Source organism: Mustela nivalis (assembly GCF_964662115.1).
Source record: "Mustela nivalis genome assembly, chromosome: 1".
Taxonomy (NCBI): Eukaryota; Metazoa; Chordata; class Mammalia; order Carnivora; family Mustelidae; genus Mustela; species Mustela nivalis.
Genome location: NC_139020.1, coordinates 214,193,600 through 214,260,823, shown reverse-complemented (window position 1 = coordinate 214,260,823; position 67,224 = coordinate 214,193,600). Strand labels below are relative to the sequence as shown.

Sequence of the window (67,224 nt, the reverse complement as noted above, 5' to 3'; positions counted from 1 at the left end):
CCCCGCTAGCAGTGAGGGTGTCTTCTGCTTCCCGGAAACACAGTCCCTTTGAATGGGGACCCCGTTCGTGGGGCGCGGGTCGGGGTCCTTTCCCAGCGCCGCCACCCTCCACCTGGCCAGCCTCTTGGCTCCCCGGAGCCTCAGTTTCCCCCGCAGTAAGATGGGCGTCCTCAGGGTCCCTGCCTGATTGGTTGGGGTGGGGGGTGAGGGGTGGCGGTCTTGGGGCCAGCGCAGAGTGAGAGCTCGGTGGGGTCCGCGGTCGTGCGGCCTTTCCCAGCCCGGGGCTTCTGTCGGTTGTGCTGGCGGCGCGAAGGAGCCGGGCGAGGACCGGCTGCACCCCTCTCCTGGCTGCCCGAGCTGGGGCTCATCGCTTCCCTCTGAGCAGGGACCCCAGAAGAACGTGCTTCCGAGGCTCTCTGCGAGGTTAATGAGCAGGTCATGCTCTGCTCAGGCTCCTGCTGCTTGTTAAGAGTTTGCTGGAGAATGGCTGGTGTATTAGGTGCGAGAAAGTGTGTGCAGTCTGCACCCCTGACGCGGGACGATGTCCCGGTTCCCTTTGGTTTTCTGTGTCTGGTTGGGCTGTCTGCTTTTCCTCTTCCCAGTCCAGTGGTTTTGTCGCCCTGGAGGACGCAGGGCAATGTCTGGGGGTCATTTGTTGTTGCCACGACTGGGTGTGCTCCTGGCAGCAAGTGGGTGGGGCGCAGGGATGCCGCCTAACACCCCGGGGTGCCCCGGACTTCCCCACGGGGAACCGTCACAGTGTCCACAGCGGGGAGTTAAACCTTCCCCCGGACCAGTGCTTCTCCACCAGCCTGAGCGGCACACAAGGGGGTGGGGTATGAACTCACGAGATCACGTGAAGGTTTTGCAGGGAGAGGAAAGGGCGCTTTGGAATTTAGGCTCTGGAATTTGACTGCTGGGCTCAGAGTTCCTGGTTTGGGTCTTCTAAGCTGGATGACCTCGGGTAGCCCCCCTATCTTTCAGAGCCTCAGTTTTTCCTTCTGTACAATGGGGATTGGCGCAAACAACCCAGGGGCTCGGCTGGCTGTGAGCAGGCCCAATCCAGCTGCAGCCTGTTTCTGTAAGTGAAGTGGGGGGTGGGGAGGCCCGTCACAAAACTTGGGACAGCTTTTGCCCAAGAACAGAGGTGCGCGGTTTCCACAGGAGCCCTTTTCAGAAAGTGATCGCGGACCCCTTCCGAGGGCTGCGCTGAGCGTGGGGCCGGGAAAGCGCTCAACACGCCAAGGGTTTCACCTGCGGTTCACCATCGGTCTTTGAGGACGGGCGAGCGGCTGTAAGTGGGGTTGCCTCCCCCCCAGACTGCGAGATTACGTTGTCTGACTTACTTTGTCCCCCCCCCTTTTGGGGGGGGGGCGAGACCCAGCACTGGCCTCTGGGAGATGCTCAGCAAGGGGGTTGTAGGAATGAAGGCAGTCGTCAGTAGGCAGGCGAGGCCCGGGGTTTGTTGTCTCCTCCGGGCTTCCCTGGGAACTTGGTCAGGGGCTCTGGGTTTGACAGGGATCTCACCGTTTCCCAGGACCGTACGGATCAGACACTGCTGAGTGCGAGGGTGAAAGCGAAGACATCTGTCCCGTGCTCACAGTCTGGGTGAGGCCGGGGGTCAGACGACAGACGGGTTTAAAGCCGTCTGGGCCAGTGATAAGGCTGGTGCTTGGACTTTGTTGGAAAAAGAGGGCGTCTAGCTCTGAGATAACTTTGCAGCTCAGTGTTTTAGGGAATCAAGAATTTCCAGGTGGGCTGGAGGAACGGTGAGCGGCTGGGTTTGAGTGGAGACACTGAGTGTTTGGTAAGGGCTTCCCATGTGCATTTGTGAAGTTTCAGGAGCTTTTGATGGTCTTCAAGGATGCAGGACATTCTGGTGGCGTTTTAGAAGACAGCAGGCTGTGGTGAGGGTGGTGGGCTCAAGCCTTGGGACTGCCCTTGCTTGGACACCGGGGGTGTGCTGGGACCAGAGAGGGCACCGGGGCACTGGCTTCGCACGCTGCTGTTTGTGGGCCGAGCTCTGGGTGCAGGCTGGAGGCAGGCAGCCCTCAGCGGTGGGCGCTCCACCGTCCAGGGTGGAAAAACACGCGGTTTTTTTCCCCCTTGACCAGTTCTGGGCAGGCAAATAAAAGAAGTAGAAGTTGTTGTTATTTTTAAAATGGGGAAATCGGGGCGCCTGGGTGGCTCAGTGGGTTAAGCCTCTGCCTTCGGCTCAAGTCATGGTCTCAGGGTCCTGGGATCAAGCCCCGCATCGGGCTCTCTGCTCGGTGGGAGCCTGCTTCCCCCCTCTCTGCCTGCCTCTCCGCCCATTTGTGATCTCTGTCAAATAAATAAATAAAATGTTTAGAAAAATAAAATAAAATGAGGAAATGAGAAGGTGGACTGAGAGCCGGGAGGGACCGTGAAGACCACCGGAGGAGCTGGCCCCGGGACACCCCCCGCCCAGGCTCGCCTGGCACTTTGGCGGTGCTGGGAGCTCATAAAGCCCTCACTGTTCAGAGAGGAGGCCTTCTCAGAGACTTTTGTCCGGCAGCCAAAGCCCTACAAGTTGGGATTGTTCTGCAGGCTCTGGGTGCCTGGTAGGGGACGAGGAGAAGTGCTGTCCCCGTGTTTTGTTGGGCCCCACTTTGTGGGGAGCGGAAGGTGCTTCATCTCAAAAGCCACGCGTGGGTAAGACCCGCAGACTGTCGCACAAGGAAGCAACGTTGTGTGGAGCCCGTGTCGGACGGCGTGCGGGCTCCTCCTCGCGCCTTGGGGACCTTCCTCGGCTGAGGACCCGGGCTTCCTTGGCTGCAGGGCCCAAGCCCAAAATGTGCAAACAGAAGGTTTTCAGAAAGCTTACAGCAAAGTTCTTTGGCCAGAAAAAAAAATCTCGCTTCTGCTGATTTAGAGCCTTTATTTTTCCCACTTGGAGTTTCAGTGATTTTCAGCTGGGTGGTTTGGCCATGTCTGGGGACATCTGTGGTTGCTACCGCTGTGGAGGGGGTGCTCCTGGCATTGAAGGGGTGTGGCCGGGGATGCTGAACCCCACGGTGCTCAGGACGCCCCCATTGAGAGTGACCTGCCCCTAATGTTAGGGCCAAGTGGAAGAGACCCTGCCTTGATGATTTGGGAAAGTACTGAGTCTGGTGCCTGCTCACTCTGGAAACCAGAGTAAATCCCCCCGGGTCAGAGGGTACAAACCAGGGCGACCCTGGCGTCTGCACTCAGTGTGCGCATTTCAATGTGTGTAGTGTCCCAGGACCTCAGGAGTCACGTGGTTACAGAACTCAGACACTTCTGGGGGTCAGTGGAACCCCTTGACCTGAGGGGTATTACCCCGAGGAGATTCTGTCCCTTACCTTGGGCACAGTGGACAGAGACCAGGGATGCTGTTACCACTCAGCACTGCACAGGACAGCTGTCCCCCCCCAGCAAAGAACAGCCCAGCCCCTGGTGTCGATAGTGCCGAGGTAGCGAAACCCTGCATGGGGTGGTGAATTCTTGTAACAGCTGGCAAGGACGCCCTTGTTAACCCATTTTGTGGAAGAGGAGAGTGAGGGTATTGGCTGGGACTCTTTCAGACGGGACAAAGAGCATCCCTTTGCTTAGGGTGGGGGGGGAGAAATGGAACGGGCCTCGGACAGAAATGGCCGGACCTGTGACATGACTCCAGGCCCTGGTCCTCCAGGCGGATCCAGCCTCCGTGGCCTGGCATCCGTACGCCAGGCCCAGGGCAGGCTCCAAGGGGCTCCGACTAAACAGTGAGTCGCATTGGAGGGGCCAGCACTTGAAAGAAGACCAAGCAACAGACCAGGAGAAGCCCAGGAAGGAGGCAGTGAGAGCTTATGCCAGGGAAATCAGACCACGGTGCTTCAAGTCTGTTGGGAGCAGGGGATCCTCTGGTGCAAAGGCCCTGAGGCTCCAGGGGCTGGGGGCATGGGAAGGACCGGAAGTGTGCCAGAAAGGAGCGAGACTGGGTCTTTAGGTTTTCGATCCCTTGCCTGCCTAAGCCTCAGTAGTTTCACACCCTGCCCTCCCCGCCCCCCTCACCAGCCAGACCAGGAGGGTAGGAAACGTCTGCTGAAGACCAGGTTTCCTTTCTCAGTCCGCTCTTGAGCAAGCGCCCAGCACCATCAGGACTCGCATCCGTTCCCTGGGAGGGGAGACGGGGTCTCGTCCTGACACACACACGTGTGACTGCGTAAAGCCCAGAATGAGTGAACCGTGGGAATGGAGGGGAAGCACCCCCAGAAGTGGTGCCTGGAGCCCAGAGGTGGGATGTAGCCACTTAGGTAACTTAAGAACTCAAGATTCGGTCCCCACAGGCAGCTGCCCAGCCGTGACCCTCGAGGCCTGACTTAGAACACAGCACACGAAGGGCCCGAGACCATTCGTCTGAAGGGGAGGACCTCAGACTTTGAAAACAAAAGGAAACAAAATTCTAATTATGTTAAGATACGCATAGCATAGTTTAGCGTTTTCATAACCTTTTTTTTTTTAAAAGGTTTTTCTTTCTTTATTTGATAGAGAGAGACAGAACAACAAGCAGGGGGAGTGGGAGAGGGAGAAGCAGGCTCCCCACTGAGCAGGGAGCCCGACATGGGGCTCGATCCCAGGACCCTGGGATCATGACCTGAGTTGAAGGCAGACGCTCAACGACTGAGCCCCCCAGACACCCTTAACCGTCCGTAAGCACACAGCTCCGCGGCGGGAAGCACACGCACACCGGCCCGCGGCCCTCCACCCTCCGTCTCCAGAGCTGTCCCTCCCCCCACTCGGAGACTGTCCCCACGAAGCACGGACTCCCCAGCCCCGGCTCCCACCCTCTCCTCTCTGTGCGGACGGGACTCCTCTGGGCCTCCTGGGAGTGGGGTCCTGCGGGACGGGTCCTTCTGGGTCTGGCCGCTCTCGCCGAGCCCCGTGTCCCTGGGGTCCCTCCGCTTGGTGGCAGGGGTGAGGGTCCCTCCCTTCCTGAGGCCGGACCGTGTTCCCGCATGTGGACGGACCGCACTGTGCTGATGCGTTCGTCCGTGGCGGACGCCGGGGTCGTGCCTGCCTGTCAGCTGCTGTAAATCTGCCGCTGCCGAGACAGACGCCTAAAATGAGAACAGTCTGACGGGTCAGTCATTTCTTCTTAGGTGGAGGTGAGCAGGCTGACTGGTTTGCTCTCTAGATTTCTCAGCTGGGGACCAGGACTCATCTTCTGGGGCTTGATTTCCCCCAAAATGAATGGATTGAGGTGGTTGGTCTCTGTGAGCCCCTCTCTTGCCCCTGAGGTCCTCTGGTCTGGGACCGGCCAGCCGTCCTCCAAGCACCGGCCTGTCCTGATGCCAGACCTTCCAGTTCTAGGGAGTCTCCGGCCACGGGTGCGTGCCAGCTTAATGTGTCCAGAAATGGGGAGCCCTTACCATCCTCACAGAGCTTTAATTTCTTCACCAGCTTTACAGAATACGGGTGTCTTGAGGTATAATTCACGTACCCTAAAGTTCAGTAGACTTTGGCGTGTGTCATAGTGCTGTGTGACTGTCCCCTTCCTGAAAGTCAAGAACATTCCATCACCCCAAAAGGAAACTCGATCCCCATCAGCCATCATTCCCGCCTCCCCCAGCCTCCGGCCCCCGCGAGCCCCCTTCCCGCGCACGGATGTGCTTGTTCTGGACGTGTCACATGCGTGGACTCCCGCCCTGTGGCCTGTATCTGACCCCCTCTCCTTAAGAGGCAGCTGTGGATGGACGTAGATTCCGGGATCCGGAGCCCGAGCTCTCTGGGCACGGCCGGCACCGAGTGTCTCGCCTGCTCTTGTCCGGTGGCCCCCCGCCCCCGCGCTGGCACCGGCTCCCCGTGAGAGCCAGGGGCCACGTGACGGGCTCTTCCCCGCCTTAACCATAGTGTCCGATAACAGGTTCATGAGAAGGTGGTCAGGAGGCCTGCTCCTTGTCTTCTGTGGGGCACAGGCCGTTCACCCCCGGAAGTGTTTTGGGGAGACTGAGGCGCTTCCTGCTGCGGGTTCTGGCTGTGCACGTGGACCTGAGCGGCCTTGGCCCCTCCTCCCAGATCCCTGTCCCCAGCCTGTTGCCTTTCGGCGGGAGCGGCCGTGGAGGTCGTGGTGTGGAGGGGTGCGACGGTGCTGTGACGGGCCGGACCCATCAGAGGCCCTCGGGGAGCAGACCCCTCACGCCTGCAACGCTCCAGAGCAGGGCTCTCCCCTGGGCACTGCTGACGCTACAGCAGGATAGCTTTCCATTGTGCGGACATTCTGGGAGCCGGGGCTGAGCAGAGGCCCTCACCGCCCGGTGCCAGGAGTACCAGAGACGCCCAGACACGGCCCAGAGTCCCTGAGGCAGGACCACTCCTGGCCTGGGAGTGCAGCACACGGCAGAGGGATCCGGAGAGGCCCTCGGATGGCCTGCAAGGGGCTCCGTGCCTCTGGGCCCCCTTGGTCTGCTCTGGGCCCCTCCTCCCCTGACCCCAGCTGTCTCGGGCCCTCCTACCCCCATGACCTTGTTCCTCAGTCTGAGTGCAGAAGCCGGTGGGACTGGGACTGGGTTGTGCTCAGCTAAATCAGGGTTCGGAGACCTCCAGGACTAGCGTGTGGGCCAGCCCTCCGCATCCCTGGGAACCCCTGGTGCCGCTGCGTCTGTGAAACGGTGGTGACGGCCAAGGCCGCGGGGCCTTCTTCAGAAGGAGGAGGCAGGATGGCTGGGCGCGCTCCTCCCTGGGAGCCTCGAGTCTCAGCTGTGACACGGGTCATAACCGTTTCCCTCACTGTGCTGCAGGTAGACTGGGCCAGGCACTTCGAGTGGGTTCCTCGGAGCCAAGGCTGGCGCAGGCCTGGTGAGCCGGGGCCCGGCGGTCTGGGGGCGCCTGGAATGGCAGGTGCCATGGGCACCGTCTCCGCAACACCCATGCCCCCCGTCTGCACGCCTCACACCCTTGGCTTGGGTCTGCAGATCCTGAAAACCCGAGGCTTGGTCCCTTCCTGTCTCAAGATGGATAACAAGAAGCGCCTGGCCTACGCCATCATCCGGTTCCTGCACGACCAGCTCCGGCACGGGGGGCTCTCGTCCGACGCCCAGGAGAGCTTGGAGGGTACGTGTGGGCCGCCGCCCGCCCTCCTGCCGCACGGAGCCAGGCCCAGCCTCCTGCGGGTGTTCTGGTCATCTCCCCTTGCTTCATCGAGGGGTGGTTCCAGAACATTCTTCCCACCCCATGAGTGCGACTCCCCTGATGAGAGGAGAAAGGCTCTCTCCCTAAAGAGGGTGGAAGCCGCTGGGGCTGGGAGGTGAGGAGCCCAGGCCGGGCGGGCACTTGAGCGGCCCTCTGCCCAGACGCCGCCACCAGCCCCTTGGTGTCCAGCTGGCTCCGTCCACGGCGATAGGGTGGGAGATGGTGTTTTGGCTTCTGCCACGTGCCAGGCCTTGACCTGGGTTTCGTCGGGGAGGGACTCCCTCTGAGCCCCAAAGCCCCAAAGTCTGGGCTGCGTCCAGAAGAAAATGCGTATGTCCCGTTCACACAGTTGCAATCCAGTGCCTGGAGACTGCTTTTGGGGTGACCGTGGAAGACCATGACCTCGCTCTCCCTCAGACCCTTCCGGAAATATTTGAAGCAGCCGCCGCAGGCAAGGTGAGTCTCTGGGCTTCCCAGAGCAGTAGTCACAGCGAGCATGGGCGGGGGGGCTCCGCAGCACCTGTGCAGGGCCCGTGTTTCCCCCGGACCAGCACCGTGGAGCGGGGTTCCCGGCTCACGGACGGGGCAGGAGGGGGCTGCCTGCAGCCACCGTGGCCCCAGCTTCCCTCCCTCAGAGCTCAGCTGCCCTCTCGGGCGGCCCTGAGCACAAGGGAGGCCGGGGGTGTGGGGTGTGGGGGAGTCGGGCGGTCAGGTGGCCCGCCACCCCTCAAGCAGCTCAACATTTTGGGGCCAGGAGGTGCCGCAGGATCTGAGGAGCCCCGAGCGAACCCCACCTTCAGAGGAGGACTCGGCTGAGGCAGAGCGCCTCAAAACAGAAGGTGAGACGGCCGCATCGGCGCCAGGCCCCTCACCCACCTGGCCTGCGGGGCTGGCGGGGGCAGGCTGGCACCCGGGGCGGCGGCCGCTGTCGCGGGGAGCGGTGCGTGAAAACCCACGCAGCACACAGCTCCGGGGTACGGGGGCCGCCGAGTGCACTGGGTGAGGATGTGTGGAGAGCAGGGCCTGCCCGCATGGCCCGTGGGGATGTGGCTGGGCCGGTAGTCACCGTGGAAGGCATTCTGACAGTTCCCAGTGGTCACACTGGGCACGTGGCCCAGCCGCTACCCTCCCAAGTATGGGCCCAGGAGAGATGCGCTGTGTCTGCAGCAGCCAAAAGGTGGACCAGCCCTAATACCCATAAACGGGTTAAAAAGATAAAGAGTGACCTGTTCATACTCTGGAGTGTCCCTTGGCCACAAACAGGCAATATGCCCCCACACGCTGCCCCAGGGACGGACCCCGGGCCCACGACACTCAGGAAGGGAACCAGACCCAAGAGGCCACATGGGGTGTGAGTCCACACGTGTGACACGCCCAGACCAGGCTCCTCCACAGACACAGAAATGAGTTAGTGTGTATCAGAGGCTGGGGAGGGGGTGGGCGGGTGGCTGCTGATAGGGTCACCAGTGCTTTTTGAGGGTGATAGAATGTTCTGGAATTAGATTATGGTGATGGACACCTGTGAATATTTAAAAACCACTGAGTTGTACACTTGGAAAATGTGCGTTTTAGGTTATTTGAGTTGCACTTCGTGAAACTTGGTTACTTCCAAGGAGCAAAAGTGACTGTATTAGAGGCTTATGTCTTCAAATGTCACAGCCAAAGCAGGGACAGTTGTCAGAGGGCCATCTCAGGCCAGAGCCCCCAGGATGCCAGACGCAAACCACATCGTCCTCCTCTCCACCCGCCCACCCCCCACCGGGGCCTGCGTCTGAGTGTTGCAGCCTGGTCCCCAAAGTCTTCTCACCCCTGCAGAGAAGCCCCCGGAGAGCCGCCCTGATGCCCCGAGCCCTCGGGCCTGACAGGAGCAGCGGGCGCACGCTGTTTTCTCTTTCTCTTTAGGAAACGAGCAGATGAAAGTGGAGAACTTTGAAGCCGCCGTGCACTTCTACGGCAAAGCCATCGAGCTGAACCCGGCCAACGCCGTCTATTTCTGTAACAGGTGCTGGCTGGGTGCGCTCGGGAGGGCGTTCGTACTGGCGCTTGCTGATCCCTCGGCCAGAGCCCCAGGTCAGCGGCAGGTAGCCAGCCCGGGTCCGCAGGAGCTGAGCACAGCATTAGGTTAAAATCGGGGGCAGCCTTCTGCACAGATGCTGCGGCAAGGAAATAAGCCAGGCCACGCGTGACGTCTCCCGCCCACGGTCACAGCAGCATAGCCATGGGAAGCCGCGTCTGGCTGGTCCTTTCTCTCCTTTTTTTTTTTTTTCCCCTTTTTAAGATTTTATTTATTTAACAGAGGGAGACAGTGAGAGAGAGGGGACACAAGCAGGAGGAGTGGGAGAGGGAAGCAGATTCCCCACTAAGCAGAGAGCCCGACGCAGGATTCGATCCCAGGACCCTGGGACCATGACCTGAGCCGAAGGCACAACAGAGCCCCCAGGCACCCCTGGCTGGTCGTTTTACAGGATAAGCTGCCTCCGCTCTGCCCCGGCCCCCAGGACGGACCGTCGTGCTGACGAGGCAGACTCTGGAATGCGGAGTAGACGCAGGGTCTTGCTCCAGGGCACCGGCCCCGGGAGCCAACAGTGGGTGGCAGGGGCCGGGGGTGCCGCACGCCGTGCACTGTTGCTAAGCTAGAGCTGCTTGTCACTGTAGTTTCTTGCTTTTGACTCTTGGGGGCAGTAATGCAAATAGGTTGGCAGGAAAGTCGCACGTGTAGTCGGGGAACCCCACACGCCCTCCGCCGGCCTAGCTGCTCGGTATTTCTACCTGATGCCTTTCTGGGCTTCAGAATGTGGGGAATCGCCAAGTGTAGTGTTAAAACCTGAAACCATCCGAGAGGCCGTCTGATGTGAGAGGAGACCCCGAGAGCTTGGACGGGGCTTGCGCGGGGCATCAGTTAGTGTCTACCAACAGATAGTTCCTGACCTAGAACAGGCGCTGGCTCCCGACGGTGGGCGGAGCCTGGGTGCTGGGCCCATGGACTCGGGGTTCGGATCCCGGTCCCATCACAGCATCGTCGAGCCAAGCAGCTCGGCCTCCAGCCTCAGTTTCCCCCGGAGGCTGGTGCAGCCCCCAGCACAGGTGCTCCGCGGACGGAAGCCTTTGGCAGCCCTGTGTCCCACCCCCTCCACCCCCCCCAACTGACTGGGCGGCCTAGGCTCCTCCCCAAAAGGCTCCTCCTTGGCAGTGAGCAAGCCCCGCCCTGCTTTGTGTCCCCAGAGCCGCGGCCTACAGCAAACTGGGGAACTACACTGGGGCTGTGCAGGACTGCGAGCGAGCCATCTGCATAGACCCGTCCTACAGCAAAGCTTACGGCAGGATGGGGTGAGTGCCCCAGGGGGAGGGACCACCCCCCACTCCCCACCACCTGCCGACGTGCAGTCCTGAGCCTCTGCATGGACAGAGCCCGGACTCGGCCCCATTCACGTGTCCTGAATCTGGGCCTCCCCTCCTTCCGACCCCGACGCTGGGTCAGTCCCATGGCTCGCTCCCCTGTGCTCCTGTGTTTTTCTGGGATGCACTTGTGCATTCTCGTAGAGGATGCAGACAAAGGGCTTCACAGGAGGGTCCCCGGGTGGGAGTTCTGTCCCCCGGAATGGGGTGTGATGCCGTCACCAACAGGGACCTTCTCCGTATCTCATTGTTCAGTTTCATTCTCCAGCCGTCTCCCCTCCCGGGAGTGTGGGGGTCACAGGATCCAGATCCCAGATCTGGTCTTCCTGGCCGCCAGCCCCAGGTCACCGCACGAGCATAAACTCAGGTGTGATCAGAGGGGCTCGTTAGGAAACCAGGAGGGCCTGTGACCTGGGAGGTGCCGGACTTGAAGAGTTCTGTGCCAGGAACAGGCTGGCCGCGTGCGACCACCCTGCCCTCTGCGCCCCTCCTCTGCGCTGCCCCGTTTTGTGGGTCCTCTCGGGCGCTAGCCCTTGTGCCTTTGCGCTCTTTCCGCACGTCCATCCTCTCTGCCCCCGGGGCCCTCTCAGGCCGTCCCCAGCAGACGCCAGGCCGCGGTGGGCAGCCTCCCGGGCCCCTCCCCACGCGCTGCCGTGTCTCCCGCAGCCTCGCGCTCTCCAGCTTGAACAAGCACACCGAGGCTGTGGCCTACTACAAGAAGGCCTTGGAGCTGGATCCCGACAACGAGACCTACAAGTCGAACCTCAAGATAGCCGAGCTGAAGTTGAGGGAGACGCCGAGTCCCGTGAGCAGCCCCGGGAAGGGAGCGGGTGGGAGCCGAGAGGTGTGGGCCGGTTTCCGTGGGAAACCGGGGACCTGGGCTTAGGACAGCCCAGACGAGTACCCCCATCGGAGCCCGGGGCAGTCGGGCTGGGGGTGTGGGCCGTGGACTGGTGGGTGATTATTCTCTGGGAACTTCTCACCCCGAGGGCCCTCCAGGCTGCGCGGGGGCCCAAGATGTCTGAGCCTCACGTACTTTACGCAAGCAATCAACCCCGGGGCACGCGCCTTGGACGCGGTGGTGTCTGGCCGCGAGGCCTGGCTGCTGGGTGAGGGGACATCTGAGCCGAGGCCTCTCGGGATCCCAGCCGCCCCCCGGGGGACCGTCCGTCTCCGATTGGGGGTCGGTGTCGTGGTCCTATGACCACTCACCAGGGCTCTTCTCGTCCCCACAGACAGGAGGCGTCGGCAGCTTTGACATCGCTGGCCTGCTCAACAACCCCAGCTTCATGAGCATGGTAACCTGCGCTCCCGCCTCCCCTGGGGCCTGGCCCCGCGCCTGTGTCCACTTGTGTACGCCTGCCTTGGGCCAGGGCTGCCCCCGCTGGGGCAATGACCAGGGTGCCATGGGCGGAGCAGCATCCCAGCCCCACCCCCTCAACGCCGGGAGCAGCCCCCGTGTGGCAGCCACAGATGGCCCCGGACCGCACCCCATGTCCCAGGGGCAGCACCACCCCCTAATGAGACCCCGACTTAAGGCCGGAAGCACTAGTTCTGTGCGGGGCTGGTACCCACATGGGCATGTCCACGGTGGGTCTCCCTCACCGCGCCTCAGGGCCCAGGGTCCCCACTAGAGAGAGATCCCCGCGGGGCAACCAGGGGCTGCTGGCCGCCTCCGTCGGTGGGGGCGGCACCTTGTCCGCGGGCCGGCAGGACGGCCGGGCACTGCCGGGGGCTGGCGCGGAGTGCACGAGCCCACCGCGGGGCAGGAGGACTCAGACTGCCCGTGGCCACGGCTCTTGATCTCCTGAACCTGGGGTCGGCGACCAGCTGGAATCTGTAGTCGTGTTGGGGCACGACCGCCGCCGTCCGTCGGTGGCGACCCGGGTGGGTGGTCGGGGCAGAGCCTGGGCCACAGAGCCGAGAACCTCAACTCCGGCCCCTCGTGGAGGTGAGCCATGCCAGGCAGGCCGCTTGCAGTGTCCCGCTCGGCCACTCCTAAAATGGGTCCTAAAGAGGGACAAGATCCGAGCAGGATCAGAGCGGTAAACCGTGGGCGGGCGGATGTCGGGAGGGGCGTCGAGCAGGCCCCGCGAGCACGCTGTGTGGCTGGCGCGCGCCGCGTCTGACAACGTGTTCTTTCCTCAGGCGTCCAACCTAATGAACAACCCGCAGGTCCAGCAGCTGTAAGTGACCGCCGTCTTCCTTGGGGTCTGGGGTCACATTTATTTTTTTATTGCGACAGGATGCACGTAACAGAATTTGGCCATTTTAACCATTTTAGGGTTTACAGTACAGCGGCATTAAGTACATGCACCTGTGCAACCGTCACCATTTCATGCCAGAACATTCCATCACCCCATAAAGAGTCCCTGTCCCCATTAGAGGCACTGTCCTACCTCCCCAGCCCCCGGTCCCCGTGAACGAGCCCCCTTCCCGTCCGTGGAGGAGCCTGGTCTGGGCGTGTTACATGTGTGGACTCACACCCCATGTGGCCGTCTGCATCCAGTTCTCTCCCTGCGTGTCGGGAGTTGTTCTGGGTCCACACCCAGAAGCGGGATGGCCGGGTACGCGGCGATTCTGTTTTACTTACTGAAGAACTGCCAGGCTGTGGTCAAACCTTAAAGCCCAGCTTCTCCGCAGCACCGCTGCTGTCGGGGCAGGGCACCCTCCGGACATCCGGTGGGGGCAGCCCAGCATCCCCGGACGTGGCCCCGTGGCCCCTGGTTGAAGACCCCTGTTTCTAAGCCAAAAACAAAGGCTGTTCTTGAGTGAGCTGGTGGAGTTCACGGCAGCCGCCATCAGAGAGGGGTGGGCCGGGCTGGTGCTGGGCCCCCGGAGGGCTGCCGGCCAGTAACACAGCTGCTCGCAGGTGGCAGGGCAGGGCCCGGCAGGAGTGGGCCAGCCAGGCTGGCGGTCTCATCGTGGGCTCCCCCTGCAGCATGTCCGGCATGATTTCGGGTGGCCACAACCCCCTGGGGACTCCCGGCACCAGCCCCTCACAGAACGACCTGGCCAGTCTCATCCAGGCGTGAGTAGACCTGCTTCGTGGGGCCCGAGGCGGGGGTAGGGGAGTGGGCGGGGTTCCACCCACGAGCATAAGAACCAAGGTGCTGTGTCCCTGAGCTCGCTCTCGGGCCCCGTGTCCTCCAGTGAGTAGTCCTGCTGCCTGTGGGGGCACGCGCCTGGGACGTGGCCAGAAGGGTGCCCTGGGCTTCTGGTTAAGCCTGGGCCTGGCCCTCCCGCAGCGGCCAGCAGTTCGCCCAGCAGATGCAGCAGCAGAACCCAGAGTTGATAGAACAGCTCCGGAGTCAGATCCGGAGTCGGACCCCCAGTGCCAGCAACGACGACCAGCAGGAGTGACCGCCCACGTGAGTCCCCGTGGGCCACGGAGTGGGGAAAACCCCTTTTTGACAGCTCTGGGTCCATGAGGTGGGCAGGGTCTCCGTGGGGGGGGGGGGGTGTCTGGGATCCTCAGGTCCCTTTCCAGGTGTTTTCCACTCGCATCCTGATCTTCCAGCGAGAGTCTGTGGGTGGACCGTCACTCAGGTGGGTCTTGTGCAGACGAGGGCTGCACGCCCAGGGCTCCGTGTCACAGCAGCGGCCCGAGCGCCAGCAGGCCGCGGTTGTGTGGGAAGCCCCGGGGCAGCCGCGGCAATGCCAGCCAGGTCCCTGGGAGGCGGCGGGCAGCCCCGCCCTGCCCGGCACTGCCCGGGGCTCGCCTGGGTGTGTGTGTGTTTGCTGGAAGCAGCTGTTACGGCAGGATTGCTAGAAAACAGACTGGGGGTCCCTGTGGCCACGGCTGGCTCGGGGCCACCCCCTCCCCGGGCCGCTAGACTCCCCCTGTGCCTAGGAGACCTCGTCACTGTCCTGTCTCCTGTACTGGGATTTTCTGTTAAAAACTTCAAAGGACGGGGCACCTGGCAGGCTGAGTCTGTGGAGGGTGCAGTTCTTGATCTTGGGGTCATGAGTTCGAGCCCCGCGCTGCTGTACAGGTCATAAAAAATAAGAAATAGTTGAAGAGGGTTTAAATGCCAAAACCACCGAGCAGCAAGGAAAACCACTCTGACCACCCCGCCGGCAGCATCGAATGTTAATTATTTGAGCTCGTGTTTCTTCCTTTTTCTCCCCCAAAGCATTCTTAAAGAGGAAAAAAAAACCTAGTTGAGATCCGTTTTGCATTTGTTGTACATCGTAACTTAACCTGCAAAACGCCTTTGCCAGCGTTGGCGCGTTCTCAGCGGCAGAGCCTGCGGGGAGGTCCTGGCTGCGCTGACTCGCGCTGACTCGCGGCCCTCCTGCCTCCTCCCCCAGCCCTCCGGCGCCGCCAGCTCCTTCCCGCCCACCGGAGCCGCCGACCGGAGCCGCCGCGCGTTTTGCCGTCTTCTCCCCTTGGACCACCCGAGAGAGAAAAAGAAACAGAAATCGGACCCGCATGTTAAGATGGATTTTTGTTACTCCTTCCGCCGTCCCCTCCCTGTTTGTAGTTTCCCGCGGCCCCTAGACCCTTCTCGAAACAGAGCCAGCAAGCTGTGAACGCAGACCAGCACTGATCTCTCCCAGCCCCCCGAAAACTCGGTCGTGGAAGTGTCTCCTAGAGCGCCCGGGCTGGGGGCGTCCTCGAGCCGCGGTCCAGGAAGCTGCCCGTTTTGTGTTGAGCCGCGTCGGGGACACCCGTGGCTCCCAGAGCCCCTTTCTGCAGCCCCGTGGTCTGTCTGCAGAGGAGACATGAGAAGCCAATTCTGAGTCGACCTTGGCCTCCCCAGCCGCGCCCTGCTCGAATGAGCTCACTGCCAGCCGTGGTCTGGGCGCCAGTGGCCGCCGTGCCCCTCAGACCGTGGGTTTTCGTTTGAGGAGCTCTTCAGACACATTTTCCTAAAAGACGATTTCCGTGACCTTGCACCGCTGTTGGGAGCGGTGGTGGGACCGTCCTGGGGTGCACGGGGCCAGGTACTGGGACTTGGCTTCCAGTCGAGCATTTGTCTCATCTCTGAGCCTCTTGTCCCAGGAGTCCTCACCGACTGACCCCAAGCCCGTCCCCAGCTGGGTGTCCAGCCCACTGCCCTTCTGTCCACAGACGGTCCTGCCGGCAGGCATGTTGGGTCCCCGGCAGGCTTTCCTGTCCCGTTCAGGGCTGGGGGGCCAGCAGGGGTCCCTGGTGCCCCCCACCCCCGCCTCGGCCTGACATCGGCAGACAGCCGTCCAAGCTGCTCCCGGCGGAGCAGGAGTGCCAGCCATGGCCGGACAGCCCGCCCAGGACACGGGGCCACTGCGGATGTGCCCACGGCTTCCACTCGGGCAGGATGGGGGGGGCAGGTCTGTGGGCACCAGTGTTGGCATCTGGATCGTGTGAGGTCCCCCATGGTCCGGGCCGTCTGCGGGGTAGACCCAGTACGTGTGTGTTGTAGGTGACTAGTGGGAAGACGGGCCACTGCCAGCCCCGCAGTCGTCCCGCGTCTGGCGAGATGTGTCCTAACGAGTGCTAGCCATGGTGACAAGAAACGTGTGGGGAATAAACAGGCATCACGACCTCTGCTCCACTCTGCCGTGACCTTTTGCGCCACCCCTGCCCTCCCGCCCCAAGCTCCCAGAAACCCCCAGCCTCGAGTGCCCGCCTCAGGCCCACACCAGGGGTCAGTCGTGTCGACGGCTGACTTCCTGTGTCGGGTCACAGATGATTCCAGAAACTGCAGATCACGTGCTGCTCCTGTATGGTCTCTGCCGCGCCTTCGCTTCCCAACACACGCGCTCCGGGGGCCAGCCTGGACCCCCGGCATCACGGGCAGAGCCATGAGGGCACCTCACTCTCCCCGGGGTAACCCTCGGGGCCCCTTTTTGTACCTGTCGCGCGTGAGCTGGGTGGCCACCTGCAGTCCGGGAAACAAGCTTCCCAGGGAGGGGGGTAGCCAGGCCAGCACGCGACTTGCAGGGCAGGTCCTGATGCTGGGGACATCTGTGGCTGTCACAAACTACGGCTGTGATGATCAGGTACTCCTGGCGTCCGGTAGGTGGGGGTTAGGGGACGCGGCTCAGTCCCTGCAAGACCAGTCTCCATTCTCGGAGTCCGCCCACCCCACCCACCCCCTTCGGGTCTGCGCTGCACTCAGCATGTGCCGCCCACAGGATGCTGACAGCCTGTTGGGAGAGCGCACTGGGGGGGCACAGGGGCGTGAGCCCTGTGTTCCAGAAACTTCTACAGGTGCGTTCTAGGTCTCCCCAGATCGTCTCACTCCATCCGGTGTGTCCGTCACCGAGCAGCCCTGCAGAGCCGCTGCCCCACACCCAGCCTACGTGTTCAGGAAAGACCCAGAAACTTTCTGTTGGAGCCACGGCTGGAGTGGGAAGGGAGAGAAGAGGAGCAGCTGTCAACATGTCATCCGAGAAGCTGGTGGCTTCTCCGTGTGACTTGACAAGACGTGTGTCACTGGTAATGACTGCTCCATCCCACACGAGGTAGAAATAGGGTCTTTGAATATTCCTGTCAGAGGCACGTTAAGAGGAAGAGCAGTAATTAAACACGGAGGTAGCATGCGTCGTGACTTGGAGAACGCTTGCGGGAGTAGGTTGAGCCTCGAAAGGCAAGGCAGCTGCTGTTACCGTAGATGGAATCGTGGAGTCTGTCCGCGGCCCCCACACCCCGTGCGTGGCCGTGCATGGTGACCAGGCCCTGGACCGCGAGCCCCACCCAGATTAAGTCCCAGGATGCTGAGGAAGAAAGCAAGCAAGGGGTGTCCCCGGCTGTCAGTTATGCCCAAGGGGCCTGGGCTGTGTCCAGGGGCCATTGGGGGTTGTCACAGCCAGAGGGGCTCCTGGCATCAGGAAGCTGGGGCCAGGGAGCTGCTCAGCCCCCCGCAGCGCCCACCCCACAGTGTTGCCGGCACCCGGTGGGCTCTGGAGAGGTGTCCCATACAGACACCCCAACCCGCTCTGCCACAAGCAGGAACAATCTCGCCCGCTCCACGGGCTCCTGTGTCCCAGCAGCAGAGGCTTTGCCCCAGGCTGGGTAACTTGAAAACCCCACACGCGGGGGCTTTCCCACTGCGCCCCTCCACCGGGAGGCGCTGGGACCAGCAGGTGGCACAGCCGTGCCCCACCCTCCCGGACGCGTGGGTCCTCGGCATCAGGACCAGAAAGAACAAAACCACCTGGTCTCCAGCCTAGAAAGGGCCACAGTCCCAGGGGTCAGGCCTGTGCTTTTAGAGGGGGCTGTCCTCTCAGAACTCTAAGTCGCAGGCAAGGATGTCAGGCTGCGCGCCACACTGACGGGGCCACCAGCCTGGGGTCGGAGAATGGGAGCCCCTTCTGAGGTGACACCCACGGATTCTGCTCCGCGCACGGCTGCTGGAAGCTCCTGTAGACTTGGGGCGGGGGGAGCTGCGTTCTTCCCTCTCTCGTGACCACGCTTCTTACACTCTTCATCAAAGCGTAAATACACACGCGTAGGTGCACAGAGTGCGAGCAGGCGTGGGATGAGGGTCCACAAAGGCAGCACGCCGCCATCGGTGCCTGGACCAAGAGCGGAGCCCGCCCTGCAACCCTCATCATGCGTGTGCCCGCCTCCATGGACGCCTTCAAGGGGAACCCAACCCCAGTGATTGGTGCCATGGGGTAGTTGTGCCTGGTTTTGATACAGATAAAATGGAATCTAAGGTGGGGGGAAGGTAAAACTATAAAAATCATAGAAGAAAATTTATAATTCTGGGTAGGCAGATTTTCTTAAAAAGCCCAACACTGTGATAATCTTACGTGTCCACTTGGCCAGGCCACAGTACCGAGGTACTCGGTCAAACGCTAGTCGGAATGTTGCTGGGAAGGTATTTTTTTAGACGAGAGCAACATTTAAACGAGCTGGTCTGGAGTAGAACGTGAGTCCTCCGGGTGCGGGTGGGCCTGGCCTAACCAGCTGAAGGCATTCAGAGGAAAGACCGGTCCCTAGAGGAAATTCTCCTCAAGGGAATTCAGCCTCTACATGGCCTTGGGACTGAAGCTACAGTGTCGACTCTCCCTTGGGTCTCCGGCCTGGCTGAGGGGAGGAGGCCATTTGCAACACATATTTATATATATTATATATATATATATATATATATATATATATATATATATAATATATATTTATTTTATATATATATATAATATATTTATTTATTTCACAAAAATATACTCCTACAAATCCATGAGAAAAATATGACCCGGGGCACCTGGGAGGCTCGGTGGGTCAAGCCTCTGCCTTTGGCTTGGGTCAGGATCTCAGGGTCCTGGGATCGAGCCCCACATCCGGCTCTCTGCTCCAGGGGAGCCTGCTTCCTCCCTCTCTCTCTGCCTGCCTCTCTGCCTATTTGTGATCTCTTTCTCTCTCATCAAATAAACTTTAATTTTTTTTAAGTTTTTATTTATTCATTTAACAAAGGGAGAGTACAAAGCAGGGAGAGCAGCAGGCAGAGTGGGATGAAGAAGCGAGCTCTCTGCTGAGCCAGGAGCCGGATGTGGGACTTGATCCCAGGACCCTAGGATCACGACCTGAGCCAAAGGCAGCTGCTTAACAAACTGAGCCACCCAGTGAGCCACCCTCTCCTCAAATAAATTTTTAAAATATATTTTTAAAATAGGACCCAATTTTTTAAAGAACTTTTTAAAAAACATTTTATTTATTCATTTGACAGAGCAGGAGTAAGGGTGAGTGGCAGGCAGAGGGAGAGGAGGAAGCAGGCTCCCCACTGAGCAGGGAGCCCAATGCGGGGCTCGATCCCAGAACCCTGGGATCATGACCCCAGCAGAAGGCAGAGGCTTAAGTTGCTTAACTGACTGGGCCACCCAGGCTCCTGAACCAAATTTTTTAAATGGGCAAAACAGGCCTTCCAAAAAACCAGGGTATGCAGTTAGCCAGTCATCAATGTCATTAGATATCTGAGGAACATGATTGAAACCATAATGTAAGGCAAATAGAGCAGAACGGTTAGAATGAACAAAGCAAGTGCTGTCATCACAGAGATGCCTCAGGAGCACCCCGGTGCGGGGGTGTGCCGGGAGGACCCCAGGGCCAGCAAACAGTCGTCCCCACGGCCGCATGGGTGGCGGGGGTGGGAGCTTCCAGAGCCCTCTCCCAGGGTGTCCCACAGGACACACTTATTTCCAACAAACGAGACAGGACCATGCACATGTGGTGTGGTCTCCGGGGGCTGGCAGAGACCCAGTGCCCGGGTTCTCTGTAGGGGTTGGTCTCACGGGCTCATCTGCCCAGCTCGGGCCGGGAACCCCGACTCAGGGAGGGGAGCAGGTGCTCAGCCCGAGCCTCGCGTCCACACGGATGGTTCAGGGACCCGAGCCCCCAGGCTGGCCGGAGCCCACAGTCCAGTCCCAAACACTGCGGAGGGAGGGCCAGCCTCGCGAGCCGGCCTTAGACTGCTGTGTTAACTCTTCTGCACTGAAGGGGGAAAACCAGCTCCATTAAGTCCTAAAACCAAGGGTTTGCATCCCCTGGGACCCCGACTACAATACCCACTGTGGACGTCCGCCCAACAGCAACACGTAAGAACGACCACCCAGAGGCAGAGGCGTGTTCAGAGCAGACCTGAGCAAGAGCCAACACCAGAAAGTACCAAATGAACCACCGTGCCAAAGGCTAGGTGCTCGGGAGTCAGGGCGCGAAGCGGCAGGAGGGAACCCGCAGGGGAGCAGGTCATGGTCACTCTTGACTGTGAGGGTGGTTTCACAGGTATGTTACACACAGGTCAAAACTCACCAAGTTGCACACTTTAATATGTGTCATTCCTTGTGTTATGTCAATCAGCCTCAATAAAGCTGTTAAAATGGTTTTACTTCCAATGTCCGTGATATTTGTTCCCCTGTAGACGTGTTCTCCGTGGATAACTTATTCATCCCCTTCCCATTCTTGTTCTCTGTCACATGCCCTGTCTTCTCTCGTCGGCATTTCCTTCTGCTCCATCTTGTTTATTTATTGGACAGAGACACAGTGAGAGAGGGAACACAAGCAGGGGGAGCAGGAGAGGGAGAAGCAGGCTCCCCACAGAGCAGAGAGCCCGATGCGGGGCTCAATCCCAGGACTCTGGGACCATGACATGAGCTGAAGGCAGACGCCCAACGACTGAGCCACCCAGGCACCCCCCGTTTCTTGTTTCCTAAGCCCATTCATAGTGTCTTCCACTAGAGGATATTTTTGAAGTAGAAAATGCAGTCAGATGTGTCTGTTTTTTTCCCTATGGTGCCCTGAAGATACCTGCTCGTACACAGGTCCTAGAGCCTAGGAAGTTTTCAAAAATGCGTGCTTCTCCGAGCAGCCTCATTCTCTAGATAACTATGAACAAATACTGCGCGTCACGAATTCTTCTGTAGGAAGGTGTCACCCTGCGGGCTTTTACCTGGTGTGCACTTATTATAAACCATCTTTTTTTGTGGTTGTGAATTATGGAAGCCAGGAAAAGACTCTCTATAATAACAAAGTGTCTAATAAGAACGAAGAGGCACCCCATGTTGTGTGCCTACGGTGAGGAAGGCGGAAATCAGCATTCAACGTTAAGAACTCACAGACAGGTCACACTTAACCTCTGCAAAGCCCAGCTGATTCTTCCAGCACCTCCAATACCTGCACCTCCTCCAGGCCCTCCTGTTTTAGCGAACAATGCCAGAATCCACCTAACTGCTCAAACCCGAGAACTAGAAGAAGTTACCCTGACCCCTCCTACTCCTGCAACCTGCCCAGGAGAACCAGCGCCGCGTCCTCTCAACTCACCCTCCATCCTGGTTCCGCCGTCTCCCTGCCAGAGCCCTTATCTAAGCTAGCGCCTGGCCTCGCCCAGATGACTCCTAACTGGTCTCCGGCTTCCACTCCTGCTTCCCCACAATTCAGTCTCTACACAGACGTCAGAGTCACCGAAAGAGAGAAATCGGATCACAGGCTTCCCCTGTTTAACCCCCTTCAGTGAATCTCGCTGCCCTCACGGTAGCACACAAACTCCTGAACGTGGCCCGTGGGACTGTCCCGCATCTCTCCCCTCCCTGTCGCTTGCGAACATTCAGCCAGCCCAGCCTTCCAGCTCCTCCAGCGTGGCGGGTTCCTTTCCATCGTTACGTCAGCTGTGCTCTGCTGCTCCTACTTCTCCCTCGCGTCCTGGCTGGGCTCACACGACTCTCTCTTCCTCTTCAGAGCTTTTTATACAATCTGGGTCCTCAGCCGCAGGGTCTCTCAAAATGTACGGCCGAGGTGTCCCCTGGGCAGCAGCCATCTGAAGTCATGCCCAGGACGCGACCCCTTCCAAGACCACCCATGTTGTCGTCGGCCAGGATTCCACTCCCCAGAGGGTCTCGGGCGGGAGGTCTTAGTCCCTTGCGGACTACTGGCTGGAGGTCGTCCCCAGCTCCTTAGCGCGTGCGCCTCTCCAACATCTCAGCGCCCTTCTTCACGGCAGGCAGGAGAGGTGCTAGGAAGACACAAGTCAGTCTTTTGTTTGTTTTTTTACTCCATTAGTAATTTTTCTAAAAAATTGTGGTGAGATATAGATAAAGTTGAACTTACCATTTTAACAACTTCAAGCGCACGGCTCCGCGGCATGAAGCACAGTCACCCCGTCCAGCAGCCACCTCGACCCTCTGTTTGTGGCACTTTCCATCTCCCCCGACACGGAGACTCTGTCCCCACGAAGCACGGATTCCCCAGCCCTGCTCCAGCCCCCGCTCCCACCCCCTTCTCTCCGTGCAGACGGGACTCCTCTGGGGCTCTCCTGGGAGTGGGGTCCTGCGGGACCGGTCCTTCTGGGTCTGGCTCCTCTCACTGAGCCCCGTGTCCCCGGGGTCCGTTCACATCAGAGTATTCCCTACTTCATTCTTCACGGCTCTCTCTGCAACTAGGCCATAGTAGGCTGTCAATAAGATTTTAGTTAGCAAATGAATACATTCTTTTCATAACTCTGGTTGCTTTTACAGGACACGGAATAAATTTTTTTTTAAAGATTTTATCTATCCATTTGAGAGAGAGAGCGTTCCTGAGCAGGAGGGGGAGGCAGAGGGAGAAGGAGACCCCCACTAAGCAGGGAGCCTGATGTGTTACTCAGTCCCAGGACCCGGGATCATGACCTTAGCCGAAGGGAGGCCCTTAACTGACCCAGGTACCACTAGCTCCCCGCTGAGTGCAGAGCCTGATGCGGGGCTCGATCCCAGGACCCTGAGATCATGACCGGAGCCAAAGGCAGAGGCTTTAACCCACTGAGCCACCCGGGGGCCCCATCTTTTTTTTTTTTTTTTTTAATGGTACCTTCTCTTGTCTAAATAGCATCAGCGGTTTTCAGCCTTCATCCTCCTTGACGCCTTGGCCGCGTTCACAGTTACCAGATGGTGCGAGCAACACGGCCGATCTGTCACACCTCGGATCAAAACTCTGCGATTGCTCCTTATTTCCCTCCAAAGCCTTTGGCCACCTACCTCCTCTTACGTCCAGCCGCACCTGCGGGGGTCCCTGCCCTGGCCGCTCGGACTCGCTGCACACACCGGCCCCGGCCCCGGCGCTCCGGCCCCGGCATGTGGAAGGTCTGGCCCCACGTGCCCGCTGGACCGACTTCTCCCCTCCGTCTCGACGAGGCCTGTGGGAGCACTCCCTTGAAGCGGCAGCCCGCACGCAGCACCTCGGTCGCCCTGTGGGTCCTGCGATCCCAGAGCCCCGGGCCGGACCCCCCGCTCCGTGTCCTCTCCTGCGGCTGGTCCGAGCGTGTGAGCCCCGGACGGGCGGAAAGGGAGCTCTTTGCTGGCTCGCACAGCAGCGACACGCCGTAGGCAGGGGTGCCGAGCCCATGAATCTGCGACCGACGCTGGCGGGGACGCCCTGGAGGGACCGACTCCCGGGGGACCGTCTCTCGCGACCGGCCCAGCCTCCCTGCGGACGGCATTCAGCACCAGGCGCTCCTGGACAGCTCTGGAGGCCAAGTGCTCTCGGAACCTTTCCCCCACGGTCTGAGTTTCCCACCGGAGCCACCTGCTGGCCGTACCTACCGCTCAGCAAGAGGAAACTACTTTCCCGTGCCGGTAGAGGGGGGGGGTCTCGGGATGAGTGGCGGCCGCAGCAGCCAATGATACGGCGCGTCAGGCCCGTGTCGCTCGGGGCAGCCAATGGGCAGGGGCGTGGGCGGGGCGTGGGCAGCCGCGCGCGGAGCCGGGGAGGAACAGGACCGTGGCTGTGGGGTCGAGACCGCGCGGCGGTTGAGCGGCGGCGGCGGCGGCGGCGGGCGGGCGAGGCCCGGCGGAGGTGCGTGCGGGCGCGGCCCGGGGCTGGGCGCCGGGGCGGGGCGGGTGGTCCGGCGGGCTCGGCCGCCCGTTCCCGAGGCCCGGCGCCGGCTCCCGGCTCGGTCTGCGCTGACCGGGCTCCGGGCCCCCGGGCCGAGCGCGAGGCCCCCTCTCGGGCGGGGCCGGCTGGGCGCGCGGTCCGCGGTGCGCGGGCGTCGCGTGCCCCGGTGCACACAGGAGGCGCCCACTAGGTGCGGCGCGAGGAGCGAGCGCGCGCGCGGCCGGGGCAGCCCGGACGCCGGTGCCCCGCGGAGCTCGCGGCCTCGAGCGCGGCGCTCGCTGGCGCGGGGCGCGGAGTGCGGGGCTTCCCCGGCGCGGGGACCTGGAGACCCGGCCGAGGGGGCGTGGGGGCGAGAGCGGGGTCCGGGGCGCAGGACAGCCGAGCCGTGTCCAGGGGGAAATCCGCCCCGCCGCGGCTCCCCGAGGGCACAGGCGTCAGCGCACCCCTGGGCCTGCAGCGTCCCTGGGCCTCTGCTCCGCCCAGGCCGCCCGGTGGGTACGAGGCCTACGGCTTAGGACAGAGGTCGGGGGAGGCCCTTCAAGGGGTCCTGGAGGCAGTGACCCTAAAAGACAAGACCTCATCAGGAGGTCGGAGTGAGGACGTATTCCAGGCGCGAAAACAACCTGTGCAAAGGCCCTGAGGCAGGAACGGGCTGGGCATACACCAGGACCGCGGAGGCTGGGGCCGGGGTGGGGCGAAGCAGGGGCTGGCGGGGCAGAGCCTTCTACACAGGTCGTGGCGGGGCAGTGGGGAACCAGTGGGGCGGCGCCGCCCAGTAGAACATTCCGCAACAGTGGAAGGGCTCTCTGTCCCTGCCGGCCGGTGCGGTCCTCCTACACCTGTGCGGCCGCCGGGCACTTGAAGTGTGACCGAGAAGCTGGATTGTGCCTTGAGCGTAATTGTAGTTGATTTAAGCAGACACGCAGGACTCGTGACTGCGCACCGGACAGCACGGCCGCGGGGAATGTTCCGCAGGAGGCCGCCAGCTGGGCCAGGCTGGACCGAGTGAAGTGTGGGGGGCGGGGGGCGGTGATGGGCTTGGTCGCTAGAGCTGCTCGGATAATCCAGCGGCTGACGTGGTTGCCCTTGGCGTTCACAGTGGCTGGACGGAGGCATGAGCCCGCGGCTACGTGGTGGGGCCCGGTAGCACGCCGTGGGACAGGAGTGTGCGCCCACACATGCTGTGGCCCCGCGGTGACCGGAGCAGCCCGGGCCGCCAGCATGACGAAGCTGTTGGTGGCCAAAATCCTCTGCATGGTGGGCGTGTTCCTGTTCATGCTGCTGGGCTCCCTGCTCCCCGTGAAGATCATCCAGACGGATTTTGAGAAGGCCCATCGCTCCAAAAAGATCCTCTCGCTCTGCAACACTTTTGGAGGTGGGGTCTTTCTGGCCACGTGCTTCAATGCTCTCCTGCCGGCCGTGAGGGAGAAGGTAAGGGCTCCCTGGGGCCGCCGCAGCCCGTGGCACCTTATGACCCAGGGTCTCTGATGCGTTTTCAATGAGGCCACCGACCTTGGCGATAGCCGTGACCGTGCAGGAGCGACCGGAAATGGATTTACTGTGTGACCGCGAGTCGGTTGCTTCCCTTCCCTGGGCCTTACCTGGTAGACGGGGCTGGAGCGAGACCTGGGCTTCCCGGCTGGGTGGCCCCCACCTTGCCCTGTAGCTGCCAGTCCGGGCCTCTCCTCCGGCAGCTGCTGCGGCTTAACCAGCAATAACAAATTTCGCAGCTTAACACGGCACGTGTTGGTTACGCTGCGGTTTCTCCGGGTCGGGGCTGGGCAGCGCTTGGCTGGGCCCCCCACTCCAGACCCCCGCCAGGCGGCATTCCAGGTCTCCAGGGGCGCGGGGCGCATCTCAGGGTCCAAGCTCACGTGGTGGTGGGCAAAGTCAGTTCCTTCCCGCTCGTCAGACGGGGGCCTTGTTTCTCCGTGGCTGAGGGCTGCCCTCAGCCCCTTCCACGTGGGCCCCCCGACACAGCCACTTGCTCCGTCAGCAGGTGCCTGCACTTCTGACATGTTTCTGCTGTGTCCGCCGCCCACCCTGCGTTCCTTCACGACCCAGCGTGGGGGCTCATGCAGTCGGCATCCCTGGGGGTGAGATCTCCGAGTCCTCCCTCAGGCCGTCTGCACCCCAGGGCCACATCCAGCCCTGCTGCCCCCGACCCCACTTTGCTGCGTCCTCACGCCGTCACCCGTCATCACACGCCTGCCTCAGGCCGCGGCTGCTGCGATGGCCTTGCTCTTCCCCAGCCCCTCCAGTGCGTGTGGCCTCCCATGGTTCTCTCCAAACCACTCCAGGGTGCACCGCTGCCCACACCTGAGCCTGGGTGGGTCTGCCCCCTCCCCCCCGGCGCCCGGCCAGGCTCAGCTACAGCTGCTGGCTTGGTCACCCTGCAGATGGCAGCATCAAAAGCTGTGGCCTCTGCGTGTCTGCCTTGTCTCTCTCGATCTGGTGATGTGATCGGACTGTTCCTCCAGGGGCGGGGGCCGTTAGTGTTTCTCGGGGGTTCCCAGGCGGAGCACTGGCAGGCCTCCCGGAGATGCCTAGCAAATGAAATGGTCTGTCTACAAATCACAGCCTTCTGCAGCCGGGGTTCCCGTGCGGGGTTGACTGTGCCCCGAAACCCAGGACCCAAAGCGTGAGCGTCAGCCAGCTGTGAGTACGCTGGAGGAGCCGTCCAGACCGCTGCTGGCCCGTTCTGCAGCCCCCTGGGGGTGTGCACGCACCGTTAGGAGTGCAGGGAAAATGAGCCCAGCCCAGAGGAGCCCACCTGCTGCCTTGCCGGACGGCACCCAGCGCTGCGCCGTACCGAGCGGCAGCGCCTCGCCTTGCCTGTCTGGTTGAGCTTCAGTGAAGTAAATGAGACATAAGTCCACATGCCGGTCCTGGGCAATGCGGCCGCGTGTAAGGTCCCCCTGGGCCGCATGTGGCCGGGGGCTTCGGTATCAGATTGCACTTCTGGACAGCACTGGCTGGCAGGTTCTCCCTGGCTGGGGGCATGCGCGGAGTCGTATTCACGCATGAAGACTTGGAAAGCAGCCCGCCCGCTGTCCTGTGGCAGCAGACCCCACACAGGCCTCAGGGCTGCAGAGGCTGGGCGATGGCACAGTGAGGCAGAGTGTGTCCCACGCCATCTCCCTGCTTCTGGAGGGTTCTTGGCAATCCTTGGCGTCCCTTGACTTACAGGTACATGACCCCAGTCTCTGCCTCTGGGTCAGCTGCCCGTCTCCCGAGTGTCTCTCTGTGTCCCCTCCTTTTTGTCTCATAAGGACACCGTTACTGGGGTAAGAGCCCATCCTAAGTCAGGATGCTCTGTCTCGTCTCCAGACCCTTAGCTTAGGTAGGATTTCCCCGGGGGCCGCCACAGCAAAACACCTCAGACGTTTGCCGTCTGTCCCTGTGGAGGCTACAGGTCCCGGAGGCAGGTGCTGGCAGGCCTGGGTCCCTCTGAGGCCTGTCTCCTTGCCGCCTCTTCACGTGCTGCTCCCTGCGAGGACTCCGGTCCCAGTGGGCCGCGGCCCATCCTAGCAACCCTAGTCCGCTGACTCGCCTTTTCGAGGGCTGGTCCTGCAGTTCCAGACGTTCAGACCTTGGAATGTAGGACTGTTTGGTGGGGACCCAGTTCAGCACGTTGCACTTGCATTACGTCTGCGGAGACCTTTCTTCCAAGTCAGGTCACATTGTGAGCTTCCGAGTGGGCGGGCCTTTAGGGACGGCAGTTCAGCCCGATACAGCGTGATTCATCATATTTGGCTGACTTAACCCCCAAGTGCTCTCTGTAATGGAATATTTGGTGTTTTTTTTCCTGAACCCAGCAAGGGTGAGCCCCCCTTCTCCTATTTTTTTAGCTTCTTGTGTGAAGTGGACGTTTCTGTGCTGTGCTAAGTGAACAGTGGTAGCTCCCACACCCTGTCGCGTAGGCGGCCGGAGGCCAGGCCGCCCGCTCTGAACCCGTCTCTCCCTCCGCCCCTCTCTTGTGTATCTTCCGCTCCAGCTGCAGAAAGTCCTGAGTCTCGGGCACATCAGCACTGACTACCCGCTGGCCGAGACCATCGCGATGCTGGGTTTCTTCGTGACCGTCTTCCTGGAGCAGCTCATCTTGACCTTCCGCAAGGAGAAGCCGTCCTTCATCGACCTAGAGACCTTCAACGCCGGCTCAGACGCGGGCAGTGACTCGGAGTACGAGAGCCCCTTCATGGGGGGCGCGCGGGGCCACGTGCTCTATGCGGAGCCGCACGCGCACGCGCACGGGCTGAGCGTGCAGGAGCTGTCGCGCTCCCGCCCGCTGCGGCTCCTGAGCCTGGCGTTCGCGCTGTCGGCGCACTCCATCTTCGAGGGCCTGGCCCTGGGCCTGCAGGAGGACGGGGAGAAGGTGGTGAGCCTGTTCGTGGGGGTGGCCATCCACGAGACGCTGGTGGCCGTAGCCCTGGGCATCAGCATGGCCAGGAGCGCCATGGCCCTGAGGGACGCAGCCAAGCTGGCCGTCACCGTCAGCGCCATGATCCCCCTGGGCATCGGCATTGGCCTGGGCATCGAGAGTGCCCGGGGGGTGCCCAGCAGCGTGGCCTCGGTGCTGCTGCAGGGCCTGGCGGGCGGCACCTTCCTCTTTGTCACCTTCTTCGAGATCCTGGCGAAGGAGCTGGAGGAGAAGAGCGACCGTCTGCTCAAAGTCCTCTTCCTGGTGCTGGGCTACGCCGTCCTGGCCGGCATGGTCTTCCTCAAGTGGTGAACGGCCCGTCGCCCGCCCGCCGGACGCAGGCGCCCTCCCCCCAAGCGGGGGAGCACAGGCCCCCAGCGGCTACTGTGCCCAGAGGGGCCGCGCCCTGGATCCAGCACCCTCAGCCTGGAGCACAGCAACTATGTTTAAAAATACTTCTCTTAAAATTATTTCACAAAGCTGTGTGGCTTTGTGTCATGCCCGTCATGCCCCGGCATGGAGAGCCGAGGCCGCCCACAGGGGGCGGGGCCGCGCAGCCCGCTGGGCTTGGGCTGGGACCCTGCCCTCCCCCCCACTCCTGCCTGTGGACAGGACAGGACCCCGGCTGCTCTGGCCACCAAGCCCGTCCAGAGGCTGGAGACTCCTGGCCTCCTCTTCCAGCTGACTCTGCCGCGGAGCGTCACACAGCGCCACACAGGGTCACACAGTGTCACATGGGGAGCTCTAACTCTTGCCAAGAGCCAGTGCCTCCAGGGGGACGAGGGGTGGGCTGCCAGGCACCTCAGCACGTCCCTCTTCCGCGGTGCCCCCCCCACACACTTGGGGGACCCGAGAGATGCGCAGGCTGGGTCCAGGGCCAGCTGGGCCATTGGTTCTCAGCCCGCCATCCCCAGGGCCGTGGGGCAGGGGCCACGCTGTGAATCACCCACCCGTCCTGTGCCCCCCGCCGCAGACACACTGGCGATGCCAGAAGCTGCCTCGGGCGCGGGAGCACAGGGCGCATGTGGCGCTGGCCCCAACCCTGCGCACGAGCTCCCTGGTAACCTTCTGTTCAACTCGCCTGTTGTCTCAGCACCCCCCACGCGGGCCTCCAGGGATGGGAGGCTGTGCCGAGAGCCTTTCCCGGGGGATTTTGCCATCAGCAGTGCTCCAGGGGGAATGTGGGCTGGTGGCCTGGGCTGGGCTGTGGCAGCCGCAGCCTCTCGAGCTCCGTCAGGGGCGCTCGGCTGTGTGGCGGCAGGCACGAGGGCCTGGGTGCACACGCCTTCCCAGTGCCCTGAGTCCCTTCCTCTGCCTCGCTCCAGGCCTGCAGGGTCCCCCAAGCACAGGCCCCTTCTGATGCGGGCCCTGGGCTTGGTGGGGCTTCTGGTCCCCGGCTCCAGCCCTGTGGGCACCCCTGGGGGCTGCTGCTGGTGCTCAGCCCCTCCCAGCACAAGCAGCCAACCTTTGCCAGCATCCCGGCCTTGTCCAGTTCTGCTACAAGAGGCCAGGAGAGCGGGGATGTGTGTCTGAGGGCCTGTCGCTGCAGAACTCTCAGGCCTGTTGCCGGAAACTTCTGTCTGGCTTGTCCTGGGGACCCATCTCCAAACCCCACATGGCCTGACCCTGTCCCCGTGCTGGGAAGGTGACCTGCACGGGTGTGGGGACATTATCCTTTCCATTGTGTCCTAAAGCCAGTGGTGTCAGCCTTGGCCTGCCCCCCCCCCCACCTCACTCCACCCAGGAGGTGGAAGTTTCTACCCACTCAGCCTCTTCCCCGACTGGGCAGGTCACCGTGGGGCCACCAGGTTGTGAGCCTGCCTTCATCTGGGCCAGGGTCGTCTCTGCTTCCGGGTCCCCTGCTCCAAACTCCCTGTGGCTTCCAAAAGCCCACACACCACAGGGTCCCTCCCCTGCTGCCAGCCATCAGCAGCCTGGGGATCTGGCCCTGGGACACCCCAGCCGGACCACCTCCTGTCACCCCCACTGATGTCTCCAAGGCCCTGTCCCCCTCACGCTGAGCACACTCCCTGACCAGTGGGCCCGGGAAGGGCAGCACCACACCAGCAAGGAGCCTTGGGTCATAGGAAGACCCGGGGTTCCCTCTGCGGGCCCCTCAGACCTCACCACCTCAGATTCTCTCTGCTGGGCCGTGGCTGCTCCCGGCTGACGTGCTCTCCCTAGGGTCCCACCGGCTCCAGCAAGCTGTTTCCAGGCCCCCGGAGGACGCTGGGACCCTGAGAGGTTTGAGGGGGCTGTGTTGGAGAAGATGCAGGCTGCCGCAGCAGCCCCCCCAGGCCCCTCCTGGCTACCCCTCCGGTCTTCTGTGGCCAGCGGAGCAAGGGTCAGCCCTGGGACCTGCTTCCAGAAGCTGCCGCAGTTGGCCAACAGTTGGGGTGAAAGTGTCTTGGTTCTGGTCAGTTTTCCCTACATTGCGTGCGGATCAGACCATCTCTGCCCTGAGCTGAGAAGAGTGGCTCTTTTGCCCTCCAGCTGAAGCCCGGAGGAGCAGCGCCCACTCCCAAGGTTTCCTGGGCTCTGGTGGCCAGGTCCGGCCTAGACAAGGCTCTTCTGAGGCCTTTGCTGGCTCCGTCCCTACGCCCTTGCCCACCCCCGCCACCCAGGCAGGAGCAGCTCTCCTGTGGCTACGGCTGAGGCTGATCACCAGTTGGCCCCAGACCAGCCCCTGCACAAAACTGGACAGGAGTCTCAGAAGGCCATCCGTGTGCAACCTGCTGACACTGAGGAAATGCCATGTGGCCTGCTGCTGCAGAGGTCCCTGTCTTTTGAGGGTCTTCTGCTCACTTCACGGTTCCCAGTAGGGGGGATCCCGTAGGGCGCTCCAGGTGGTGTCTGAGGGTGGCCGTGGTGGTCACACTGGGGTGTCACTGCTCTGAGCCATGGGAAGGGACAGTGGGTTCCATGCAGAGGCCGGTTGGTGCTGAGATCCTATATGCGTGTCGGAGACCGAGGAGGGGGCGGACGCCTGCTGATGGACAGCCGGTGGCGCTCGGCCAGGGCCAGAGCTGCAGCCAGAAGCGAGGGCGCCCAGCGAGCGCTCCCAAGCCAAGCCCTCCGCACAGAACACCGAGCAGCAGCTCCGCCAGCATGGACGTGGTGGGGTCAAGGCCAGCCGCACCCATCCACTTGGCCTAGCTTCTCCCCTCCCCCACGGGGGGTCCTGGGCGGGCAGGCGGAGGGGTGCCTGGGCTGGGGACACCATTGAGAGCTCTGCCAGGAGGAGAGTTCCCCCGGGACTGTCTCCCGTCATCAGCCAAGGCCACCAGAGTGTCTTCCTCCACCAGGAGGTCGCTGGCCCAGGCCTCAGCCCTCCCAGGTCTGCTCTGCGTGGGGGCTCAGGGCACGGGCAACAGCTGGATGGAGTCAGCCATATTCCCCTCCTCGATCTGGAGACAAAGGGGGAAATTATGAGGCGGCACCCAGGCCTCGTGGATTGAATCAACCTTAATAACAGTGTGTCGGGGTTTCTGTTGTCTGCTGTTTGCGTCTCTGGTGCACAAGTTATTAGCGTGGGGCGGGGAGGCGGGGCGCTGGTTCCCCGCCTGCCTGCATCTCCAGCCCCCCGCAGCCGGCAGGGGAGGGGATGGTGTCTCCCAGCTCACAGTGGGCTCAGACCTGCTCTGGCCACCAGCTCTGGGCCTGCCAGGAAAGAGGCGGCATCCCACTTGGCCCAGCCTGTGCCCACCCTCCGGGGAAAAGCCAGTGACCGGCCCATCTGACCTTCCCAGAGCCGGAGCTGCTCCCTGGGTCATCAGGATGCGCTCCGTGCCGCCCTGAAGGCCTCTGTGGCTCCCAAGGCAGGAGCACAGGCCAGGCTGGCTGCTGTGCTCGGATGGAGGCCTGAGGCCATTGCTGTGTGCCCAGCCTGGCTGGGGAGAACCTGCTGGGCAGGTGGGCGCTTCCAAGCCCCTGCTTCCTTGGTACGGGGCAGGCCTGGCCCACGGACTGCCTTTAGACCGAGGTAAACAGCCACCCCAGTTGTCAGGCCCCTCCCTGCAGGGACCAGCTGGGCGTCGATCTGAGCACGGTCAGGCCCGCTTCTCGGCTGACAAGCTAGAACAGGGTCTCCATCTCAGCACCGCAGACGTTTGGGGCTGTCTCTCCAGGTGCAGGCTGGGAGCCGCCTTCTGGCTGGGGGCGGGGCTGCGGATCTGCATGGCCACCCAGCCCCCAAGCGGTGCTGATGCTGCTGGTCTGCGGACGCGTTTGAGATCCGCTGCCCGGCTCCAGGTCTCTCCAGCCAGCACCACCGACACCAGACTGTCCCGGGCACAGTGCCGGGGGGGAGGGGGTTGGGGGAGGTGAGCGGCATCTCTGGACCCCGCCCACGGGATGCCAGGAGCACCCCAGTCGTGGCCGCCACAAGTGTCTGCTGACAGGTGTCCCGGAGTCACCCAAGGGTGAGGCCCACTGCCCTAAGATGCATGGCAGTTCGCCTGGTAACGGGGGCGAGACGACCTGTCACCGTGAAATGCGGCGTCAGCCGCCAGTAGTGCCCCAAAGACAGAAGAAGCAGAGCGCAGGGACGGCCAGGGAAAATGCAAACGATTTTTCGAAACGTGGTCAGGGAGGAAATCCCTGGGACCACCGAGTCCCACGAGGATGGGAAAGAGCCTTTCTGGTGGGGCGGGGGTGGGGGCAGCTGGTGCAAAGGCCCTGAGTCTGTCTGCAAGTCCTTTTCTCCCCCGACTGTTCACAGCCGCCCTGACGGTCTGTGAAGACGGCCAAGGGTCACAGGGCTTTCTCCGACCCGCAGTGAAGACTTCGGTGGGCTCCTGCTCGAGAGGCCGTGGTAACAGCCGCACCTCGTGCTTCGGGACAAGCTCCAGGCTGCCTCCATCCGGCTCCGCAGGTGGCTTCAACGAAGGGCCCACGTCTTTCCCCCAGGGCTGGGGGCCAGCTCCTGCAGAGGCCGGCAGGCAAAATTCAGGCTTGGGAATGCCAGCCTATTCATTTTCCAAGGCACACTGGGTTTGGACAAATGATTTTCTTATTTCCAAATGTTGGAGCCAAACTTAAAAACAAAGTGGACCACATCTAGAGACCGTGACACTCGGCCTCTGCTTTGCCCGAATGGTCACACTAATCCCGGGAGCACGGAGAGCGAGCAGAGAATGCAACCCAGCCGCCTTCCTATAGCTCATTGGGCTGGAACTCAGGTCCAGCAGCACTGCCGGGAGTGTGTGTGTGCGGGCTTTGGGGGTAAGCAAGGCTAGAGCTTTGGGGCAGGGAGAAGTCCCATAGGCTGCCAGGCCAGGTGAAGAGTTGGGACTCTGCCCACAAATGGTTGTCCCTTGTAGTGGAGGTGATTTCTGCAGGACAGGGACAGTTGGCCAGGGATAGGTAGAAGGCTGGGTGGTGGCTTCAGAGCCCCATGGACCTGAGTTCCAGCCCCAATGAGCTATAGGCAAGGGTCGCCTGCTATCCTAGTTTGGGGTGCTCCAGTGGGGGCTTGGGCCCCCGGACAGAGCACAGAGGGGACTCAGGCCTGTCCTCCTCTGGCTCACAAGGCCAAGAGCCTGGCCCAGGAGCTATAAATAGCAGCCGCAGAGTGGAGCTGCCGCCTGTGCCCACGCTCCTACGCATGAGTCAGCCTGGCCTGGCCTGGGCAGGCGCCCGGAGGAGCCGGAGAGCTGGCCAGAGGCTGGGGGCCCGGCCCAAGTGCAGTCCGGTCACTCGGACCAAGGCAGGCCGGCCGCTGGAATGGGAGGGAGTGGGGCTGTCGCCTCAGGGCACCTATGTGCCTGGCAGCCCCTCGAAGATGGACGTCCCCCTGATTGCTCCCTGCAACCCGAAAGGTGAGGAGACATTCACAGATGGGGAAACTGAGACTCAGAAGGGCACGTGGCTGGGACATGGCAACCCAGACCAGAAGTTATTGTGTATGGATTGAGCTGCCTCCGTGTCTGGTTGAGGGCACCCCAAGATGAGGGGCTGGGGCCAGACGGTCCTCTGAGGCGCCCCCATGGGGCCAGTGACAGGACAGAGCAGGAGAGACGTGTGCCCAGGGAATAGTTCCAAGCAGCCTGCAGGGACCAGGAGGAGAGCTCAAGTGAGAAGCTGGATTTGACCCGGGGGCGAAGGGAGCCAAGGCAGCATTAGAGCTCAGGAGGCCGGTGGTGGAGGCTGGGCACTGGATGCCGGGGGGAAGGAGAGCAGGAGGGGCGATCCTGGGAGACCTAGAAGGAGGCAGGCGGGGCTGTCTAGGTGGGAGGGGCCTGTGGGTGAAGTGCAGGGCTGGGTCCGGGAGAAATGGCGACCACCAAGCCCCGGAAGCAGGGCTAAGCTCAGGGCCCAGCTCCGTGGGAGGCAGGTGGTCTTGGGGGCAGTGCCTGGGTTTCCAAGGGAACAGGAAGCGGCCACCTCAGTCAGAGACATGGAGATGGTGGGCCAATGAGAATCGAGACACTAAGGGCTGACCATCTGCTCACACATGACGGGAAGCTCACCACCTACAAAGACCGTTTATCCTCTGATTGCTCTGACCCCAGAAAGTCCCTTCTTGTGGGACCTTAGTGTCAGCCTACCCCCATCAAGGAGCATCTTATTCCAACAGGCTTTCGGGAGCCTGGGTCCGTCTTACACCCACCCCTAATCCCACTGATGTGCCAAAAGTCCAGTCTCCTCCGAGATGAGCCTCTGCCTCCCTCCAGCCCTTCAGGAGGGAGTGGTGGTATCTTGTAGCCTTAAACGTGGGCACGCAGACACTTCAAACAGGCACTTCCCAAGGCAAACATCCATTCTCAGAGACAACTCCTATTGGGGGAAGATAGATATTTTCCTACCCCAAACCCCAAACCCAGCACCACCCCTGCCCCATTGTTCACCCCCACCTTCAGATGCTAGCCCAGACTTAGAACTGTGCTCGCCCCCTGCGTGGGCTGCCTTAGGGGCACCAACCCATTCCTAGTGCCCTCCTCACTTCTCTCCTGGTACCCCTCTCCCACCCTTGCCCAGGCTGAGCTCCTAGGATGGGGGAGTGGTCTCCAGGCGCACTCCCACTGCCTGCGAGGCCCCTGGGGCCACCGCTGCGCTCTGGTCTCTTTATCCATTGATCATGTCTTCATCCCAGCAAAGCCCCCACGCCGGTGAGGGACCCTGGCTGGCCCAGACCCCACCAGCGCCGGGGCCCTCAGCTGCAGTTCCGCCAGCAGATCCTTCCCTTTGCTCCCCAGGGTGACCCTGGGGCGCGGGGCTCCCCAAGAGGCAGTCAGACCCCACCCCGTCCCCCGCCCCCGGCCTGGCGAACCTCTGGGGCGCGGGCAAGAGCGCGTGTGCTCCGGGCGGGGGTCGACGCGGCGGTGACCTTGGCCGGGCGCGGGTCCCCGGGGAGGGGCGGAGCGCGGCGCCCGGCGGGCGGGGACGGGCGGGGACGGGCGCGGGCGCGGCGGCGGCGGCGGCGGCGGCGGCTCGGGCGGGCGGGCGGCGGGCGCGCGGGGGGCGGCGGCGCCCGAGCGGACACGAGCCGGCCAGCAAGCAGCCGCGGCGGCGCCGCAGGACGAGCGCCCAGGTAGGCGGCCGGGGCGGGGGACGGGGCTCCGGGCCCTGCCGCACCCCACCCGCGAGGCCCGCTGGGCCCTCTCCCCGCGCGCCCCTCCTTTGTCCGAGCCCCACCCTCGCGGCCGCGGGGCCGGGCCCTCCCGCTCCCGGCGCCCCCCCCCCCCCCGCCCGGACCCCCTCCCCAGTCGGTGGAGCCCCGGCCGTGCCGCGCCCGGCGCGCCCACCTTGGACAGCTCCCCCCGGGCGCCCTCCCGCCCCCGCGGTCCTGGCCGCGCGCCCCTCCGCCAAGCCAGCCCCTCCCCCAGGCCCGCCGCAGCCCCCTCTGGGTGGGTCGGTCCCGCTCAGTCGGAGCCCCCTCCGTGAGGGATCAGGGGGGTCCTGGGCCCGTCTTCCCGCGGAGCACCCGCTCAGCCTCCTGCCTCTGGGCCGAGCCAAGCCCCTCACCCAGGAACCCCTCCCTTGGCCCTTCCCCCACCACTGAGAACCTCTGCTGGCCCAGGGGAGCGGGGGCTGGTCCCCTGAGTGTGCCTCCCCTCCCTCAGACCCCCGGCCATCCAGCCCCTCCTTCGGCAGGTAGTCCCTAGGTCAGACCCCTCCCCCATTCAGTGAAGCCGTGTGTGAGTGTGTGAGTGTGTGAGTGTGTGTCCTGTGCCCTCCCCTGGGTGGAGACCTGCTCTCCCAGCCCGGCCTGGGGAGGGTCAGGTTGGGCTACCTTGCATAGGAGGAGGACCCTGGGCTGTGTAGCCAGCCGGGGCCCAATTCAAGTCCTCCTCGGCTCTGCCACCTCCCTGCTCCATGACCTTGAGCTGGGGCCTCCCCCCTTGGAGCCTCAGAGCCTGCGACCCCATACCCCCACCCCGCAGAAAGTGAGGGTGGGAGTCAAGCAGCGCCAGGTAGGTACCCAGCATGCATGTGGGGGTTAGGGAATGGGGGCTCCTGGTCCAGGGACTGCGGCCCAGCAGGGCCCCTCCTGGAGGACGGACGGGCCTGGAGTCCTGCCTGGGGGTCTGGGTCCCCAGCCAGCCGTGGCGGTGCCTGGCTGTACACCCTTGTGCCCCCTCTCAGGGTGCCCACCCAGGAAAGGGCAGTGCCTGCAGAGGGGGCCGGCACCCCTCCCTGCCCCCCACCCCAGCTTCCTCCCAATGCTGAGTGTTGCCATGCGTGTCGCCAAGGTGCCTAGTGAGGTACGAGGAGTTAGTACTGGTAAGCGTGGCCGCGTGTGCCTGGCGCGGAAGTGGGGGGTGAGTCTGCCGTTCCTTGGATCGTCCTGTCTGCTTCTGGGAAACCTGGTGCTTTGGTCGCTTCAGAACCTGCCTTCACACCCCACTGCCAGCCAAGTGCCTGTACCCTGAGCCCTCGTGCCTGATGGTCACGATGGTCCGTCTTGACTGAGGGCCCCCGGTGCCAGGAGCCCGGCTCTGGGCTTTCTCCAGCTTCTGCACCGCTTGTCCCAGCAACTCATGGAGCAGGCGCTGTGACAAAACCCAGGCTCGGGGACCCCGACTCACCTGCCCTGGCTCTCACCTTCGGCTTCACACCGCCGAGTCTTCTACCCCACACACACCCGAGGGAGGTAACCTAGTCCAGGCGAAACCTCGTGTCTCCTCCCCAGCACTGTGGACCTACCTCCACAGAGATGGCCAGGAAGGACACCGATGCTGGAGACCAGCCTTCTACGGCCCCACCCCAAGCCCAGGCCTCTTCCCCCACCAGCAGCATTTCAGGAATTGCTGTGCTATGTGACCTCGGGAGGCCGCTGGACCTCTCTGAGTACAGATGCAGAGAGAGAGGCTAGGAGGATGTCCTTTAGGAAGGTCTGTTCCTCCAGAAACTAACAGACCTTGAACCAGAGCCGTGGCAGGCCAGACTGGTTTGGGGGCACAGTCCAGGAAGTAGGGACCTTTCTCATTGGGTCCAGACTTCATTTTCTCACCTCTGACCTGGGCTGCTGTCAGAAATCAGTGCCCTGATTTGCAAATTATGGCTTTTGGACTTCCAGTATCACGATCGCACTTATGGGATGGGAGAGGGGAGGAAATGTATGTACGGTGCGAGTTCCCAGGGCCGTGGCCCTGGGCACCAGGTTTGTCCCTTCTGGGCCCAAGAGCACAGGCATGCTAAAGACATCCCACCATGTGGCCCCCGTGAGGTTTGAGAACCTCTGGGCTGAGGGAAAAACAGGAAGCCTGGGGTTGCTGGAGAGAGGCACCATTCACAGAGGAGGACTCTGAGGCTCAGGGTGGCAACGCATAGCCTTGCCTAGGTCACAGACCAGGTCTGCCGTCTTCCAAGAGCCCGTGGGCACAGTGGGAAGAGGAGAGGCCAGTGCAGCCTGGGAGGGAGGCATGCAGGTGAGGAAAGGAGTCCGTGCCCCCCACGATGGCATCTCTACTCCCCTTCCAGCCCAGAGTCCCCGGGGAACCAGCCTGGGCCCCCGATTCTGCCGGGGCAGGGAAGCAAGCAAAGGGAGCTGGCTCCAGGGCCCCACACCGGGCAGAACTGCGAAGTCAGCCAGGTCAACCAGAGGGTTCTCTGCAGGACACAGGAGGGATGCCTTGTCCCCTGAGAAGCTGCACCCCCGCCCCGCTGGGGCCCAGAGCTGTCCCCTCTTGCCTGTGGCCTTTTGTGCCTGACACTCCTCTCTGTACAGGGTTGGTCTGGGGTTCTAGCGGCTGGCACGAACCCTCCCGGCCCTGCCTGACCCCCTGCCACCGCGTGGAAGATGCCTGAGCAGAGCAACGACTACCGAGTGGTGGTGTTCGGGGCGGGCGGCGTGGGCAAGAGCTCGCTGGTGCTGCGCTTCGTGAAGGGCACCTTCCGGGACACCTACATCCCCACCATCGAGGACACCTACCGGCAGGTGATCAGCTGCGACAAGAGCGTGTGCACGCTGCAGATCACCGACACCACGGGCAGCCACCAGTTCCCGGCCATGCAGCGGCTGTCCATCTCCAAGGGCCACGCCTTCATCCTGGTCTACTCCATCACCAGCAAGCAGTCGCTGGAGGAGCTGGGGCCCATCTACAAGCTCATCGTGCAGATCAAGGGCAGCGTCGAGGACATCCCCGTCATGCTGGTGGGCAACAAGTGCGACGAGACGCAGCGGGAGGTGGACACCCGCGAGGCTCAGGCCGTGGCCCAGGAGTGGAAGTGCGCCTTCATGGAGACGTCGGCCAAGATGAACTACAACGTGAAGGAGCTTTTCCAGGAGCTGCTCACGCTGGAGACGCGCCGGAACATGAGCCTGAACATCGACGGCAAGCGCTCCAGCAAACAGAAGAGGACAGACCGCGTCAAGGGCAAATGCGTCCTCATGTGAGCCCAGAAGGCCCGCCACCAGCCGGCCCATGCCTCCCCCACCGCCCCTGCGCCCCCTCCTCCGGCCCCTCCCCCTCCGCTCCGGCCTCGGGTCCTCCCCGCCGCCTTCTCTCTCCTCTTCCCTCACCCAGCACCTCTGTGGGGGCTCCCGAGGCCCCGGTGAGCCCGCGGCAGGTCTGGGGCTCCAACCTGGCCCTGCCGCATGGCCCTGCCTCCCACCCCCGCCCCCCCCAGGCCTGTCTGCACCCCCCAAAGCCAAGTGCCGGAGGTGGCCCCCTGGATCCGCACATGAGAACACGGGGAAGCGGGATGTCCCCGCTGGGGCCGAGGACGCCGCGTCTTCCCTGTCTCTGCCCGTCTCTGTCTCTTTCCCGTGGGTGCCCCGAGCCACACCTTTGTCTCCCCCATCAGATCACTGTGACCTTGCTGGGGAGGGGAGCGGAAGTGCACATGGACCTAAGAGTTTGCTCTCCCCGTTTCGGTGTTTGACACACGCTGCCCCTGCTCCGTTCCTCGTGACCTCTGGCCTGTGCCCCCACCCCAGGTCCCAGAACAGTCCTCACCCCTGTCCCCACAGCCTCGGTGAGGGGGAGGGGCTCGCGGGATGGGTCTCAGGCCACCAGGCAATAACCAGAGAGCCTGCCACGGTGCCGGGTCAGCCTGGAACCCCACTCCTCGCCCTGCCTGGGGGACCCGAGGTGCACCCAGGGGAGGCCTGGGACTGGCCCATGGCCACAGCACAACTCAAGGGGACCATCCAGAGTGAATATGGGGGCCTCCCCAGAGATTGGCACAGCCCGTCACCTGTGAGCCTCAGGCAGGGGCCCATGGGGTGCTGGGGAGGGGGTCCCCAGGACTCCATCCACAGGGGCAGGCAGCTGGACCCAGCACCAGCAGGGTCAGAGGGAATCCAGGCAGAGCTCTGTCCAGCCCACTGCCTCCCACCAACTGTGCCCCAGAGGGGTGGGGCTCTGCCCGGGAAGGTGTGTGTCTATGAGATTCTGAGTGCTCTCTGCGAGTGTCCGGATAACCACGCGCGTGGGACCCTGATGTGTAGGACCAGCGGGAAGGGGAGCCGCAGGCCTGGGGTGCGGAGGTGACCACGGGCTGGTGTGTTTGTGCCACGTGCTATGCACAGGGAGACGGCTTATGTCTAAGATGTGTGCGTGTGTGTGTGTGTGTGTGTCTGTCATTTGGCTGGTACGTCTATGTCCCGGTCTCTATGTGATAGTGGTGGAGGCTCTATGTAGGGGTGGGCAGTGTGGTGTGGACAGGACTGGCTCTTTGTGTCAATGGGAACCTTCATACCAGCATTCAGGGGGATTGTAAGTGGTTGTGCTTTGGGGAGTGGGTGACGTGATTTCCAGGACCACATCTGTAAGTGTTCCGTCTGAGGAACACTAAGCCTGTTCGACGTGGTAGCGAGGTTGCTCTCAGCTCCAACTCTGTATCGTCAGCTGGTGGCGCCTACCACGACACCCACCGCCAGAAACTGCACGCGACGGTTGTCTCTGCTCCTGTGGGTCGGGAGTGCAGGCACGGTTTCCCGGAGACTTCCGCTTGGATCTCCGAGGCTGCGATCCCCGTGTGGGCTGGCCGCGGTCTCATCGGAAGGCCTGACCGGGGACCGATTTGCTCCCAAGCTCACGAGGCTGTCAGCGGCATTCCGTTTTCTGCAGTTTCAGGCCCGAGGGGCTCTGCTGCTCACTAGACACCCCCGAGCGCCACCCGCGGCCCCTTGCCACCTGGGTCTCTCCCGGGGGTTGCTCACCGCTGGGCATCCTGGGGCGTGATGGGGCTGTGTGTGCTTGCTTGTGTGTTCTTAGGACTGCCCTGCGTGTGTGCATGTGCTAGAAAGACCATGTCGCAGTACAGTGGACTGTTTGTGGATAAGAGGGGCTGTTTCTGTCCATCTTAGTGGCTGTGCGTTTGGTCCTGTCTGTGTTTGTGTGACTCCGCAAATGTTTACTGGGCACACTGTGTAGAGAGGGAGGGAGTGTGTGTGTGCAAGTGTGTGTGTCACGGCCTGGCATGGGGATGGCCCCCTGGAAGAGCTGGTAGCAACCTGCCTGAGCACAGCTGAGCCCCCCCACCCTGCGGCGGGTCCAGGGTCCACCAGCAACTGGTGTTGCTCCCTTCCCCACCCCGGGAGCGTTTCCTGGGCCTTGCTGGGCAGGGGTCTGCAGCCCTTTCTCAGGGACACACCCTGATAGCACAATCTCCCTGGGGCCCCGCCCACCTCCAAGCCTCTCCCCTGCCCCAGGCCATGGTCCCCTGGGGAGAAGGGGCCCCTGCCGCAGGAGGGACCTGAGAGCCCATCCTGCCTGGGCACCCCTGGTTCTGGGGACCCTGCCAGGCCATGCTTGCTGTGACTCCACCCCTGCCCCTTCTCCCCCCGCATGTGGGTGCCCCCTGCCCCCCATTGTGGGGTCTGTGTAGCATTTGCTCTAGAAATAGTCTTCCTGCAATAAAGAAGTGGATCCTGCATCTCCTGTCAGTGCCCTTTCTTTGGCTTCAGGGAGGGCAGCCCACCAGCTGCAGGAGAGGGAGGGGAGGGGTGGGGGTGGGAGTCAGGGATGGGGGTGAGGGAAGGGGACGAGGAAAGCTGCTATGGGAAGAGGTTGAACAGCTCAGCGCTTCTTCTGGTGGCCCCCCCAACAGGAGACCTCACGGGCCCTGCTGAGCCCATGAGTGCAGTCAGATGCCAGATGCCGGGAGGGAGCGGGAGCTACGAGCCTCCTTTAACCTGGGGAGGAACCTGTAGGGCCTCAGCTTCCCCATCAGCTAAATGGTGGCTTGGAGTTTGCAAACTTAAAAGCAGGGGCAGGATGAGGGTGAGGAGAGTGAGGCACTCACCAGGGGCACAAAGCTTAAATGGGGGACACCAAAAACTCCACCATCGAGACACATTTTTTTTTAAAGATTTTATTGGACAGAGATCACAAGTAGGCAGAGAGGCAGGCAGAGAGAGAGAGAGGAGGAAGCAGGCTCCCCGTGGAGCAGAGAGCCCGATGCGGGGCTGGATCCCAGGACCCTGAGATCATGACCTGAGCCGAAGGCAGAGGCTTAACCCACTGAGCCACCCAGGCGCCCTGAAGTGTCCTTATTTTTATTTTATTTTATTTTATTATTTTATTTTTTTTTAAGATTGTATTTATTTATTTGACAGAGAGAGAAATCACAAGCAGGCGGAGAGTCAGGCAGAGAGAGAGAGAGAAGCAGGCTCCTGCTGAGCAAAGAGCCCGATGCGGGACTCGATCCCAGGACCCTGAGATCATGACCTGAGCCGAAGGCAGAGGCTTAACCCACTGAGCCACCCAGGCGCCCTGAAGTGTCCTTATTTTTAAATGGTAACAATGGATTTACATTTTTAAAGGATTTGGGGGACATATCCCACCTGTGGGCCAGCAGTTTGTGACCCTTATTTGGGGAACAATGCCATCTTTACAGAAAGATGGGGGCTGGGGAGTGAGATGCCGGCTCCCAGCTCCCGGTTTTCTCTGTGCACTGCAGGGGATTACAGGGATGACGGGAGCCCTGGGGGTGCTCCACTGGGAGGCCAGAGGCTCAGATCACAGAGTATCAGTATACTGCACGAAGTTCTAGGAGTCCTGGCATCTGGTGGTTTCATCTTTTTATAAGAAATCCTCCCCTCCCTGACTGTCAATGCTTTTGGAGACCTACCATACATTTTCCAACATCACCAAGGGGAGCTTTTTAAAGATATGCATTCCAGGGTTCCATGGGATTCTGGATCATTCAGTCTGGGTGAGGGCCAAGGAACATGCTTTTTCACTTTTCTAAATCATTTTTTAAAAGATCTTATTTATTCATGAGAGAGAGCACGAGCAGAGGCGGGAGAGAGTGGAAGTAGCAGACTCCCCACTGAGCAAGGAGCCAGATGTGGGGCGGACCCCAAGACCCTGAGATCATGACCTGAGCCGAAGGCAGAGGTTTAACCCACTGAGCCACCCAGGCCCCCCATGAACCTGGTTTTTTTAGATCCAGGCCCAGGAATTAGGAAATTGAGAAACGCTGGAAATTATGAGACAGGCTTGGGCAAATGACCTTGGGTTTAACCTCTCTGAGACTCAATTACCACCTCTGTAAAATGGGGACAATGTAATTTCACCTCTTAGACTTATGCAGAAGGTTCAAAATAATGGGGAAGTTGTTATTGCCCCGCAGGTCAAGCGATCTATGAGGAAGGGATATACTTCTCCCGAAAGTGAGGCCCAGGAGCTAGGCTCGCGAATCGCCTCGCACCCCACTGACGTCACCTAGTCACCTCTGGAAATCCGCTCGTCACTGGCGGCGGAGTCCGCCACAGAGGGCCTATTTGCATATCAGCATAGCTCCGCCTCCCTCAACGCGGTCCCCGCTCGCGGGTGGTTAGCGGCGCTGCCACTCAGCGCTCCGCCCCTTGCCCCGCCCACGCCCTATGGCCCCGCCCCCCAGCCTGGGTGCAGCCTACCCCGCTGCCTGCCCCATGCCCCGCCCCGGCCGGAGCCTCCCGCCGTCGGGGCTTCTGATTGGCCGCGCTGGCTGCCAGTGCCCGTCCCCCGCGCCCCGGCCCCGCCCCGCGGAGGGAGCGGGCGCTCGCCGGCGAGGCTGCGGGTTCGGCTGCGCGGCGGGGCTGAGGCGGCCGCGGCGGCCGGAGCGCAGGTAAGGGCGCGTGCACCGGTGGGCCGGGCCGGGGTCAGCCGCCCCCGCCTCGGGCCGGGGGAGCAGGGGCGCGGCCCGGGCGGAGAGCAGGCCGGGGCGGCCCGGGGAAGGCGCCCTGGGAGGGCTCCGATTTGGCTGCGGACCGAGTTGGGGGTCGGAGTCAGCGAGGAAGGGGCTGGGGCCGGGGGTCCGGTCCAGTGTTGGGGGTCGCGGTCCGCGAGGCAGGGGCTGTGGGGGGTCCGCCGGAGTTGGAGGTCGCGGTCAGCGAGGAAGGGCTGTGGGGGGGTCCGGTCCTGTGTTGGGGGTCGCGGTCAGCGAGGAAGGGCTGTGGGGGGGTCCGGTCCTGTGTTGGGGGTCGCGGTCCGCGAGGAAGGGGCTGTGGGGGGGTCCGGTCCTGTGTTGGGGGTCGCGGTCCGCGAGGAAGGGGCTTGGGGGGTCCGCCGGAGTTGGGGGTCGCGGTCAGTGGGAAAAGGGCTGTGGCCCGCGGGTCCGCGGGAGTTGTGGGTCCTGGTCAGTGAGGAAGAGGCTGGGTCCAGGGTCTGGTCTAGAGTTGGGGGTCGCGGTCAGTGAGGAGGGGGCTGGGGCTGCAGGTCTGGTCCAGAGTTGAGGGTGACGGTCAGTGAAGGAGGGGCTGTGGAGGGGGGCGCCAGGGATCGGGGCAGGGGAAGGGGGTCCGCTGGACTTGTGGATCGTGGTCAGTGAGAAGGAGCTGAGTCCGGGGTCCGGTCCAGAGTTGGGGGTCGCGGTCAGTGAAGGAGGGGCTGTGGTGGGGGGCGGGGCGGGGGGCTGGGGTAGGGGGAGGGGTTCCGCTGGAGTTGGGCGTCCGGGTCAGTGAGGAAGGGGCGGGGGCTGGGGATCCAGACTGGGGTTGGGGGTCAGAGGGAGGAGGGGACTGGGGCTGTAGTTGGGGTCTGAGTCAGATTGGGGTGGAGGTCCGGGGAGGGTGAGTTGAAAGTGGAGGTGAGCTGGGGAGGGAGCTTCGGGAGGGAGCTTCGCTGGGAGTTGGGGGTCGCAGGCAGGGGGGAAGGAGACAGGTGTGCAGCCAGGGGTGGAGCTGGGACCTGGGGGAGTGACTGAGGCCACCCCAGGGAGGGGGTGCAGAGAAAGGGGGCACATTGGGAGGGCCAGGCCCCTCTCTGCCGGGGTTAGGGTTGGGGTCTGAGGCCCGTGGTGATGGAGGGCTCTGAAACCTGGTGCTGGGGTTTTGGGGGAGGACAACGAGTCAGGAGGAAGTGGGGGTTCTTGGTTAGAAGTCAGTTACAAGGATTGTGGGGCTAACCATTTGGTGCAGAAACCCCTGGGCTCCCGTGAGCTGGAGGACAAGGGGGTCCGACACACTTTGGGAGGTCAGCTTCTAGGACGCAGGGTGTAAGCAGAACAGGTCGTGGCGGTGACCGAGTTTTTCCAGGAATTTCTGGGCTCAGGAACGAGGAACCAAGGTGGGAGTTTGGGGGATGATGGTATTGAGGGATGTGGGTGGCGCCTTGTGTTTTGGGGCGAGCGGGGGCTGCTGGGGGTTGGACGGTGGGTGGGGAGGACAGGCGTGATGAACAGCGGCTTGAGGGCTCGAGGGCCACGACTGTTGCTGGGTGTCGGGATGCAGGGGTGCCCAGTTCACAAACTTGGCGGGGTCGTGGGCGGCGGTCTTGCGGAAACAAAGGGTGTGGTGGGCTGCGCACGGCAGGCTGGGCCTCGGGCGCCTGGGAGTTTACTTTGCTGCCCCGCGAAACGGAGCCGGGAGTCGGAAAGCAGTAGCGGGCCCCTCACGGGACTGCCGGGGGTCAGATGAGGGAATGCACGCACCCAGCGCGCTCCTGGCACATGGCAGGGGGACGTGAGACTCTGATAATGTTCTAAATTAAGGGGTTTTTTTGGGAGGGGGAAGGTGGGTGGGTAGAATTACTGGGTTGTCACAGAGGGAGGGGCCGGGGAGGGAAGGCATCAGCTGGAGCTTGACTGCAGTGCTGTAGCCTTGGGGTACACAGAGCACCCCTGGAGCTTTAAAAAAGAATCTCTGGGGGGGAGGGAGTCCCTATCGTTAAAAGTAAGGAGAAAGTAGAAAGGAGGAAGGGTCTGAAACTAGGAGATTCTGAAGGTTTTTCCAGAAACGGTACATGTGCTTAAGAGGAGGTTGCATGCATGGGTCATTGTGGTTTCCGTGTACCCCCATGGTCATTGCAGTGTGTACCCCAAAGGGGACCACCGGGCCACAGTTACACAGTTGTTGCATGTATGAACTCCGACAGCCGGGGCTCACATGACGGAGCTTGGCACTGCTGACGTTGGGGAGGGGTCGCAGTCTGGGGGGCGTCCTGGGCACTGGGGGCGGCGCTGGGCAGCTTCCCTGGCCCCACCCACTCCATGCCAGCAGCCGCAAATTCATGACGGCCACAGCCATCCGCGGACACTGCCCGGCGCCCCCTCGGTGCAGAGTCACCCCAGGAGAGACCCCCTGTTTTAGGCAAAACGAGGTTATGTTCCCCTCCGCAGACCACATCTCCGTTTATACCTGGGGTGGCTCTGTAAGTCATCGGGTGCTGGGATTTGAGAGGAAAAATGCTTCCCGAGGAGCTTAGCAATGCTGGCTTCTCTCTCGGTGGGTCTTCCGTGTGGCTTCTGAACACGCATTACGGGGGTCGCACGCACGGGACGAACCGCTAAGTCACAAGCCCTGGGAGATGCCGAGGTTCCGGGGTGGTTTCCCCGTTTTTAACCCAGCGCACGAGGTTTGCAGAGATGCCGAGGTCGTGTGGGCGACTCCCGGTCTTACTTAGAAAGTGTGCAGGGACCGATGCCGTCCTCTGCCCTCGCCCGCTGCCCGCTGCCCCGGGCCTGGGTTTGAAGGGAAGGACGATGGGGTATGAATTGCCCAACTCAGGCTCAGCTTCGCGCTTATTGAACGGGCGCGTTTTTTGTGTACGCCGGCCGGCCGCGTAGTAGAGTAAAAAGCTGCTGCTTCTGTTCAAGGTGTTGTTACAAAGTTTCTCATTTGCATCTGGAAACCAAGAAGAGTCCTTAACAGGGCATTTACTAGGTCATTCCCATTCTCGAAGCCCTTTGTAGTTTCCTACAAAAGGGCCGTTGTGTGTGGCCTCCAGGGCTCTGGAAGTTTCTGGAGCTTTCTAGAGAGGACGGTTACCAGGACGGTTGCACGGTTGCTGGGTACTGATGCAGAGCTACCCCCGCCCTCCTTTGTGCCCTGCAGTAGCGGCCAGCAGGTGACTGCCCGCCGGGACCTCTGTTCCGGAAGGGTTCTCTGGCGCCCACCGGACGCCCGCACGCTCGGGTCCGTGGTGGCTGGCGTCTGCGGTTCCGGGGGCCTCCCCGCACTTCCTGCTGTCCTTGCCCACAGTTCAGGACCTGGCTTTTCGTTGCTTCTCTCTCGTGCCTCCTCCAGCCTGGCCTCTTGCTCTCCAGGCTCCAGAGGAAAACCGTGGCGTATGTCACCCAGCACACCTTGGGGACCAGTTGGGGGAGCTGCAAAGACGGAGTGGCCTGTCCTCGGGAGCTGGGGGTGGTGGTGGTGGCCCCCACCCTCCTCGTCCACCCTGCCAGCTGGCACGCGGGACGGCTTTGGGCAGCTCTGAGACTCTTCCAGAAACGGCTACTACTTTTCCTTGAGAACCTAGCAGAGGGGAGGATCTTACTGCTGTTCATTCTTTTCAATAGAAGTACAGTTTCCGTGTCGTGAGATTCAGCCATTTTAAGCATAGAGTTCAGTTTTGGGGGGAAGTTACAGAGTTCAGTTTTGGGGGCAGGCTACGGAGCTGTGCAGCCAACCGCATGAACCTTTGGAGCCTTCCGTCACTCATACAGGATCCCTGTAACCATTAACATCACTCCCTGGTCCCCCCGCCCGGGGCCCCTTCCCGTCCACAGAGGACCCTGGTCTGGGCGTGGACTCACACCCCGTGTGGACTCACACCCCGTGAACAGACACACTTGCTCTCCCCCTTCCCCTGGCTGGACTCTGGGTTGCCCCCCCCCCCCGCCCCATTTTGGCAGCAAACAATCGAGCTGCTGTTTAAGTGGCTCTTTCCTGGCACTTGGTGGCCTGTTGAACTGAAGCTTGGGGGCAGCCTGGGGGTCAGCCCTCCAGGTCCTGCCCGTCTCTTTTCCGCTTGAGTTAAGTGCTTCGTGGTCTCCGGCCGCCACGCATCCGAGCAGGTGGGTGGCCTTGCGGCCCGCCCAGGTGGGCAGCTCCGTCCGACAGAATCCGCTCCGTGAGGCACGGTGTGTATGTCATGGCCCTGCCTCCTCGTCCAACTCATCACCCACTTGACAGAATTGAAATGCCCCAGGCGGCCTGGGTGGCACCACGGGAGTTGGCCCCGCCTCACCTTTCCCCAGTGACCTTCACTTTGCCTGCAGAAACCCGCCCCTCCGGCCCCTCCCCGTCCCCCCGCTCAGCACAGGCCCCCTTTCCTGGATGGTGCGGTTTGCTGGCTCCTTTGTCTGAAGCCTGCCTGCCTGCCTTCCTTCCTTCCTTCCTCTGCCCAACAAAGGCTGCTTGTGTGCCTATTTTAAGCGTCAGAGCGGGTGCCAGGCACCGGGAGTGCCACGTGAATGAGATGCTTGTGTGCATGCGTGGGGAGGCGTGGAGACGGGGGACCCAGGGCCATTCTGTCCCTGGCCTGGCTCTCTGAGTGGGGGTCCCTGGGGATGGTGGAGACAGGCCTAGGCCTGGGTATCCTGTGAGCTCCACAGGTGCTGCGGGAAAGGAAGCTTCCGGGGGTGGAGAGATGGGGACGTGGGGACCCCGTGTATAGGACGAGCTTCGCGCCGACAGGTTTGCTGGGGGACAGGTGGGGGTGCAGAGTACCCCTCGTGCGAGCCCCAAGGCAGGGCTGAATCTTCGATGTCGTTTCACTCAGGGTCTCCCCTGCGGCCCTGCTAACACTTGGGTCAGCTTCCTCCCTGTGGGGCCATCCTCGGCACTGCTGGGGGCCGAGCAGCCCCCCGAGCCCACCCCCTCCGGGCCAGGAGCACCCCCATCATGACAGACACAGCTGTCCCCCGACGCTGCCCAGTGTCCCCTGGGGACACAATCACCCCCGGTTGGGAATATTTCAAATAAGATTTTATGTGATTTTCTGTGATTGCATTAAGTGAAAAGGTATGTTTGGGTTTTTTTCATAGACTGTTTTTAAGAGCAGTTTCAGGTTCGTAACAACATTGAGCAGAAGGGATTTCGCATATACCCTGGGTCCCCCTGCCAGGCTCCTGCATTATCAATGTCCCCGTGAAAGCGGGACATTTGTTACAGTCAGTGAACCTACACGGACACGTCATGTCCCCCTAGTGTCTGTAGGTGACATTGAGACTCGCCGTTGGTATGGTCTGGGGGTTTGGGCAGATGTATAAAGTCACGTGTCCACCATTATGGTGTCACACGGGATAGTTTCACGGCCCTAAACAATCTTCTGTGCCCCAGCAATTCTTCCCTCCCACGTCGGCCCTTGTCTTTTTATGGCCAAGTGATAAGAGCGGCTTCGTACCCCTGAGTACTTGCTGGGGCAGATGTGACTCTAGGCTGTGGCGTTTTCTGTGAATTATTCTTCCCTGTTCTCCCTCCAGGAAATCCTACTGTGGAAGGAAAATGAGATTCGAGCCTCATGTAATTGTACACGTCCGACTAGCCACCTTCCAAAAAACGAAATAGGTGAAACCAATTTTAATGAGACACTTTACATAACCCGCTATATCCAAGACACTGGCATTTCCGTGCGTCGTCGGTGTGACGAAGGTGCGAGTGAGCTCTGACCCCTTTCTTTCGTGTGACGTCTTCAAGATCTGGTGTGCACTCTGCACCCCTAGAGTTGGACATCTCATGCCGAGCCCCATTTCCGGCGCTCAGGGCCCCATACTGGACCTCACAGGTGTAGGAAGTGACTCGGGAAGCTTTAGGAGAAGATTAGACCTCTAAAGGCACATGAGTGTAGCTTAGCATTAGGACATGTGGGTGGTTTTTAGAGCTACTGGGTGTGTGCGGTTGAGAATATAGATCGAAAGTCTCAGAAAGTCAGTTCCAGAAGAGCCCCCTAGGCTGCCCAGTTCGGGAGGCAGCAAACCATGGCCCCCGGGCCAAAGCCTGCTCACCGTCTGTTTCCATGTGGCCCTTGGGCTGAGAATGGTTTTTACACTTGAAGTGGTTTCAAAAAAAAAAAAGAAACTCAAAGGAAGCGTACTGTATCACGACGTATGAAAATGATATAGGATTCGGGTTTTACTGTCCACCGATAAAGTTTTATTGTCACGGAGGCACGCTCGTTCATTGACATGTTGCCTACAGTGACTTTCAGGCTGTAACACCGGAGGCCGTGTAGCTTGCAAAGCCAAGAATACCAGTTCTCCGGCCCCTCCGGAAGAAGTCAGTCCGCCTTGCTGGCCCAGTGGGCGGACTTACAGTTGAGGGAACGAGCCTGGTTTCATGGGTTCATGGCAGTGCTGGGACTTGAACTTGGGATCTCATAGTTCAGCTTTATCCGTTCCTTTTAGCCCGGTCTTGGGAGAGCCAATGACGCTTCACACCAGAGTTGCCTCTGGTGCCGTCTTGCTGGGAGCTTGCACCGCCACAGCCTCCTGGTTGAGCAGAGGTTAACGATGTGGGGACAGACGCGGAGGGTGATTTTTTCCCCATCGCAGCGTGCCATACTTAGTGAGACTGATTATTTATTCTCTTTAGCGTCACGAGACGTAACAGCCGATCTTAGAAATAACGGCCTCTTAGATCTGATGAACCGTGGCGTCCGAGAGCTCCAAATAGAACCCATTAGAGAATGCCGGTTATGTTTATTATCACGCTGCTTAAAGACGCACGAACGTAAAACTGCATCTAGACGTCTCGTGCTCAGGGCTTTTAGCTGTAAACCGAAAAAGCGTATCGAGGGTGTGAAACAGCGGCGCCGCGAAGCAGTGGTCTTCCAAACACGCAATCCGACGGGCAGTTCTGACGCCAGGCAGGGGGCGGCTGTTTTAGAACGATGTCCAGGAGCGACAGTTTGCCCGGAGCCAGGCTTGAACCCCCAGCGGGTCGCAGAGAATTCCGTCATCCGGAGCCGAGGACGGGTCTCTGTTCCACGCCCGCCGAGCTCAGAAACGCCGGGGCCTTCAGGCTGGACGCTGGCCAGCGTTCCTCCTTCAGGGAGGCCGAGTTTGAAATATCCGAGGCCACGGGGAGAGACGGGGGTTTGTTTTGTTTGCTTTGCCTTTGTCTCCTGCTGCTCTGGGGAGGCACGGGTGTTTCCGTCGGCAGCGAGAGGCCGCTGGGGGGACATGGGGTTGGGGGGCTTTGTGGGTGGCCGGACGCTCCCTGTTGCTTGAGGAACAGGTTGGCGCCCCGTCTTCTCTCTCTCTCTGTCTCTGGGTCTCACGGGAGGGTTCCAGGGGCCCCTCCGCTCTGTGTAAAGGCAACAAAGGCAGGCCCACAGCCTTCACAGGCCCCTGACCACTGTCTGTGGGTTTGGGGCTCGGGAGGACGGGAGGCCTTGGCCCCAGCCGTGCCCGGCCCCCGCCCCTGTCCGCTCCCAGCCCCCTCCCGAGAAGCGCACCAGCTTAGGGCCCGAGAGGGCCTCAGAGAAAGATCGTACGCTGCGTTCTGAGACTTGTTTTTTTTCCTTCGATAACATTTTGACTCCGGGCTAATTTTAGGTGTCAGAAAAGTCGCGAAGGCGCTGCGGAGAGTCCCACGTGCCCCTCAGACCGCCGCGCTAGCTAGCGTCCTGTCTTCCCCCGGCACCCGCGCTGCCCTCGGAAGTTAAGCTGTGCATGTTGCTCTCAGCCGAAGCCCACACCGTGTCCGGATCTCTCCGCATTCCCTCTCTCGTCCTTCTCTGCCCTGGGACCCCCCGTGGCACTCAGCCCTCGGGGCTGACACGGCCTCTCTGACCTTCCTTGCCTTTCTTGCCTGGACAGTCTTGAGGACACCTGGTTAGGAAGGTTTGCACAGCGACCCCCAGTCTGGGTTTGTCCGATGTTTCCTTGGGATCAGACCAGGGTTACAGGTTTTGGGGCGGAGCCCACAGTGCGGAGGACCCCCTCGGCACATCACACCAGCGGTCCCTGGTGCCGCAGAACATCACCGATGTGTTGACCTTGGCCCCCCGTCCCAGGTCGTGTCTGCCCACCTGCCAGGTGCTCAGAGGCCTGGATGCGCGTCCTTCCTTGTGCGGAGGGAGCCCCGGGGCCCGGGACACCTCACTCTCCCATACCGGGTTCCCCGTCCTCTGTCCTGCCAGCTGTGCCGTCCGGCCTCACCGGGGCCCTCCCGCACCCTCTGCGGGCTGAGCCGGAGATCATCCGGGGGAGTTAGAAATCATCGTCTCACGTGCTGTGGCCGTGGACACTGCAGAGAGCTGGGGAGAGCCCTCCCCCTTCTGACCTGAGACTCGTGGGTCCCACCTACCCCAAACCCGTGCATTGGGTCCCCCTGCCTGTGACGGAGACGGGCGTAAGCCGGCCCTGAGCGTTTGTCACAGCTCTGCGCCAGTGCCCCATTTCAATAAACGGAAGGGGAGCTTTAGATCTGGGGGCAGAGTTGGGACCCATGCGGCCCAAGGCCAGAAACTGTCTGTGGCCCTGGTGCTCCCGCCTTCCCAGCCGGTCAGCCTGCGCCCAGAGGGACACGGTGGGTCTCATTCACATGTCCATGCGGCTTCCAGGAAAGCCGAGGATTGCTGGAAAGCAGGCTCTTTTGTGGGGAGGTGTTCGGGTGTCCTTTGAAAGTAGAGCTGGGCAGCGGCGGGGGGAGCCACCCCGCAGGAAGGACGGGCTCCCTCCAGCCGCCCGTGCCGCCGCCCGGGGCAGTGAGCTGCCCGGCTGCACCGAGGCCTTTGGCTCAGCGGCCCCGTGATGCTCAGCCACCGGCCACGGGATGGGGCCAGGTGCTGCGGTGTGGCCGTCCCCCGAGTGCCCCCTGCCTCCAGGGGGAGGGGACCTGTCAGCTGTGGAGCATCTGTCACTCACCAGACACGTCCCTTACTTCTCCCTCCGCCTCTGCTCAGCGCAGCTCCAGACTCCCACCTCGCTCCCCGCAACCATTCCTTTCTTTTTTCTTAGGATCTTTTTTTGTTTGTTTTTTTTTGAAAGATTTTATTTATTTATTTGACAGACAGAGATCACAAGCAGGCAGAGAGGCAGGCAGAGAGAGAGAGAGAGAGGAAGACGCTGGTTCCCTGCTGAGCAGAGAGCCCGATGCGGGGCTCGATCCCAGGACCCTGAGATCATGACCTGAGCTGAAGGCAGAGGCTCAACACACTGAGCCCCCCAGGTGCTCCCCCGCACCCATTTTGCCCGAATTACCCATAACATCAAATTCACCATCTCTCTTTTAAAAAAAAAAAAAATTATTTGTTTTAGAGAGAAAGCATGTGAGCTGAGGGCAGGAGAAGGGGCAGAGGGAGGGAAACTCAAGCAGACAGCCCCCCCCCCCCGCCCTCCCAGGAGCCCAACACAGTGCTCAGCCCTACAGCCCGAGATCATGACCTGAGCTGAAAGCAAGAGTGGGACCCCCCACCGGCCGAGCCAGCCGCGTGTCCCCTTAACCGTCTCGGAGCGCACGGCTCAGCGGCGGGAAGCACGCTCACACCGCCTGCAGCCACCCCATCCTCCTCTCCAGAACCTTCCATCTCCCCACGCGGAGACTGTCCCCACAAAGCACGGACCCCCCCACCCCCGCCCCTGGCCAGGCCCCCAGCGCCCACGAGCCCCCTTCCCGTCCGTGGAGGCGCTTGTGCAGACCTGCAGAACCACGCGCCGTGGGGGCGTCCGTGTCTGGGCCGTCCCTGAGCGTCGTCGTGGGCTCGGGGTGCGTCCACGATCAGATCCAATGGCCGAGCGGCATCCCGTTGTCTGTCCTGGGCTTGCGTCTGCTTCGGGCCGTGGCGAGTGTGATGCCGGGAACGTGCGCGCGGGCTCCTGCGTGGACAGACCCTCCCCGCTGCTGGGGATGCGCGGGGGGGGGGGGGGCACCCCGGGCCGTCCAGGAAGCTTGTCCTTGGGGCTTCTCTGCCTGCTGGGGCTTCTGTCCATTCACGGCTGCTCACCGCTCAGCCCGGGGGCAGGATCCGAGCTCCTCTGGCTGATTCCATGCAGCGGCTCCCCTCCCCCATCCCCGTTTCTGCCTGGGAGCCTCGGCTGGCAGGTCCCCGCGCCAGCCCGCCCGGGGCAGCCTTCTCAGCACGGCTGAATTTTCTCCCTGGCGCCCCCGGGGTCTCGGCCCCGTTTCCCTGGCCTGGAATGCCCTCTGCGCAGGCCCGCTCTGTCGCTGTCCGCCTGCCCCTCGTGGGGCCGTGGGGCCGCCTCTCTGCCTCGCCCCTGCTCTCACCTAGCCCCCTGCGTCCGGTGTTCTCCAGTGCCCGACACTCTGAGCCTGCAGGACTCCCAGCCGCCCCTGTCTGCAGTCACCCGCCCCGTGTCCTTTACGCCGTGCTTCCATTTTGTTGGTTGGCGTCTCGCGCCCTCCCCCCCTCCCCCCTTCTCCTGCTCCAGGTCAAGGTGACTTGCCAGCGGCTCTTGTCTCACTCCCCGCTGTATGCGGCGATTTCCACCCTGGGCTGCACTGACCCCCAGAGCAACTCCCCGAGGTGCCCGTCTGGGGTCCTGTCTTCCGAGGAGTATGCCGAGGTTCAGAATCGGGGACCCCAGCCCCAGGGCTCCCCCACTTCCTAGCTCTTCCTGATTGCCCCGCCTGCATCTTGAGTAGGATTTTTCTGTCTCGGGGATGGACCGAGTGGAGAGCCGGCTCTCGGCTAGTGTGGAGCCGGCTCCCGGGGACCGGCTTCCTGGTAGCAAAAATAATTGGTCATCTTGGTGTTCGGCCAACTCTTGATCTCAGGATCTTGAATTCAAGCCCCATATGGAGCCTGGAGCCTACTTAAAATAAACATTGTAAACAGATTTAAAAATTACTGGTCTCACGTGAAAAGTGCTCCCTGTGGTTTAGCTGTCAGGGAAATGCAAATCAGAACCACCGCGAGACAGCATGTCGTCACCCCACCAGGACGGCCAGAATCCAACAGACGGGTACGCGTAAGCGTTGTCAAGGATGAGGAGAACCTGGGCCCCACAGGGCTGGGGAAGCACGAGGGGCGGCTGCTCTGGAAGACGTTTGGGTGGTTCCTGAGAAAAGTTAAATGCGGGGCATCTGTCTGACCCAGGGATTCCACTCCCGGGTGTCCACCCAAGAGAAATGGGAACCTGTGTCCACACCAGCACCAGCCCACCGTGTTCATAGCAGCCGGACTCACAACAGCCTCCGAGTGGAAACAGCCCAGGGGTCGATGGACAGACAAAGGGAGACACACAGTGGGTCCCCCACACATGAGAGCCTTCCCCAGCCACGGGCAGGAGCAAGGCACCCTGAGGATGGACCCCAAGCCCACGACGCTCAGGGAGGGGACCAGACACAGAAGGCCACACGGGGTGTGAGTCCACGCGTGTGACACGTCCAGACCAGGCTCCTCCATGGATGGGGACGGGGCTCACGGGGGCCGGGGGCTGGGGAGGGGCAGGGAGTGACACTGATGGGGACAAGGTTTCCTTTTGGGGTGATGGAATGTTCTGGAACTAGCTAGAGGTGATGGTTGCACTACTCTGTGAATATACCAGATGCCACGGAAATGTACGCTTCGGTTAACATCATAAATTTTCTATTGTGTGCATTTTATCAACCCCTCCCCAAACGCCTCTTGGTCTAAGTGGTCATATTTCAGAGTAGGCGACCATCGAGGCGGGGGCACGGCCCTGTGTTCTTCCGAGAGCCCCTCCCCTCCCTCCGCCTTAGGTCAAGCGCAGTGGAGCTGTGAGCCCAGACGCATGCTCATTTCTAGCTCCTGGTGAGTCTGGTCCAAGGACGTGAATTCCCCTGCGTCTGGGGCCGCTGAGCCATCACACCCCTGACTGAGGTCTTGTCCGCCCTGGGCCTGAAGCAGCCACGTGTGCAGCTTAGGTTGGGAGGGCAGGAAGGTGCTCTCAGGTCTCTGGGAGAAGGCAGTCAATAAGGTTGAGGTGTGGCGCCGCTGAGGAGGAGGTGAAAGCCTGGGAATTATGGGACTTTCTGGAACCTTCCGGAACGTGGAAGGCATTATGGCATCCTGAGGCTTCGGGGTTGGCATTGCTGTTCAGCCCTGGGTGACTCTGTCCCCGTGTGATTGGAATCTCTCTGTTGCTGATTCCACGGGGGCACAGAGGAATCACCCGCAGGATCGTCCGCAGGGCTGGGCCGGGGTGGTGGTCCCCGTTCTGTTCACTTCGTGACTTTAGCATCTCTGATACCGACAATCGCACCGCAGGCATCAGGCCCGTTCCTGGTAGCCAGGGGGCAGAAGCCACGGTGGTTGGACTCATTTGGGAACCAGACAGACTGTCTTGGGATGCCACTGGTCCCTGGTTGTTGAAGAAAGTGTGGCCGAGGCTGCGTAGCCCCCGGCCAAATACAGGAGTGGCGGGTGTGGACCTGACACCAGAGGCCACTCTGGGAGCTGAGGCTCCTAGCTGTGAGCCCCCATGCAACAAGGTGGGGTCAGAGGGTAAGTGCGGAGGGAGCTACTTGCTGCCGAGGCCCCTGCCAGGCTGGATTCCTATCTCTGTGTTGCAGAAGGGGAAACTGAGGCACAGGCCTATCATCCTCCACCCCCCACCCCAGGTCAGGGCGCTCGTGGGAGCAGAGGAAGGAGGTGGTCTCGCTTCTGCACGACAGGTGATGTGGGGTGTGCGGAGCGTGGCCAGGTTGCCGGAAGCCCCCGATGGACAGCCCACCGGGTGGTGACCGTGCCGTGCCCGAGTGGGTGCGTTTCGTGGTTTTTCCATTGTCACGGTTCCGCCTCCGTGCCTGAGCCCAGTAGGGGATGGTGTGCGGCTGAGACACGCAGGGCCATGGCAGCCCCCACCAGGGCCCGGCCCTCTGGTGCCTCATATCCAGCTCACATGTGCGTTTTGCTGTGGGGTCACGTTGGGGTCAGCCGCAGCCACCACCCCCTCTCCACGCAGAGTCACACACCAGGGACTCGACCCTAGGCTCACTGTTCTCCAAAGGCTGCTGACCTCACAGAGGCCCTGGTGGTCAGATGCTGGAGGCCGAGGATTAGGAATTCTGGATGCGACGGGGTGTCGTGGTGTCCCGGAGATGGTCTGTGGACAGTGGCACCAGCAGGCCACACTGGGTTCTGTGGCAGGTGGCATCCTGTCTCTGCTCTTGCTCCAGGAGCGGGCCGCCGGGCTGCCCCTCACCACGGACACTTTGTGGGGATCGGGGCTAACCCCCAGCTGGAGTGCGGGGGTCAGAGCTAACTCAGCGGGGCCAGTCCCATGCTGGGGCCCCTTACACCCCCAGCCCCCAGAAAGATTAAAAAGACCTGAAGCATTCATTGAGCTCCCCCTCCGTGCCGGACGCCCTCATGGCCGTCGATCTGACCCTTAAACCGGGCGGCCTCTCCCAAAGGATGATCCGGCCCCGAGTTCCCACAGTACTGGGGCGACAGACCCTGCCTCACACCTTCCAGGCGGGTGCCCTCGTCCCCAGCGCCCCGGGCCGGAAAGCAGGTCTACGGCCTGCCGTCGGTCACAGGACGAGGACACAGGGACCACAGCGTCGAAGAAAAACCCAACCAACTCCCAAGCCCTCGCCAGCTTCCCGGGGGCTCTGCCTCCGCGATTCCTCGCCTGCATATGGGAGAGAGAACACAGCTGCCCACGGGGGCGATGAGGCGGGATGGTGCGTGCGCCCCCGGCTCTGCGGGGTTTGGGGCGGCTCGTTAACCTTCTCTGCACTCCGGCCCTCCGCCCGGTCCTTCTCCCGATGCGCTGCCCGGGGCCAGGGTCTCCCCTCAGCACTGCTGCCACTGGGGAGGGCCCAGGCTGAGCAGCAGGCCCAGCCCCCACCCACTCAATGCTTGTAGCCCCCCGACTGACCAACGGGTGGACCACCCCGGTTGTGCTGGGACACAGTGTCCCCTGGGGGCAGGACCGCCCCTTGTTGTTTGGAAAGGGATCAAAGCCAGAGGAAATGTGTTTGAGGCTTTGCAGTTGACAGAGGGACCCTCGGGGCTCACAGCTGGGCCTGGAGGGCCCTGACCGCTGGTGAGCCTCCCTGCCCTTCCCTAGGGAAGCTCTCTGTGGCGCCCATGCAAATGTAATTAAGCGCTGGTTTTCCCTCTGTGGTGATGACACAGATTTGGCGCTGTAATAAAGATGAAGGGGTCCCTTTAGCTCCGAGGCCCAGACCGAGCAGCGGCACCCCCATCCCTCTCCCCGCACTGCTGAATCAGGGCAGGTCACCCTGGGGGGGCGTCCTGGGCACTGGGGGAGCCGAGCAGCGTCCCTGGTCCCACCCCTGCGATGCCAGGAGCATCGCGTTGTGACAACCACAGACGTCCCCGGACATGGCCTAATGTCCCCCGGGGGCAGAATTGTCCCACTTCTGCCACTGAGAGCTGTGTGCAAGGAATAACGAGTCTTTCCTGTGTTTGTCTCATGCCCTGGAGGACCCCGGGGAAGCGCTTTTCTAGAGGTTCTTTACCCATCGAGACCCGCACAGGAACCCGTTCAGGTCACGCCTGTCCTTCAGAGCTGTCCTCCTCGGGAGTGGGGCCATGCACTCTGTGTTTTCAGCCTAGTCTGGGAGATAATGCTCCCTGCTTCTTCCCCTCTGAGCAACCCCTCCTCCTCCTCCTCCTCCTCGCCGGCCAGCATTTCCTGGTCTTTGCAGTTACCGGTTTTCACTGGGCAGCGCTGAGCATGCCATATTCCTCCCTTCCTCCGGGTCCCTGAGCCCTGGCATTCCATGAAAGCCACACTCCGTCTTCTGTGACGGCTCAGGGGTTTAATTACCCCCCCCCCCGCCCCCGGCGCGGAGAGAACCTTTAGTTTCCACAGTGCATCTTTCCCCGAGAATGTGATCTGTTTTGGTTCATTTACGAACACATCCAACTGTTAGGGTGGTTGGCACAGTTGGAAATATGTTTGGAGAATATAAAGCAGTTTGCAACCCCATCGCCTTTCCCATGTGTTAAAACATTACCAATCCCAAGTGTGTCAAAATCTGGATTTTTGTCTATTCTGGTCTCCGCCGGAGGGGGAGGCGTTACAGCAGTTCCGTTTTAAGAAAAGTAGTACGATATATATAATGTATAGTGTTATTTCCTGAGTCGGTTTTCCGTTTTGGTGGGATACAACAGAACGGCTTTCAGACTCCGTAATGTGCAAAACCCGCCTGACGGGAGTATGGGCTGCTGAGCGCAAAACTCCGGGTGAGGAGCATCGGCCGAGGAAATCTGTTTTCCTCCCCACCCCCAGATTTCGCAACGAAGCAGGTGTCCTCTGCGCGACCATCACCTTGGGAGAATCTGTAGTCCCGCCGCGCCGCCGCTGCGGGTGCTTCCCAGAGTGGGCGGCGCTGCCCCCGGGCTTCCAGATACTCATGCTTGTAGGTTTCAGAATTTTATCCTTTTTTCCTCCAAAGGCTTTATGATAGAGAGAGAGTGTGCGCCTGCGTGGCCGGCGGGAGGAGGGGCAGAGGGTGAGAACTTCGAGCAGACGCCCCCGTGAGCCTGCAGGAGCCTGACGTGGAGCTCAGTCCCGCCGCCTGTGAGCGGTGACCGGAGCCGGCATCACGGGCCGGACACCCAGCCGACACAGCCACCCGGGCGCCCCCGCGTTTTTATCTTTTGAGGGGAGATCGGAATCCGGCAGACGGCCCGTATTTATCTGCTCCGGCTGTGTGAGAAGTCACTACGGACTTAGCGGCCGCGGTGTTCACTGTCTCCCCGTCTCCGTGGGTCAGGGCTCCCAGTGCGGCGTGGCTGGCTCCCCGCTCAGGGTGTCTCGGGCCACAGTCAGACTGTGGGCCTGGGCCGTGGCCTTGTCTCTGCTGGGACAGGCTCTGCCGCCAAGCCCACGCGTGGGGCTGCTGACCTGGTGACGTTTCTCGCTGGCTGCTCCCCGGCGCCGCTCTACGTGGTTTTGGCTGCTGGAGGTTGGAAGCAAGCCACAGGGGCCGCCGCCACGCAGGGGCAGGAGCCGGCGCACGACGGGGGACCGGGAGTTGGGGGTCACTGGGAGGCCGCCAGAGAGCCTTCCACCCAGCCGGAGGTCCCTCAGGGGCGAGCAAGGTGGGCGGCCCGGCAGGAGCAGGCTGATTTGGGTTGAGTGGGAGAGGTCATTGCTGAGTTGTGGGGCCATATTTCCCAGGTATGGGATTTTCGCTCTCTCCGGGGGGGATTTCCGAGGATGCTTCCAGGAACGCCAGGAGATGGCGTATCGCTTTGAAATAGTTTCCCAGGGTGGCTGTTTGAAGGGGAGAACCAGTGACTTAATTCTGTCAGGGGAGGGTTCATTACCCACCTTCCATCACCTTGCTGGGATCACCTCGTTTGTTAGTGGGGAATTAGAGACCAGCCTTCGCGCACGAAGGAGGTGAGGACGGAATGAGAGAGAGGGAACCATATTCCTGGATCTGGTCCCTCCAGGGATGGCCTGCATCGGGGCTTACCCTCTACGCTGCTCACCAGCTGTGTGACTTCGGCAAGTCGCTTAACCTCTCTGAGCTCTCATCTTGTCGGCAACGTGGAGATGGTGAGCCTCAGGTTACAGGGTTGTTCTAAGGATTAGGGACTATGCCTAGAAAGTCTGATAAATGCAATACGGCATCCTAGGTGGGCTTCTAGAACAGATAAGAGCCATTTGTGGAAAAACTCGTGAAATCTGAATAAACCGTGGGCGGTTGATAGTAGCGCCGCGGTGCCGTGGTCCTGATTGTAACACGTGTGCCTCGGTTGTGTGCGTTGTCAGCGTTGAGGGAAGCTGGTGAGGGACGCAGGAACCATCTGTACTGTCTTGACAACTCCCTGCAAATCTGAACATGTTCCAAAGTTTAAAGTGTATTGAAAAACACAGTTAAGATTTTATTTTTCACCTTTATTATAGGTGAGCAGTAATACAAAATAATACCGGCGTGGACGAGGGTGTGTGCGCACAGGGGGACGGTATAAACACGGGGTCGCCTCGGTCACAATAACTTAAAAATACCTAATGGTCTCTGATCCCGTAATGCCCTCTCTAGAAATGGAGACTAAGGAAGCAAGTAGAGATGGGCCTAACGAGGTTCCCTTGAGCGTTACGTGTAAAGCAGAAATCGGGAACAGTGTAAATGCCCAAGCAGTAAGGAACTGGGTTCATCAGTAATGATGTAAATATATGGACAGTCATTAAAAAAAAACCCTGTTTTCAAAGAACACGTAGGAAATGGCAGGGATTGGGTCCTGTGGGTGGCTCCGTCAGTGGGGTGTCGGACCTTACCTCCCGCCATCATCCTGGGGCTTGGGATTGAGCTCCCCGCGGCCTGCTCGGTGGGGAGCCTGGTCCCCCTCTCCCTCTGCTCCTCCCGGCTCGTGCTCTCTCTCCCGCTTTCTTGCTCTGTATCTCTCAAATAAATAAATAAAACCTTTTAAATTTATTTTTAAGATTTTATTTATTTATGTGACAGACAGAGATCACAAGCAGGCAGAGAGGCAGGCAGAGAGAGAGAGAGGGGGAAGCAGGCTCCCCGCTGAGCAGAGAGCCCGATGCGGGGCTCGATCCCAGGACCCTGAGATCATGACCTGCACCGAAGGCAGAGGCTTAACCCACTGAGCCACCCAGGCGCCCCATAAAACCATTTTTAAAAAAAGAAGAAAAGAAAAGGCTTATGATAGAATGTAAAATAAAAGTAGCAGAGAAAAAAAATTCCTTTTTTTTTTTTTTAAATAATTAAGAAGCTATTTACTGAAGCCAAAAGTTCAGAGTTAAAAGCTTCAAGTTTGCTTTTCTAGAAAGTTTGTAGCCAGTACGCAGTATGTTATGTGTGGAGCTGTTGTGTGTGGTGCCGGCTTTTGCGGGGGGGGGGCACTCGGCTCTTTTGTGTGGTGGGAGGTGGGACCACCTATTCACTGGCCGCCTATGATCGAACCACCGCCTCCTGGGAAGCGGATTCCTGGAGCTGAACGTCACACAGACTCAGGCTCCACATGGACTCGATTTCCATGGAACAGTTTTTTTTTTTTTAAGATTTTATTTATTTATTTGACAGAGATCACAAGCAGACAGAGGCAGGCAGAGAGGGGGAAGCAGGCTCCCTGCTGAGCAGAGAGCCCGATGCGGGACTCGATCCCAGGACCCTGAGATCATGACCTGAGCTGAAGGCAGCGGCTTAACCCACTGAGCCACCCAGGCGCCCCTTAAGGTTTTATTTCTAAGTAACCTCTGCACCCACCATGGGGCTTGAATTCATGACCCTGAGATCAAGAGTCACATGTTCTACTGACTGAGCCACCCAGAGACCCCCATGGAACAGACTTTATTTTATTTAAGATTTTATCTATTTGAGAGAGAAGGAGAGAGCACACAGAAGCAGGGGGAGGAGGAAGCAGACTCCCTGCTGAGCGGAGTCTTGGTCCCGAGAGCCTGGAATCGTGACCTGAGCCCCCCCCCCCCCCCCGGCGTCCCTGGAACAGACTTAAAAGCGTGGGTTGGGCTGTGCTCTTGAATGGAAATCTGTCCTCATGTTTCCTCTGGAGGAGTCCATAGCTGCCAGTTTGTTTGATTTCAGAGCTTGGGCGCCATCTGCTGTCCCCAGCTGTAGCTCTTCCTGTCGTACGTATTGGCTGCATTGATGGTTGCCTTTGTTTTTCCTCCTTATCTTGAGGCTTTCTCAGGTTTCTCCTTTCTCTGGGGAAGTCATCTTTAACACATCACTTTCTTCAGTGGTTTCTTTAAATTATATTTTCCACGCATCTGGGTTTCTCCACCTAGGCACTATTGAGCTCTTGCTTTACATAATTAATGTAATCAAATCCCCAGTTAGTAGAAGTAATTTTTGAGTTATCAATTATGCTCATGGTAAATAAAATTTCAAATTGTATGTAAAGGCATAAAACACCCACCCTTCAGTCCTACTCACCTTTTAACTACTAACAGTTCTGGTGTTTTCTTCTAGAATATTTTTCCTTTTGCATATCCAAGTACATGTGCAAATGTATGTTTTCAAGAAGACGTAGCTCAGATGGCTTGTGCTGGCTGATGGACCGGTCTGCAGTGCTTGGTTCCCACCAGTGCCTTGGGTCTCTCACAGAGTTGGCACGTGTAGGTCTGGGTGTCTGAGGAGCGTTACTCCTTCTCTGTCCGTCAGGGGCTCACCCCTTTGGCACTGTGGACATTGGGGTTGAGTCCTTGTTTGTGGGCCACTCGGGCTCTGTGGAGGTCGAGCAACATCCCTGGCCCTACCCTTTCCTGCCACGAGCACTCCAGTGTCTCCAATGGGGGGATGCACTGGGTTACACCAGACCTCTCCCTTCGGGAACTTTAGAGTTAAGCCCCAGTTTGAATTCTTCCTTTTCCTCTTACTGGCTTTTGGCAACATTTTGTGTCTTGTTTAGCTTAAAAGTAAAACCCCAAACAAACAAACATTTTCCTAAACGAACTAGAAAAGGAGTCATTCCAGACCTTTCAGCCTTATTGGTGTGAGGGTGAAGTGACATCAAGATCCCCAGGGCCCCAGCTCAGAGGGCAGCTGCGGTCGCTGTTACCACTCGGGCGTGGTGCCCACCGATGCAGTTTCGAGGCCCCCTGTGGCAGGGAGGCTGCTGGGGGCCGGGATCTTGGTGCCTCTCCGTGCCATGAAGAGCTGGTCTCATGTCCCCCCAGGAGCTCCCCGCCTTCTAAGCGTGTTTGCCTCTGCTCTCCCTCTTGGGTCTGCTGGTTCACAGACTAAACCCTGTCCTCACGCCTGGGGGCTTGACCATTCCAGCACTTTCTGAGGACAAGTCTATTGAGTTTGGAAGACACGCTGAGCCTTTAACAGCAAGTTATAAGGCAATCGTGAACATTCTGCCGTGTGTTACAGCAACACACCTAGTTTGCACTTTGCAGACTTTTCTTTAAAATAAACTTCCATGGTGTCGTTTTGAATTTACAGAAAAGTGCAAAAATAACAGAGAGTTGCCCTGGAGCCCACACCCAGGGTCCTGTACGCCAGTGCGGAGCATTTGGCACAATTATTGAACCAACATCAACACGTTATGATGAGCCAAAGTCCGTACTTAGATTTCCTTATTTTTTTCCATCTCCCAGAAAATGTCCCCTTTCTGCCCCAGGACCCCACATGACATTTAGTTGTCACATTTTCTTAGGCCCTTTTGGGCTGAGACAGTTTCTCCGACTTGACTTGTCTTTGAAGCCTGGCTGGCCATGCCGAGGACAGGTCAGGAGCTTTGCGGAGCGCCCCGGATCCGCGTCTGTCTGTGTTCGCTCGCAGTTCGACTTGGGTTGTGGTTTTGGGTAAGAATGCACAGAGGGGCTCGTGCCGTCCATGGTGTTGACCTCCATCCTCTGGCTGAGCCAGACCCCAGGGGCTTTAAACTTTGGATTCCTGCCAACCTTTAAAAATCAGGAGATTTTTGTAGTGAAAGACCTCCCAGCTCTTTGGGGCGCTGGGAAGAGCTGACGACATCAGGCACTTCCCACGTGACACGTGACAGCACGAACGCTGTGTTCTCCCTGCAGGACCCCCACCTTGTCTCCACCTGCCTGCTCTGGGGCCCGTCTCACACGTGTGACCCCAGGATGGGCTGCTGGAGCATGGCACACTCCACCCCCCACCCCCGCCGAGGCCCGCCTCCCTTGGTGGGGACGGTCCCGGTCCCCGTGACAGCTCACTCCCACACAGCCCCGCGGGAGGCAGCTGTAAGTCAGAAAAGCGTGCTGGAATGCAGGGGAGGGAAAGTCACCTGGGAGCGCCTTGTGGTCCGTGTGAAGGACACGGCTGGCCGCTGCTGGCCCTGTGGCGCTCAGAGCTGCTGGCATCTGGGGCAGATGGGGAGGTGGCCTCGGGCTTCAGGGTCCACCACGCCTGGGTCTCGGACTCCCGGCTCCAGAGGTGGGAGAGAAGAGGTCCTTGCGGTTTTAAGCTGCCTGGTCTTGGTTGTTTGTTATGGCCCCCCGGGAAACGGATTCTGTCGGCGAGGCTCGGATCAGGAGGGACGCGAGCTTTAGGACCACGTGTGTGGGACTTGCTGGGGGGGACCGTTTCGCCGTCTCAGGGTTGCTGCACCGGAGTTGCGGCTTTCCGGCCCCTACGAGCCCCCCCTGGTTCACTCAGCCTCCGAGTGTTGGCTGGGGTCAGGTCCAGAGCGTCCGTGACTTGACTTTCAGAGACCAAGCAGTTGAATCTGGGGACGTTTTTCATGGTCACGGCTGCAGTGGTCCTGGCGTTGAGTGGGTGGGGCCAGGGATGGCGCCCAGCCCTCCAGAGTGCCCCCCCTCCCCCGAGTGACCTGCCCTCAGTGCCCACAGTGCTGGAGGGGGGAAAGCGTGGAGCAAGGTGACCTTCAGATTCCAGAACATTCAGTGGGTCTCAGCCCTGGGACGCAGAGCTGTGCTGAGGCAGCTGGAGCCCCAGGAAGATGAGCTTATCCTCACTCAGCACGTTTGACCCTCTGGGGGCCACAGGGCTGACCTGCAGACTTAGGCGAGCAGGAGCTCAGAGCAGAAGCCTCCCCTGCGTCCCATGTGACAGCAGGGTCGAGGTGACAGCACCGCCCACACAACGGGGCCCGGAAGGCAAATGGGCTGGCATGTTGCCCGCTGCCACTCACCGGACAGTCCCCGCACACCTACGATGACCCGCTCCCGGGAAGGTGGATCGGGAGGGGCCGGCCCTCTCTTCTGGCCTCCGAGGGGAGCACGGGGCAGGTGCCCTGGGCCAGAACCAAGCAGAAGCAGGCCAGGTTTCCTCCACTTCCTGGGAGGCTGCCTGTGTTGTGTGCGTTCCTTCCTCAGAACATTCCCTGCGCACGTAGACTGACAGTCTGCACAGGACGCCGTGCAGGGCCTTGACGCGGTGAGGTAGGATCTCTCCGTGTCTGCAGACTTTCTGGGACCCGAGGGTAGGTATTTTCAGCTTTGCAGGCCAGCGGTCCTGCTTGCCGTTACCGAGTTCTGCCTTTGTAGGTACAGGTGTGCCATAGATGGTGTATCAGTGAATGGACATGGCTGTGTTTGAATAAAACTTTATTAACAGAGCAAGTGGTGGGCCGGATTTGGCCTCCCGTCCCCGATACAGCAGCATTGCCTCCTTCCCAACTCAGAGACCCTCCTTATCAGAAGTGGTACCTGACACCTGACTCCCTTTCTTCTTCTCAGGCAGGTTTCATGTCCTCTCCGAGCCTCTGTCTCCCCATCTGTAGAGCGGGGATGATGGCACGCCTTATGGGTTGTGTGTAGGTTGTTAGGTATTGTAGGATGGTCGTTCTCATCTGGGGTGATTCTGCTGATAGGGGACGCCGGGTGACGTCTGGGGGCGTCTGTGCTCGTCACGACCAGGGGTGCTCCTAGCATGGAGGGGGTGGGGCCACGGCTGCTGCTCGGCCCCCACAGCACCTGGGACGCCCCTGCAGAGAATGAACCAGCCCTGAATGTCTGTGGGCCCAAGAAGGGAGAGCCCCAGGTGCAGAGGGAAGTGTCTAATAAGGTCACTTGCAAAGACCAGGATGCACGATCTCTTGGTGTCTTTCTTCTGGTCAGGCACCACTTTCTTCACAGCCTCCCTCTGATTTTCCAGAATTCTCCATTCCGTAACACCTTTGCCCTCCTCCAGGCCCGGGGCGCTGGGTGCGCACTCAGCAGGCCTCCCGAGTGAACGTGGCCCGGGGCCCGGGTCGGCGGGCGCTGTCGCAGAGGCTTGTCCCAGCCGGCCCCGTGGTGTCCCTGCTGTGGCTGCCCCGGGGTGGGGGGCCGGGGGTGGGGACCGCTCAGCCACCTGTCTTCCGCCGCCCCCGTCCCTGTCAGCAGAGCACGCTTCCCCTGTTGATTAGCATATCCTGTTTTTAGTGTCTTTTTCTTGTAGGTTTTATATAATCGTGTCATTATTAGGAGCTGTCACAGGGAGTTCGTGTGCCCTCAGTCACACTCTGAAGCGTTCCCCGGCGGCAGCAGCTAATTGCCCGTCGTCACTCACTTCTGTTCTCTCTTTCAGTAAACTTTCATTTTAGAAGAGTTTGAGATCCCCAGAGCGATGGAGCAGGCGGCGCAGAGCTCCCGCAGGCGCACCCAGGTCCCCCTCCGGCCGCACCCAGGTTCCCCGCCGGCGCGGTCTTCCCCGGCGCGGGACCTTTGTCACCGATAGAGACCCAGTGTCGGTGTGGCGTTATTAACTGAACTCCAGACGTCGGATTCCTCGACTTTCCCCCTCATTCTCTTTTGCTGCCCCAGAACCTCATCCAGGACCCCACGTGACGTTCCCGTGTCAAGTCTCCGGCCCCGCTGGGCTGTGGCGGTTTCTCAGACCTTCCGTGCACACGAACCGCGTCCCGCTCTGGGGGCGGGGGGTGGCGTCCTGCGCGCTGTTACCGGTGGCGATTTTGCTCACCAGGTCTAGATGTTCCGGGTGCCCTTTGCAGCCAAGGCTTAGCCAGTCGAAAAAAGTGAGGTGCTTACG

At 61.0% G+C, this 67,224-nt stretch overlaps 3 protein-coding genes across 11 annotated transcripts in view; all 3 read left to right on the top strand.

Moving 5' to 3' along the window:
• The window catches only part of SGTA (small glutamine rich tetratricopeptide repeat co-chaperone alpha), a 16,665-nt gene extending 588 nt beyond the window's left edge, over positions 1–16,077 (top strand). For 2 of the 7 annotated variants that reach the window (XM_082736617.1, XM_082736618.1), the window contains exons 2-13: positions 6,762–6,819; positions 6,936–7,074; positions 7,502–7,608; positions 7,907–7,991; positions 9,055–9,154; positions 10,375–10,479; positions 11,215–11,353; positions 11,784–11,846; positions 12,697–12,734; positions 13,490–13,579; positions 13,797–13,919; positions 14,863–16,077. In XM_082736617.1, the coding sequence (XP_082592743.1) occupies positions 6,975–7,074; positions 7,502–7,608; positions 7,907–7,991; positions 9,055–9,154; positions 10,375–10,479; positions 11,215–11,353; positions 11,784–11,846; positions 12,697–12,734; positions 13,490–13,579; positions 13,797–13,911 (942 nt within the window). In that variant the 5' untranslated portion in view covers positions 6,762–6,819; positions 6,936–6,974 and the 3' untranslated portion in view covers positions 13,912–13,919; positions 14,863–16,077. Of the gene's footprint in view, positions 1–6,761; positions 6,820–6,935; positions 7,075–7,501; positions 7,609–7,906; positions 7,992–9,054; positions 9,155–10,374; positions 10,480–11,214; positions 11,354–11,783; positions 11,847–12,696; positions 12,735–13,489; positions 13,580–13,796; positions 13,920–14,772 lie in introns of all 7 variants that reach the window. The other 5 variants (XM_082736620.1, XM_082736622.1, XM_082736616.1 and 2 more) reach the window with 3 other exon arrangements.
• A 7,591-nt stretch (positions 16,078–23,668) lies between these two features.
• Positions 23,669–31,743, top strand: SLC39A3 (solute carrier family 39 member 3). Its single transcript, XM_082736569.1, has 3 exons — positions 23,669–23,797; positions 24,936–25,267; positions 27,834–31,743. Exons 2-3 carry the CDS (start codon positions 25,058–25,060, stop codon positions 28,566–28,568), a joined length of 945 nt encoding a protein of 314 aa, XP_082592695.1. The 5' UTR covers positions 23,669–23,797; positions 24,936–25,057; the 3' UTR covers positions 28,569–31,743.
• Positions 31,744–33,885: 2,142 nt separating this feature from the next.
• On the top strand, positions 33,886–41,582 carry DIRAS1 (DIRAS family GTPase 1). 3 transcript variants are annotated; one of them, XM_082736749.1, is made up of 2 exons: positions 33,886–34,075; positions 38,428–41,582. In XM_082736749.1, the coding sequence occupies exon 2, from the start codon at positions 38,500–38,502 to the stop codon at positions 39,094–39,096; it is 597 nt and encodes a 198-aa protein (XP_082592875.1). In that variant the 5' UTR covers positions 33,886–34,075; positions 38,428–38,499; the 3' UTR covers positions 39,097–41,582. The 3 variants fall into 3 exon arrangements, with proteins under 3 accessions (XP_082592875.1, XP_082592874.1, XP_082592876.1); XM_082736748.1 differs by lacking the exon at positions 33,886–34,075 and adding an exon at positions 35,686–35,787; XM_082736750.1 differs by lacking the exon at positions 33,886–34,075 and adding an exon at positions 36,073–36,670.
• Positions 41,583–67,224: the final 25,642 nt, after the last annotated feature.

Bases quoted from the DNA above. Each gene is read 5' to 3' on its own strand.
- SLC39A3 (XM_082736569.1), top strand. From the start codon at position 25,058: ATGACGAAGCTGTTGGTGGCCAAAATCCTCTGCATGGTGGGCGTGTTC. The intron at 25,268-27,833 runs GTAAGGGCTCCC...CTTCCGCTCCAG, and splicing joins TGCCGGCCGTGAGGGAGAAG to CTGCAGAAAGTCCTGAGTCT.
- DIRAS1 (XM_082736749.1), top strand. From the start codon at position 38,500: ATGCCTGAGCAGAGCAACGACTACCGAGTGGTGGTGTTCGGGGCGGGC.